The sequence below is a fragment of the Schistocerca cancellata genome, chromosome 8, assembly GCF_023864275.1.
Source record: "Schistocerca cancellata isolate TAMUIC-IGC-003103 chromosome 8, iqSchCanc2.1, whole genome shotgun sequence".
NCBI lineage: Eukaryota > Metazoa > Arthropoda > Insecta > Orthoptera > Acrididae > Schistocerca > Schistocerca cancellata.
In genome coordinates, this window is record NC_064633.1 from 507,102,761 (window position 1) to 507,174,849 (window position 72,089).

A 72,089-nucleotide genomic window follows, 5' to 3' on the forward strand; every position below is an offset into this window, starting at 1 on the left:
TTTTTTCTTCGCCATCATCATCTTCGTTTTCAGCTTCCTGTTGTTTGACGTATTTGTTTTCCTCTTCTTTCTTCAAAGTGGCTTGTACTAATATAAATTCTTCGGCTGTCTGAATCAGGGCTATTCGGATGTCTTCTTCCAGTGCTGCTTCGGGTCTTGTTTTCTATTACGAGAGCGATTCAATAGGTAATGCTACACATTTTTTCCCCTGAAAACAGTTTGGTTTTACTCAGGATTGCTGTGCTCCGTATCATTCCCCACTCTTGAGGCTACAAAATCCTAGTTTTCAGTATAATATCCATTCAATACCACGGCGTTGCACCTCTTCACTGGGAGGGGACACATGCCCGCATGTTACCATTCTGCTGGTCGACGTCGGAAGCACGGCTTGCTGCAGTGCGTCACCCACGCACTGCTTCCCGCGGAGTGCAACCTCCATTTGGCCAAACAGATGAAAGTCGGATGGTGCGAGATCCAGGCTGTGGGGTGGATGGGGCAGAACAGACCAACGACGATTTGTGAGCTCCCTTCGGGCGCTGAAGTCCTTTCTTATATTTCCTGAGGTTAAAGCAGTACATTTCAGAGTCAATCGCTGCACCATGAGACAGGACATCAAAATGAACAGCCCCTTCGGAATCTCATAAGACCACCGCCATGATTTTCCGGTTGAGGATGTGGCTTTGAACTTTTTCTTCGGAGGAGAACTGTGAAGCGCCACTCCATGGATTGTCGTTTTGTTTCCGTTTTGAAGCCCTGGACTCATGTTTCATCGCCTGTGGCGATTACCGACTAACATTGTCACGATTAACTTAGCAACGTGCGAGCAGTTCCAATGGGCACAGACCTGCGAGTGCCCCAAATGGTGGACGAGTATATCAGCACTACCAACAGAGACGTGCAGCTCTGCAACGAAGTATTTGGTGGCGACCTGTCGACCACATAGAATGACAGTGTCCACACCATCGCACACTGCAGAAGTCACAGTTGTGTGCAGCCGGCCTTCACGCGGGAGATCGGGCAGGCTAGCTTGACCTTGTTGCTATGACGACAGATACCTCGCCCAACGACTCTCTGTGTCTTTGTTCACTGCCAGGTCTCGGTAGACATTCCGCAAGTGAAAGCAGTTTGATATCTGGTTTCGCAGGGCAGAGTGGATCAGGGTGTGGAAAGGGGCCCAAATCAGTTGCTTTTAGTTGCACAAAATACAAACATTATTTTGCTACAGCATTCACACTTGCCCTTAAAATAATTCAGAAACAATACGGCTGAAGGCCAGAACACAAATTATTTAAATAACCTTAAGGAATACACACGGCTGAAGGCCTTAGTTATAAAATAGAAGAACTGAGGGCTTAAGACCTAGATAAAAAGTCTTTCAGTAAGGAATTTTAATAGGTTTTAAACAAGTGACCTTTCAAACTTTAATTTAAGATGGCTGAAAGCCTGATCTTATATATTTCACATAAAGTTCGGCTGAAGGCCATATACTGTACATAGAATAACTCAAGGCTTGAGGCCTGGATAGCAAAATTATGATAGAGACGAAAATTTTGAAATTTTCAAATGATTTTTTCAAATTTTAACATAAGATGGCTGAAGTCCTTATCTTAAAGTGTTTCACGTAGAAGTTCGGCTGAAGGCCACATACTGAACATTAATACACACTAAATTAAAACACGGCTGAAGGCCTTGCACAGTACTTGAAACTAAAAGAAAATCTCAATCCAAAATAACAGAAGAGAGGTGTGCAGAAGTGTTCCAAGGATCGGCCTGGGAAGGAAACTCTAACATAAGTTTAGGTGAGACAGGCAGCCAAGTGTAATACTAAATAATCAGATGGCAACACGACCTAGGGAAGGCTGAAGAACCAACCAACAGCCTAATCAATTCCCTTCCACCCGACCAACGGCATAATTAGCAAAAAAAAAAAATCAGCGAGGAGGAAGATACCAGCGGCACTATGTCTTGACAACTGGCGTCTTAATACAGTCAAGGCAAAATAACCAATCAAAAAAAAAAAAAAGTTAACAACACCAAGGCCGTCGAACTACACGCAGTGCCAGACAGCATTAAGACAGTGAGAAAAAACACTTCCGGAAAACTACGTTAACGATCAGGGCAGTTCACCAGAACGTTAACGACCACATGACAGAATATACCGCTGGTGCAATTCACTAATAAGTTACAGTCAATTCATTAGTTGAAGACTATACAGGAAGACGGCTGCAGAATTCTGCCAACTGCAGCACACAATATGTTGCTGCTTGCAGGAATGACCCAGGAAGAAACAACCGGCAATGAACGAAGAGCTGTCACAGCAGTTGAGGTTTCATAACAGGTTAACTGATTACTCAACTCCAGTATCCTGGTTCGGTGAATGACGAATTTTCGGCAGCTCTTGCAGCTAGTGCCTCACAAATCTGACCGCGTGTGCACGTCGCCAGCGGCCCCGGCCTGATCTGCCACTGTGCTGACTTCCCCGCGGCTCTGTCGCAGCCGACCAACTGCGTACACCAGTACGCAGACAGCATTCATAACTGCTCAGTGGAAGTCACACAGGCTATGCACAGTTCCAAGTAAAAACTTCCACCAAGATCTCCGACAATCCTGAAACCAATCACTGTGCAACAATATGGAAAAATCACAAGTCAACACACACAGAGTTTCCACAAGTGTCAGCGACCAAATACACGTTGTCCGATGAGATGACCGACCGAACGAGCAACCAAGGTCGTCACCACTCAACCACTCAAGTTATGTGTGTTGGCAACGGTCGGGCTAGTCATGGCTGTCCAGATCTCACTGCAGCTCCATCCGTACTCCCTTGATGTCGGTTCGGAACACGGAGACACGGCGACCCGAGCACACTGACCTGGACCCAAACATGCAGAGGGAACACTTGCCCATTGGCCACCCGACGTCTCTGCACAAGGAAGGAACCGACCTACGTATAGCAAGATGACAATCTGACGAGGCACAGAAACGGTCAAAAGACCAAATACATGTAGCCCAATGAGACAACCGACCTAACGGTCAACCAGCTGTCGTTCCGGCTCGTCTCCTTCTGTCGGACAGTACATGTGTGTCGCCAGCGGTCGGCAAGTACTGGCTGTCTGCACCTCAGTGGCGCTCCATCCTGACAGAACTTCTGACACACGAAGAGCCAGAAATACTAGCGGTTGCTTCAAAGGTAATGAGACAGTGCTCCTATCGATACATGTTGCTGCTGCCACTCACGAGGAAGCAAGCCATCCGGCCGCTGTGGCCGAGCGGTTCTAGGCGTTTCAGTCTGGAACCGTGCTGCTGCTACGGTCGCAGGTTCGAATCCTGCTTCGGGCATGGATGTGTGCGACGTCCTTAGGTTAGTTAGGTTTAAGTAGTTCTACGTCTAGGGGACTGATGACGTCAGCTGTTAAGTCCCATAGTGCTCAGAGCTATTTGAACGATTTTTGAAGCAAGCCATCAACTTAGTGGCGCCATTAAATTGAATAAGAAATGAGACGGCAGCACCGCAAAGTCAAGATGTTAAATAATAAACGGTATGAACATGAGCGGCACATGACCCATAGTTCAGTGCTTGGAACGCACATACATTACATACGAAATTTTCAATTCTGTATATAGCGTCGCCACGTATCGGAACCTCATGAAACTACAAGGACTGAAGCGAGAATATTCGACATTTATTTCAACGAAACTGACCGAGAAGAACATTTTTTACATTACTTATTGAGCGCACCTCTTACATCTTCTTCGAGCTCCAACCTTTTCTCTAAAGCTTCAATCTATAACGATCATCCCTCTCATAGGTCACAGAGTTTGTTGCCGTATCTGCAGTTTATAAGCTCCATCTCCCACTCTACAGTTTCCTGAGTGACATCACCTTGATTAACAGCAGCGTTGCATCCCGAGCAGGCTAATTCCACTGTCTTGAAGAGACTCATGACATCCCTAATATTGGTGCCGCTATCCTCCCTACCCACCGTCCCCCACTTTTTCTCACTGCGTTTCCATGACTGTTGTGAACAGATTCGTCTTTGCTCTCACTGTCCCCCAGTCGGTCCCTTGGCGTGTGAGAGAACTTTCACCTACGAATCATTTAGTTTTCTTATTGATTTGTGCTTTGATTTCTGCACTCTCTTTTCCTCCTACTGTTCTTCCGTTGCTTCTTCCATAGTTAGGTCTTCCTCCTCATCCGCCGTTATTCTTTTTTCTAGCTGAGCCATCCATTCAGATCATGCATTTTTCCGGTGCTACGTTGTTGTTGAAGCATGACTCTGCCCCCTCTAATCTCCTCAGAAAACTCTTTACTTACTTCCAAGGTCCTCCACGAACCACATCTTACAGCACTCTCAGCAGTTTCATCCATAATGCTGAAATCTTTACCGTATCACTACTAAACCTGTTATGACATAGCTTCCGAAGCATCTTCAGAGAGTACGCTCACTCCCTAATTTACCTCAGGATCCACGTAAACTACGTCACTTCAAAATCTATAGGATGTGGAAACCCTAGTTTTCTGTATCCTGTGTTGTCGAACTTTGCTTTCTCAGCGTGACATTCAAAAGTCTCCTGTTGAACCCCACACGGGACAACATTGCCATGGTCTGCCTGTCGTTGTTGAGCTATCTTTCTTATTTCCTAAAATGGTTCGCTCCTGAAACTTGTCTACCTTTATATACCTGTTGCTTATCTTCCACTTACTTACCCTCTTCTGCTTCCATGGCTGATGCTGCTCCGCGACGTTTTCTATCTTCTTCATGACCAAATTTCTATATTTCTGCCCTAAGCACTACAATCACTTAACTAATAACACCTCATCTAGTCCATTTCAGTGCGGTGTTATTTTCAAGTTGGCTTTGGTTGGTTCGATTTTCCCCTTATAGCTTGTCTTGCCCTATACTCATTTCTTTATTCATATCCACCTGCACCGATTTTATCTTCATTTCTATTGTATTGAGTTTCCATGATTTATTTTGACCTGTTTTCGTACCAATTTTCAACTTTTATTGACGTGCTTTCATCTCTTTGTTATTTGTTTCTGGTTCCCTATATAACCGTGCAGTCATTTCTTTCATCACATTGACAAAATGTCTGAACTTATTGTTAGTATTCGTTCCTCCTGAGAGACCTTCTTCTGCTACAGTATATGTCGCTTCTGGTTACACGTCCTACTCGAAGGTTTTATCTGTCCATTCCTCTTCCTGAACAGTTTAGCTTCTTAGTAGTTTTAAATCTTTTTATCAATTGACGTTATTTTAATGCGTTTTAATATTTCTTGTGCCGTAGTAAGGATGAAGTGTCGCCTAATCGGTACCCCTTATCCGAAGACTGCTGATCTGCGAAAGGTTGTAGTTTCTCAGCATTTTCATTCTCTCACAATTTCTTTTTGTGTGTGTGATATTTATTTTACTATCATCTAGGAGATCTCGCTCTAGCCTGTTTCACTATCAATATCAGGTACTTCGCAACGTCTTTGCTTAAACACTGTGTACGTATGGAGTCGCTGGCGAGTGTTTTCTGCAGTCGAGCAGCAGTCGTTCACAGGTTTTAGCCATGTGGCTTCTTTGTTCGAAGAGTTAGCCATTACTATTCCACTACTGCTGCAATGTTTATTTAGTCTGATGCCTGCTCTGAGTTGGGAAATTATATTCGAGACTAAGAGGAGCTGAAAGGACATCACATGTCTGATTCACGCTACTGAACAGCAATCACCATGCACAAGGTATCCGGTAAGATCCATCTAATTTATATCCTGCAATGATGTCGGTTTTCTGCGGGTTTTGTTCGCTTGGAAATGTTTGAGGGTCCCGTGTAGATCAGATTGCTTGATTCCACCCAGTGAAATAGCAGCAGATTCGTTGCTATACCATGGTTGTTTGGTAGAGGTCTGGTACACTACATGCTACATATTTCGCATTGTGCTACTATTAATTCAAGCTGTTGCCTCTACTCAATTGTAATGACAGTTTTTTTGAGATTTTTAGTTACATATTTCTGCTTGGGAACCCAACACTTTGCATCGCAGATGGAAAAGTTTCTTCCTGTAAGCTTTTGACAGTACAATATTTGTTAAACCCAGTTTTCATAACTTTATTTGCTGAGAAATCCACTTTCCTTGAATACAGTCCCTATGAATTCACCATGCTCTCTGGTACCTGTATCTCATGTAAAGTAATTACTGAAGTCATACTCACTTTGATGATTACATTTACTGCTACGAGCCATGGTTGAAGTGCAACAGTAATAAATAAAAACTCTATGCAAGCTGGTTGATTTACTGTGATTGGGCTAGGTGAAGCTACGTATGCTGGGCCACTGGACACAATCATGAAATTTGTGGTAGTACTGGCTCACAGTCGTCCTGAGGAAAGTGAGATTGTCTCACTGCAGGGGTGCACAGTACAAGCACAAGGTTTACACATGTTCGAACCATTCAGCGCCATTTAAAAACTAATTGATTCATTTACTACATGCATTATCTTAAAGTGCAAGCCCTCATTTCTTTCCACTGTGTTGGATTTATGGTAGTGTATTCTGTGTGATTATTTGATATAATATGTCGAGTAAGATCGTACTACTAACATTATTCTCATGGAGATTATATATTTCATAAATTATGCCTTCAAAATATCATAGCGTTTTTCTCACATCTTATGAGTACTGTCGAGGCCTCTTTCCTTTCCAAAACACGCACACCATTCAGCTGGTATGAAACAGGTTGCCATGGGGTTGTCGCATAAAACGGTTTTAATTAATATCTCTGGTTGACTGACTAAATCACACAGGAACTCTACTGAACAGCAATTGCATACTGCTGTTTCAATGATACAAATGATGCATGAATACCTGATGTACTTCTAGCTGTCACTGTCAATGACTAATACTCCAAATGCTGCCTCCAAGTCTGCTAATGTAGCCTCTATATAGTTCATATTGACTCTTGCCTATGACGGGTTACTTAGTTCTACACACTGTCCCACATTTATATGACAAGAACAAATACAAAATCACAGAAAAATATATGTAGTTATTTAGACAGATAAGTTATATGTCGGTTATGACTGAATGGTTGCGTATCAGTATAAATAAAGTACATTTTCTTGTGTAAAACTAACAATGTATGAGTGCTGTAAACTACTAAATATATCTAGCAGTCTATATCTAAAAGTGAATTTATGAAAGAAACGATAAGAAGAAGCGTCTATTGCAGATAACTACTTAAATTTATGGTTTCATATATGTCAAGTTCTGTTCCTGTTAGTATTGTTTGATGCGAAAAGACACAAAAAAAGGAAATTTACAAACTAGTTTAAACTGAAAATTAGCTAAAGATAGTGACAGCCAAAAATGAAACCCGTTTAACACTTCCTGTCAAGTGTATTGTTTTACTACACAAGTTCCAGATTGGAGCCAAATGTACTTCTGTGAGAAAAATCTGTGTTTGAATGCCAACAGAATACGTTTTCATGTATTATTATTGTTCTCAAATAACTGTCTCTAATTTCAGTGTTTATTTCATTGTGTCTCTCTAACTAATGGTCATAGTCTAACGTGTAGTCCAGTTGTAAAAATTTATTGTCTAGTTACGAGTAATGGTCGAATGTCTGACTACATAGGAATGTCTGTGTGATATCTCTCCGCATCACATGAAATGAAACAACAGGTGACCATCGGTGGAGCTGTACCGCATGGGATGTTTTCACTGACGCAGGAAACAAAAAAACAGCGACAAGGTATGTCGTAAATGATCTTATTACTGAAACTGCTTTTAATTCTCGCTGTCAGTCTTGCCCCATCTTTCTGTAGCAACATAACAAAATATTAGGGATGTAGTGTGAGACAGTCTTTTCTGGACAGAATGATACACATATTACTTGTTTTTACACATAACAAGTGTTGAGCACGTAAAGATTTTTTTGCAGTTTGAGTACTGTGGCGTTCTTCCACTGTCAGCTTCTAAGCATGCTTTGCACCTCACAGTAAATAATTTGACAATTCTTAATCTTGCCACCTGCTTAAGAACGAAAATCAACAAAGAGTTACTTTCTGTAACTTATTTTGAACCTATGATGTAGTCATTGCTCATGTATCATAATCAATATTCTTGTGGTGATTACTACCTGCGACACTCTTCTCTCCAATATCATGTAAAACATCGCTTCCTGCTGTCTTCTGTGACGATTCTTTTACTGAAAATTCAGTCTTGAGTCTTAGCCCTGGTCATTCTTTCTTGGTATGCTATTTCTCGTTGATAATTTCAAAATTAAGTCTTTCTCAAGCATGTGTAGGGTTGGAAATGCGTCTTGCAGTCAGCACCAGATCAAGACTAACGTTTTTATATACACTCCCGGAAATTGATATAAGAACACCGTGAATTCATTGTCCCAGGAAGGGGAAACTTTATTGACACATTCCTGGGGTCAGATACATCACATGATCACACTGACAGAACCACAGGCACATAGACACAGGCAACAGAGCATGCACAATGTCGGCACTAGTACAGTGTATATCCACCTTTCGCAGCAATGCAGGCTGCTATTCTCCCATGGAGACGATCGTAGAGATGCTGGATGTAGTCCTGTAGAACGGCTTGCCATGCCATTTCCACCTGGCGCCTCAGTTGGACCAGCGTTCGTGCTGGACGTGCAGACCGCGTGAGACGACGCTTCATCCAGTCCCAAACATGCTCAATGGGGGACAGATCCGGAGATCTTGCTGGCCAGGGTAGTTGACTTACACCTTCTAGAGCACGTTGGGTGGCACGGGATACATGCGGACGTGCATTGTCCTGTTGGAACAGCAAGTTCCCTTGCCGGTCTAGGAATGGTAGAACGATGGGTTCGATGACGGTTTGGATGTACCGTGCACTATTCAATGTCCCCTCGACGATCACCAGTGGTGTACGGCCAGTGTAGGAGATCGCTCCCCACACCATGATGCCGGGTGTTGGCCCTGTGTGCCTCGGTCGTATGCAGTCCTGATTGTGGCGCTCACCTGCACGGCGCCAAACACGCATACGACCATCATTGGCACCAAGGCAGAAGCGACTCTCATCGCTGAAAACGACACGTCTCCATTCGTCCCTCCATTCACGCCTGTCGCGACACCACTGGAGGCGGGCTGCACGATGTTGGGGCGTGAGCGGAAGACGGCCTAACGGTGTGCGGGACCGTAGCCCAGCTTCATGGAGACGGTTGCGGATGGTCCTCGCCGATACCCCAGGAGCAACAGTGTCCCTAATTTGCTGGGAAGTGGCGGTGCGGTCCCCTACGGCACTGCGTAGGATCCTACGGTCTTGGCGTGCATCCGTGCGTCGCTGCGGTCCGGTCCCAGGTCGACGGGCACGTGCACCTTCCGCCGACCACTGGCGACAACATCGATGTACTGTGGAGACCTCACGCCCCACGTGTTGAGCAATTCGGCGGTACGTCCACCCGGCCTCCCGCATGCCCACTATACGCCCTCGCTCAAAGTCCGTCAACTGCACATACGGTTCACGTCCACGCTGTCGCGGTATGCTACCAGTGTTAAAGACTGCGATGGAGCTCCGTATGCCACGGCAAACTGGCTGACACTGACGGCGGCGGTGCACAAATGCTGCGCAGCTAGCGCCATTCGACGGCCAACACCGCGGTTCCTGGTGCGTCCCCTGTGCCGTGCGTGTGATCATTGCTTGTACAGCCCTCTCGCAGTGTCCGGAGCAAGTATGGTGGGTCTGACACACCGGTGTCAATGTGTTCTTTTTTTTCATTTCCAGGAGTGTATTTACAAACAGTCTGATAAGAACTGTGAAACCATATGGCATATGAAACAGACATAATGTAACTCAGAAGAAGATAATATGGCTATAAACGTGCTGCGAATTTACTTAAAGCCTTAAAGGTGGAATAACATCACAAGGTAATGAAATTCACCCATGGTTTTGTGTTAAGTGCACGCTATTGTGATCGGACATAATTGCACAATTAAGAACGAATAAAGAGAAAAATGTTCCGTTGCTTTTAAACCTGTTGTATGAGTAAAACTACAAAGTTGTTGGCAACTGGAACCTATAGTATCAACAGTGATGGCATAAAAGCTGTTCCAGAAAATGTTGCCTAGAATGATTGCTAAAGTCTAAGGAAGTTTTAGAGCCTAACAAGAAGACGTGTGTGAACGGCTGCACTATATTGCTATAACATACACAAATGGAATGGAAATCAGTACAGTTTTAATAACTATAAAATTACCAGTGACGCATATCTCACATTATGTTTGGCAATGAAAACGAGACTAAGTTGAAATCAAGACGTGTTTACAGGATTTATCTGCCTACAAAAAGTATAACATGGTGCAAAATTTTCAAACTGCCAAAAAGTAGATACACACTGTTAGGTAATATGAGTAATGTACTCGTATGTAAAAGAACCAAAAGGGATCATTAAGAATTAAATACTGAGGGAGAGGTGCTCGTGCTATAAGAGGTGGAAGGATTCAGACTTTCTTCTTTGCTGTAAAATTTGTAAATCGAAGACTGAATGATTCAAGGAAAGGATCTAAACGAAAATATTCGATAATGCTATTGCTATCCTCTGTGAGAATCAGAAACTATTACTGGGCTCGTTGAATAGTGTGAGTGGATAACTGACCTTCTCCTCAGAATTCGAGCGTTTTTTGCTTAATAAATTTTTGCGCCTTTACTTCTCTACGTGCAGCATCAATTCGTTTATCTCAGTTTTAGGAAAAAGTAGGATCGAAATATAACATCAACTGATGATCCGCAAAAATTTTCATCAAATGAGTTATGTGATCTCACAAGGGATTTGGAGCTCCCCAAGCTAAGGCTGAGATATTAGCATTAAGATTGCAGCAGCGAAATTTTCTGGAAAGCAATGTATATGTTTCATTCTACCGCAGAAGAGAGCAACAATTCACTCCTCTTTTTAACATGCAAGATAGTCACGTGGCGTGTGTAGACGTAAATGGTCTAATGAAGGCTCTCATAATTAATTACATCCCTGATGATTGGATAGTCTTTACTGATACGTCAAATTTGAGCTTAAACGCAGTGCTTTTAGATATTAGTAAAGAGCTGCCTTCTATTCCAGTTGGGCATTGTGTGCATATGAAGGAGTCATACCAAAACATGAAAATTTTACTAGATTCCAGCAAGTATAATGAGTCTCAATGGCAGATTTTTGGTGACTTGGAAGTGGTTGCACTATTATTAGGTATGCATTTAGGGTATACTAAATATCGCTGATTACTCTGTGAGTGGGATAGCGGAGCTCGTGCAGCTCATTACAGTAAACATGAATGGCCCACCAGAAAATTTCTTCAACCAGGTATAAAGAAAATTAAGAGTGAACCTCTAGTAGACCCTAAAAAGTTTCTACTCCCGCCCTGGGCCTCATTAAAACTTTGTACAAGGGAACGAACAAAGGTGATGACCCATTTAAGGCAAAAAATTCCTTTCTTAAGTGATGCAAAGGTAAAGGAGGGCATCTTTTTAGGTCCACAGATTCGAGAGCTTTTTGGAGACCATACTTTTCATGGACTCACACAAGGTGATGAAAAGCATGCATGGGAATGTTTTAAGACAGGCTTTTTACATTTCTTAGGGAACAAACGTCCAATAAACTACAAGGAGATTGTAGATAACATGTTGTCATCTTATGAGAAAATTGATTGCAACATGTCATTGAAAGTGCATTTCTTACAGGGTCATCTTGACTTCTTCCCCAAAGATTTGTGTGCAGTACATGATGAACATGTGGTGCGATTTCATAAAGATATTGCCAGATTTTAGAAGAGGTATGCCAGAAACTCTTTTAGCAGATTACTGCTGGACCGTCATAAGGGATGTTCCCAAGTATGTGTATAAACGTCAAGCCAAACGAAAACGGTCATCTTCAGAATTTATCTCTGAACAAAATACGTATTTCTGTACTTCCAGACTGGCACTGAAATTTATCAATGCATAACACGTAACATAATTCAAGTAATTACTCACTTAAAATTTGTTATGCCGAATCTTGGAACATGAATGCATACTTCGTTAGTGAGTTATTTATACAAAAGTGTAGATTACTTTTTCTAAAAAACTAGAGCTAAATATTTATGAAGATGATGTTATTGTATCATTTCGTTCTAAAATAAACATAACTAACTCAAAGTTATGGAGTATACACAGTTTTATTAAAATTGGTTGTTCAGTGTAATATGTACGTTCGTTCACAGAAAAGGGAAATGTCCTGTAAAGAAAAGAAAAATGTCTAATCGATCTGCAGAACTGTTTGGAAACACTTATGTTTCAAACACATTGTATGAAGTAGTAGAGGTAGTGATGATGTGATATACTTGCAGAAAGAGGGCTGTAACCTGGTTTTTATATCCCTTAACTGAGCGGCAGACCTTTTTCTGCGTAAAAATCAACAAAACGTTTTCAGTGTGGATAAACAAGGAGTCCTGCCCCATCATAAAATTAAACGTGTGAAAGAAATTGCGTCATGGGTCCAGTAATCTAATCATCAGACACAAAGGGGTCGGGAGACGCACATTGATATCTTTTATGGAAAGCTTAATTGCAACGCAACTGATTTATTGCTGAAGACGAATTACTTTAATAAGGTATGTAGCATGGTTGCCGAAAAGAGGACCGTATATTATAACATCATTCATAGAAATATATCATCTCTCGTATACCTGGCTCAGCAATTATCAGATATAGCATTTCATGCAGTGTCTCAGACATTAAAGTTCAAAGTTTTAAAAATAACACCGATTTTTAAACTGACTGGTTCGAGACGAGAAACGAACTTTTGAATAGCACTATGAAGTTTTTTTTAACTAACGTAAACAATTGATAGCCTAAAGTAACAACTTAAATTCCTAGCAATAGCTGCAAACATCGAGCGCCATTCTCAATGCATCTAAGCCTCGGTGCCACATTCAAACACCCATATTGTCTGCTGCATACTATACACAAACGACTTATTGTAGACCATTAGGATAGAGATCCATCTTGCACACATAACATTTCCGACGTAGCGTTATCACTGTCGATGCCAACACGTATTTAGTTCGCAACAACTCTCTCTCGTGCGTAGCTCGTTCAAGATATCGTATCGCCTAGTATATTCACCTCTCACCGCTGGTATCTTATCTTAAAACACACGGTGTGTATTTAGAGAAACCTGTAAGTGAGGAATCAAAGACAGAAGGAATAGCTGAATAAACTTGTTAAATAAAGAAACAAAAAACCGGATATTAGAGAATTTTTTACGGGAGATCGCGGAGATATATTTGCTGATTCGTTTATAGTTCGTAACGTGTTCTACATCAGGTTGTTGTGCAAGTCCACGAGATTATGTTACGAACGCGTTATGTAGTCTTGGTGTAACACTTCATTTGGCATTATGATCCGTGCAGACAATAACATACCACATACATAACGCGCAGCGTAAATTCACCATTACTGCTCATGACGATATGTGTGGTTAACGTCAATTCGTAGCAATAGCTTCTTCCTCAAGGAGTCAGTAACCTTGTAATCCTATGGGGATGTTCCTAAAATTATATTACCTGCAGCGTACATATGAAGTATGTGTGACGTAAAGCATAGTTCTATACATAGGACGTTTCTAAATGAAATGCGTTTGGATGTCAAAAGGGAAATGTGTGAACCCTTTAACATCTACCGTAGCAGAATATTATCGAAGGATCTCTCACAGAACGCAAGGATTGAAACTGATGGTAGTGGAGCAAAAGCAGGGAGACCCAAATTTTTCTTTACAAAAGAATATTCTCGGGTATTGCCCCAACTTCACTTTCACATCACTGCAGAGACGTGACATACAGATATTAGTGTCAATGCTGTGGGAAACTGCAGAAATCACTAATTTTGAATAAAGGTGAAGGGCCCGATGGAATCCCTATTAGATCGTATACCGAATTTGCGGCTGAGTTAGCCCCTCTTTTAACTATATTGTAGATCCCTCAAACAATAAAGCATGCCCAGTAACAGGAAGAAAGCAGAGGTTACAGTCTACAAGGATGGTATCAGAAGTGACCCACTAAACTACCGTAGAATATCCTTGACAGCCATTTGTTGAAAGTACAAATTCTGAACTGAAACATAATTATGTCATTTCTACAGGCCGAGAAGCAGGTACTAAATTAAGTGGCAAAATGCTCCTATAGTTAAAGGTGCCAGATGTGATGTAGATGGTTTTCTGTAAGCTCAGATTCTAACAAGGCACATGAGTACAAAAAGGTGAATGCCACATCTTCATAGAATCATGAAGGGAATAGTCTAATCATGTAGTAACGCCCACCACACACAAATGTAGAAACGTTAGCTTTAAACTATTCGCCTTTATTTTTCTCTACAAGAACTACATTGGGTACATCACTAACTATTGCCACCTGGTATAACTCAGAAAGTATGATAGTAGCTGAAACGTTTGTGGGCGAAATGTTGCATGGGACAGCGGGGGCCATAAATCGACGTTGGCTTTTTGTTTCTAGGTGGGGTCGTGTCAGAGATATGAAGTTCCACCTCATCTTTTTTTAAAAAAATAGGATGCTATAGTTTGGTACTTATTTTCTGATAGCAACTATCGAGACGAATCCAATGATGTGTAACAGTAGGGTCTTTGAAGGTCAACGAAGGTCACAAAGGTGGCAAACGTCCATTTACAGAAGGTGTTCGAAGTGATGACCATTGGTATCAATTCAGTGCTGAAATCTTCTTATCACGCGTTGAGTGGTATCCCTTATCACTTTGGCACTTTTCAAAGCACATGCTCTGACAATTCTCTCTCGTATATCGTGGAAATAGTAAATATTCACCGAATACGGGGTATACATCTAAGGTACTACTTACATGCAAACACCATTCGACGGTTACGTAATACAACACTAATACGAACGGTGAGTCAAGTATCGTCGAATCAAGCGAATGTAAATGACGCATTCCTTCGAAGACAAGTCGATAAGCTTCTCATTTACGGAGAATGCCAACGAAACTCAGTGAGAGCTAGAGACTTATACGCTAAAAGATACCTTCAAAGTACTCACCCTACGCGTCTTACAATTAAATATGTGTACGACAAATTGAGAACAACTAGATCTTTAACGTGCCGGAAACATATCTGGCAAAGGAAAGTTGCTAACGAGGAAACGGAAGTTGGTACTCTTGCCATTTGGTTTGTGATCATTGTGTTTGTTTGCGTCAAATCGCAAGGGAATCTGGCGTGAGCCACAGCAGTGTTGTTCGTCTTCTGCATTGCCTTAAATATCATCCCTTCCATATCGGTCTCCACCAAGAATTAACTGGTACGGATTGTATGCGTCGCATCGAGTTCTGCCGATGGGTTCAACTTCAGATTAAGAGGGATAACACTTTTAATAATTTGATTTTATTTACTGACGAGGCTACATTCACGAAACAAGGGAATGTTAATTTGCATAACATGCATTACTGGACAACTGAAAATCCATGTTGGCAGCGGCAGGTTGCAGACCAAAAACAGTGGTCGGTAAATGCGTGGTGTGGGATTCTGGAGGACAGATTATAGGCCCCTACTTCATCGAAGGAAATCTTAATGGTAGGAAGTACACCACATTCCTGCAAGAAACATTAGTTCTGTTATTGGAAGAAATACCTTTAGGAATAAGGAACAGAATGTGGTATCAACACGAAGGAGATGTGGCACATTTTTCGCTGATGGCTAGAAATGAGTTGCAGAGCAATTTCCAAATCGTTAGATTGGACGCGGAGGAAATGTGTCGTAGCCGGCTCGTTCGCCAGACTTGGTTCCTCTGGAGTTTTTCTTGTGGAGATTCGTAAAAGACATTGTTCGTAAGGACGTTCCAACAACACCTGAAGATATGTGAGAGAGAATCCTCAGAGCATGAAATTCGAAAAGTGTCGAATTGGTAAGGAATACCACTCAGTCCATGTTAAGAATATTTCAGCACTGCATTGGCAACAATGTTCATCACTTGGAACACCTCCGGTAAATGTACGTTCATGCCAACTTTGTGTCCTTCGTTGACATTCAAAGACTTTACTGTTACACGTCACTGGATTCGTCTCGATAGCTGCTATCAGATAATAAGTACCAAACTACAGCATCCCATTTAAAAAACAAAACTGACCTTCATATCCCTAACGAGACCCCACCTAGCAACAAACAACCAACGTCGTATTTTGGCCCCCGTTGTCCCATGCAACACTTGTCCCACAGACTTTTCAGCTACTATCATACTTTCCGACTTATTCTTGGTGGCAATAGATAGTGATTCACCCTGTAGACAACAGCGAACGGCCGGCCGCGGTGGCCAAGCGGTTCCAGGCACTTCAGTCCGGAACCGCGCGACTGCTACGGTTACAGGTTCAAATCCTGCCTCGGGCATGCATGTGTGTCTTGTCCTGAGGTTAATTAGGTTTAAGTAGTTCTAAGTTCTAGGGGACTGATGACCTCAGATGTCAAGTCCCATAGTGCTCAGGGCCATTTGAACCATTTTTACAGCGAACGCCGTAAGGGAGATGGCGGCCTCGTAAATGGGAGACTATACCTTGGCTGCAACAGATGAACATTTTACTATAACACACAGCCTTACGTCAGACACATTAATTTGACGGAATCCTTTAATAAATTTTGCAAAGAATAGCAAACACCCTACATCCAAAGCCAAAATAGAACAACCAGAAATTTGAATCAACGTTACGTCACCACCAGTAACTTTGTGGATTTTTTATACTACCTCCAATACACAAATAAAATTTACGTTGGAGAAGAACTAGTGACAGACGATGGTTATGTTTAAGCATGTATTTCAGGATGTACAGTGTGTAGAAACCGCTGATCACCTGTATCGAATCACAGTAGAGGTTCTACGTGCTAAAGTGACAACCTATGGGTTGCTCACCTCCTTGTAGATAGCAAGTGCGGTGTGCAAGCTCAGTGTTGAATAATTTGAAAACTAACTGCACTTCAATTTATATTCATTGGCAGAAATTAATCATTACATCTTACATCTCTGGACTTCGTTATTAGTAAATTATTATCATCTGGAAATAAACAGTAAGTCCGCAAGTTAAGCTCAATGAAAATTACTCCTTACAAAATTTATATTTAGTATTTAAAAATCAAAAGTGATAAAGGCTGATACGTTCCTCTCCTGTGTTCATGTATTTACGAGGTCCTGAAACAACAGTACCGAATTGTCAAAAAATCTTAGATAGGAAGATTTGCAGATCGAAACTACAAGTCCTCTCTAAATACGACTTACCACTCGCTGTAAATCTGGTGCATGCTGCTGCACATTACCTTCCTTAACATATTCCAAGTCACAGCAACAGCATTCCGAAATTATCCCACACACTAGTACACAAGTCGGCTTCCAACCATGCTCGACACCCAAGTCTCTCTGACACTCGGACTCACTGCTTGACAACAATGTAAACTTTGTAATCCGGAGAACCTCAGTGATACACGCACCCTCAGAAAGGGTTACTTGTGGCCAGTATCACAAACAAACCGTACACTTATCATGGGGCGAATCCTTTCAACAGACCTTTAGTATAGCGAGAGGAAATTTCGTGTACAGCAAGCCAAGCAAGTTTCTCTTGTTTAACGCGAAAGCGAAACTTATGGTATTATCGCTGAACATGTTTGACGTTTGCCTTATTTATGGTGGTTCTTGTAATAATTTTAGCGAGTTTTTCAGCAACCGGTTCCAAATGCTAATCGTTTTCCAGCATAGATATATATATTCTATGGTCGGTAAAAAACTACTCATCTCCCTGCTGATCAATCTTCCGTGTTTCCCATTAAAATTTTTCCGTTCTTAATGTTTCGTCCAGAGCTGCACTGGACACCTTCGGATGTGTTCGTAGTTTCGCTGAGTCTTGCTGAAAAGACGGCACAGCTCTGCACGAAACATTAGGGACGGAAAAGTTTCATAGACCATGAGCTTACAACACGGAAGATTTAGCGCCTGTTAAGATATCCGGTCGTGGAAGACTTCATTGTTGGAATACACACATCACATAGGGCTAAGGGACCTATTTCATTTTATTTTTGCGTGGGTTGGGTAAGTTTCCGTGGTGACATTTTGACACATAGCTTTTTTGGGTAAAATATTTTCCTCGACATTTCCGGCATGTGGTGCCCAATTTTTGAGGGGGTAGTTTATTGCCATGGCGTGCTGAACCGCCGTCCTTCTAAGTACGAATTGCGAGTCCACTTTAATAATCACTAGGCCACCTCACTCGACCACTTCATGTATGTATCATTTTGTAGATGGTGGCTTTATTACTGGGTGATCCGAAGGAAATGGGATGTACTACCTGTCCCATTTTCCTTATCAGCAGATGATAACACTCTTACCTGGTAATATTCTGCTCCCTTCACTTATAGGTGATGTTACTATTTCCCGGATTATTTATTACAGAAGGAATCTACAGATCGTTAACAGAAAGTGAACTGAAAATAAACCACATACATTTTCGATAAAACACGACATTTGCGAGGTAATCCTGTCACATAGATTAAAACTTAGATAACCCATTATTTCGGGTTGTATGCTCAGCTGTGAACTTGCTGTAAGACAAGACAGATATGCATGTGAAACATTGAGAAACGAGTGAGAAACGTTGACAACTCGTCAAGTTCGCAGAGAGAATGATAAGCCGAAAAACCTAAATGAATGGTGGGACATGAGAAGGTGTTAGTAATAGAAACATGAGGCAACCCGAGAAAACTTCGAGCGTTAGCGTTACTGAAATCATGACACCATTGTACTGAAAAACGTCGTAACTATGCCTGATTGAGTCTACAAATGCCTGCTTCCAAATTGATGGAAGTCTACATATGTACAATAAAGTAGCGACAACTCCGGCACTATACTTATAACTGACAAGGGGACCCTCTAACTGTAAATCACGGACTTTGATGCGCTTCACTTATGTTGTAGAGGCACTTACCATGATTTCTGACTATCCGGTATTTTAGAGACGTGCCTTGGTTTTTGAGAAAATCGATTTTCAAGCTCATTGCGCGCTGTATATATCCTTAACATTTCATTTATCCTGAGGAAGTCAGCGTAGCGCAGCGGTGAACGTTCACGGCTACTGCACTGGAGGTACCGTGTTCGATTCCTGCTCATGTACTTTTTTTTCCAAAATCGACCGAATTTTTCAGTTTTATTTCAAAGAATGTCAAGAAACAGTGTAAGATGTGCGAAATTAAAAGACACATTCAGTTATTAACTTTTTCTCTCATACAGGGTCCGGCATAAAAAACTCCCCGATTACAAAGTAACGTGCAGCGGACAGTAGAAGGAGCAGAGTGGTGGGGGGCGCGTCGTTACGTAGCTGCCTACGTGCCGTTTTCAGTGTACGCCATGGCGTGGTCTGGTGAACATAGTGCCTTCGTAGTGGAAGATTTTATTCAAAATGGCGAATCGCCTATTAATACTCAATGTGCTTTTCGCGTTCGCTTTGCGCTCGGACGACTGGACCCTGTTCCCGATAAGAAAACAATTTATTCTTGGGTTGCTAACTTTCGTGAGACAGGTTCCGCATTAAAAAGGAAACCACCTGGACGACCACGGACTGCAACAGGCCCCGGAAATGTTGATGCAGTTAGAGCTTCAGTTCAACAATCTCCTCGACGATCCGCTAAAAAGCATGCGGCAGCATTACGGATATCTGATCGAAGTGTGAGAAGAATCTTGCATCGAGATCTTAAAATGCATCCTTACAAACTTGTAACTACGCATGAACTGAGTGAACGAGACTGTGGTGTCCGTGTAAGTTTGTGCCAAGACCTTCTTCGGAACATTCGTCCCAACGATATTGTGATTTTTTCTGATGAAGCCGGAACAGTGAACAGCCAAAATTGCAGGTAACAACGTCCACAATCTTTACGAGCCCTGAAAGAAGCAATTACACAAGAGGTTGAAGCTATTCCACCTGAAATGACTCAAAGAGTAATGAATAACTTCAGGGAAAGACTCAATCAGTGTGTCGACAGTGCAGGAAGCCATTTAAGGGATGTTTTATATAAAAAGTAAGACCATAAGAGTATTTTCTAAAATGGCATAATGTGTACTTTTATTTAGTATAAATAAAATTGTTCTACCTTATTTGGTTTTGTTTTTATTAGCTTTCCTTAAAGGGGAGGTTTTTCTGCTGGACCTTGTACAATATTATTTAATCTTATTATTCATCGTCCGCATTGCTTGATGTGCTACAATAATATTGTGCGTGACACTTATCATAGAAACAACCGAAGCACAGATTTTCGCAGCACCATGCGCATTTTCTGAAAGCAACCATCTCGTAAGTGCACGGTTTATTTATGAGCGATAGCGGGAAACACAATTCTTTTGCATTCAAAAAGTTTCGCCTTCATTCGCAAATTTCGATGCAAACCATGCGTATCTAATCTTGCTTTCAAAATCAGGTGCGCTGAATTGATGTAGAATTAGCGAATGTAATTTTATTGAATCTTCGCTAGAAGCGATCTCTCTTTTGTCTTCCATCAAGTCGAGAGCATTCTGACTTATTTCCGTGAAGATATTCTCCTATCGGTAAAAATGAACATCGCAGGGCTGCCAATAAGGAGTACACTTTGGTAGGACCACTTTTAGGGTGCAGGTGGTGACGGTACAAACCCCCGTTACGAGATGAATAGGTGTAGTGTGCAAGGATTGTTTTGTGGAAAGCAAGCACGACATGGCGCGCTATTCACGGAAGCGGGTGGCGCGCCCGCGCGAGATTTGCAACGTGTCGGTGGGATGTGGTTTTTCGCACATTAGGCGGACACCATGCAACTTACGGTGAAGAGCGATGCGGCAGTGGATTGTGGTCTGCAATATGCATCTTCTGAAACATCGGTCATTATTTTAAGTCACGAGACGCAAGAGTTATAGTAACTTGAAAATTTTTAATGTCACAAATACTGAAAAATTAATAAAAATAGTAAATAACAACTTACAGAGATGAGCAAACACTCATTAAAAACGTCTCGTCATAGCGAATCGATTGCTATAGTCATATGTTAAGATTCATAAATAATTAAGCTCGTAAAAAGCAATAAACAAAGTTTGATGGGAAACTGTTTATAAAATTCAATAGAAAATTCATGACGTAAAGAACGGCATTATATAATATTTTGGGTGGCATCACATGTATTTTAAATTAGTTAAGTTATATTATACACTTAACTTGCAATAGTTTTCATTGTTTTCAAATTATTATTAACATTTATCACCCATAAAACATTAATTATTACAGATATGAAGATTTCGAGCAGCACAATGTGTAGATCGCTATAGAGTACGTCTAAAAACAGTGCTATATGCAGTTCTATGTTAAAATTTTGCAGCACAGATGTAAACAAGCAAATTTGTGCTAAGTGGCGAAATTTTTCAAAAAACTAAAGCCTGATTTACGAGCGATAGAATAATCCTAGAAATTAATGTAACATAGTAGATAAGATGTACATTTTAATGCGGTTCCGATGGTGTACTTATTTCTGTTGAGGGAACTATGTGACATAAGTTGTAATATTAACTGGTGAGATTGGTATTTCCATAGCCAGTGGGGGTTGACATCCGAGCCTATAAAAGCGAGCGGAGATCTTGGCCAGTGTGGCAGTCGTTGGGCAGTCGTTGGTGAGTCGGGGGGCAGTCGTTTCGCAGTCGGTGAGCGTGTGGGTGGCGGAGTTGGCCGGTGGGAGGCGAGCAAGTCCCACTTGTGGGCGGCCCTTGTGGTCGTTTGAGGAAGAATTTCTCGTACCGATTTATTGCGGCAAAGAGTATTTCTCAATTGTGCAAGTGTGCAAGCACATATTTGGTGAACTGGAAGTGCTACGATTATTTGTGTGAGTACTAAATACGAGGTATACATCAGCGTAAGTGAACATGTGTAATCTGTAATTTCGCGCCAAAAATGCTAGAACAAAAAGGACAGTGGGACTTGAGGTTCTGTTCGAGTTGGTTGAGTAACTTTCGATATCAGTAGCCTTCGTTACTGCTATTGGGGGCTCGGAGTCAAATTATTATTAATGTAAAACTGTAAACTTTCAATGGGTGAAAGAAAATGACGACGCCAATAAATAGTGATGATAAAAACTTAATTAAACTGTGTCGTTAAAAATGATTTTGCTATAATAATCGCCTAATTTTTGTTCCCTAGCATAAACTGTACTCATGCCTGAATGGATATTAATTAAAAAAAACTGTAACTAATGCGCGGCTGTTCAACAGTGTACTAATACACCAAGTGTGGAAATCATCCCCTGACACTTACGTGAGAGCCAAAATTTGCACTAACATTTTTTAACGAATATTTGTATACACATAATCGTGTGAACTCTTCAACCGCACTTATTTTCGGCCCCGTCGCTAGGTCCTCGGTTTCCTTTCGTCAGTGAATATCATATAAAGTAGAATCGTGTATCCCTCCCCACGAATCGATAATGGATAAAAAAAATTTCTGTCCCACGCACGGAAGAACTACAGAACGCCTAAATTCTTCCTACACCCGTTTCGTGAACTTACCGGATTCCGTGCAGGACATGACTACATTTCAATATTTCCCAGTTAATTCGTCTACTTATTTGTGAACATTAGGACCAAATATTCCATACGATTCTTGTATACATTAAAAAAACATATGGCAACAGGATTCGCACATGGTACCTCCACCGTGGTAGCCGTGATCCTTTACCGCTGCCGTACGCTGACTTCCTAGGAATATACACTCCTGGAAATGGAAAAAAGAACACATTGACACCGGTGTGTCAGACCCACCATACTTGCTCCGGACACTGCGAGAGGGCTGTACAAGCAATGATCACACGCACGGCACAGCGGACACACCAGGAACCGCGGTGTTGGCCGTCGAATGGCGCTAGCTGCGCAGCATTTGTGCACCGCCGCCGTCAGTGTCAGCCGTGGCATACGGAGCTCCATCGCAGTCTTTAACACTGGTAGCATGCCGCGACAGCGTGGACGTGAACCGTATGTGCAGTTGACGGACTTTGAGCGAGGGCGTATAGTGGGCATGCGGGAGGCCGGGTGGACGTACCGCCGAATTGCTCAACACGTGGAGCGTGAGGTCTCCACAGTACATCGATGTTGTCGCCAGTGGTCGGCGGAAGGTGCACGTGCCCGTCGACCTGGGACCGGACCGCAGCGACGCACGGATGCACGCCATGACCGTAGGATCCTACGCAGTGCCGTAGGGGACCGCACCGCCACTTCCCAGCAAATTAGGGACACTGTTGCTCCTGGGGTATCGGCGAGGACCATTCGCAACCGTCTCCATGAAGCTGGGCTACGGTCCCGCACACCGTTAGGCCGTCTCCCGCTCACGCCCCAACATCGTGCAGCCCGCCTCCAGTGGTGTCGCGACAGGCGTGAATGGAGGGAGACGTGTCGTCTTCAGCGATGAGAGTCGCTTCTGCCTTGGTGCCAATGATGGTCGTATGCGTGTTTGGCGCCGTTCAGGTGAGCGCCACAATCAGGACTGCATACGACCGAGGCACACAGGGCCAACACCCGGCATCATGTTGTGGGGAGCGATCTCCTACACTGGCCGTACACCACTGGTGATCGTCGAGTGGACACTCAATAGTGCACGGTACATCCAAACCGTCATCGAACCCATCGTTCTACCATTCCTAGACCGGCAAGGGAACTTGCTGTTCCAACAGGACAATGCACGTCCGCATGTATCCCGTGCCACCCAACGTGCTCTAGAAGGTGTAAGTCAACTACCCTGGCCAGCAAGATCTCCGGATCTGTCCCCCATTGAGCATGTTTGGGACTGGATGAAGCGTCGTCTCACGCGGTCTGCACGTCCAGCACGAACGCTGGTCCAACTGAGGCGCCAGGTGGAAATGGCATGGCAAGCCGTTCCACAGGACTACATCCAGCATCTCTACGATCGTCTCCATGGGAGAATAGCAGCCTGCATTGCTGCGAAAGGTGGATATACACTGTACTAGTGCCGACATTGTGCATGCTCTGTTGCCTGTGTCTATGTGCCTGTGGTTCTGTCAGTGTGATCATGTGACGTGTCTGACCCCAGGAATGTGTCAATAAAGTTTCCCCTTCCTGGGACAATGAATTCACGGTGTTCTTATTTCAATTTCCAGGAGTGTATATAATGTTACGCGTATACAAGGTGCGCAATGAACTTCAAAATCGATTTTCTCGAAAACCAGGGCCCGTCGCTAAGAAACCGCATAGCCAGGTACTCACGGTAAGTGCCTTTACAACGTATTTGAAGCGCATCAAAATCCCGTGATTGCAGTATGGACGGTCCCCTAGTGAGTGAAGGCTACCTACCGTTTGCTACCTGGGGATTGTCTTCCCGCGCTTAGTAAACTCGGGAGCAGCAGCGCAGTGTGCGTTCTCCGCAATAAAAAGGTTATAGTAGCCATCTTAAGTGGAGGTGTGCGTAAAATGGTTCTTCCTCCTTTTGGCTGTTGAGGTACCTAAACATCGGGGTGCTCTTGATGGTGAACACTGAATAGCGCCAATTCTCCCAACGTGGGCAGAACTGATGCCCTTACGAGTCGGCATGGCTGCAGCTTGAATTTGAAAGTAACGGCCTACAACTTCTACACGTGGGGGTAACCTTGATAATTTTCTGAGTTAATTCATTGGTGAACAGCAAAATTACTCCTGTCCCACTGTACGATGGAACTCTACCCAGGCGAGCTATCACTGTATCCAGTTGGCCGGGGAAAACTGCTTCTAATGCATAAATTAACTCATTAATTTAGCCAACTTTTTAATTAATTGGTTTATAGGCCCGTGACTACTATCATTGAAATCGTGCTTCTTTATGCAATCTCATTCTGAGATTCGATACATCATTGTAATTCAATTAAACTCACTTTCTTTCTAAGGGTAACGGGCTGTACAGCCGCTTAGACTTCTTCGCATATTTCACACGCCTTTGAAAAATTTTTACGTTATAAGATTTTCTGTTTTTCGTAAGTTATGTACTGGTGATGCCATCCGGTGCTGATGTGTTTGGCAGGCGGTGTCGCCTGTCGGGAACTATACGAACTGCATGCTGCTGCACAATGTTCTGAATCTAATTTATAAATCACACGTACTGAATTAGATAACTGGAGCGTAAAGCTGAAAATGGTTTAAATAGCACTGTGAACAGTGTTTTCATACGAAAAATATTTGAGAACTGTGACTTCGCACAGATGGTCAGGAAGGTGACTGTTAAGAAGGCCGGTGCATGCCCAACTCGTGGTCTGTGCCTCGAGAGAAATGCGCTGCACACAGAGCGGCTCCACAGACAGTCTAGCTGGAGAGCATGCCCATAGCGTCCAGCGCATTGTTGGAGAAGATTGGTCCACGCGAGCCTGTGGAGGTTACGAGAAAATGCTTGTGCCTTCGTTAATATGCTATGAGGAGACAGCACCATCACCACCACGATTGTTTTATAATATTTTAAACGATTTAACCACATTCGTGTCAACTAATGTTTGTACGAGGGCATACAATCTCGCCGTTAACGAACACAAGCACTCGCACACCGCGTATCTCCGTAGTTGAGTTTATTTTAGGACAACTAACTCTTTCTAGCGGATTTTCTTATTTATTCTATCCCCGAAACACATTCAGTTTATCAATAAATTCGTCTACGACATCCAGCCGCGTCAGGTGGTTAAAATACCACTAGCTTTCGATCGGCTATCTTCGAGTGGTACTAGGTGCATTCAAGTTCTAAGGCCTCCGATTTTTTTTCTAATTAACTACTCAGCCGAAATCGATGAAACTGGCGTTACTTCTCGACGTAATCGCCCTGCAGACGTACACATTTTTCACAACGCTGACGCCATGATTCCATGGCAGCGGCGAAGGCTTCTTTAGGAGTCTGTTTTGACCACTGGAAAATCGCTGAGGCAATAGCAGCACGGCTGGTGAATGTGCGGCCACGGAGAGTGTCTTTCATTGTTGGAAAAAGCCAAAAGTCACGAGGAGCCAGGTCAGGTGAGTAGGGAGCCTGAGGAATCAGTTCAAAGTTGTTATCACGAAGAAACTGTTGCGTAACGTTAGCTCGATGTGCGGGTGCGTTGTCTTGGTGAAACAGCACACGCGCAGCCCTTCCTGGACGTTTTTGTTGCAGTGCAGGAAGGAATTTGTTCTTCAAAACATTTTCATAGGATGCACCTGTTACCGTAGTGCCCTTTGGAACGCAATGGGTAAGGATTACGCCCTCGCTGTCCCAGAACATGGACACCCGAAATTTTTTTGGTGGCGGTGAATCTGTGTGCTTCCATTGAGCTGACTGGCGCTTTGTTTCTGGATTGAAAAGTGGCATCCACGTCTCATCCATTGTCACAACCGACGAAAAGAAAGTCCCATTCATGCTGTCGTTGCGCGTCAACATTGCTCGGCAACATGCCACACGGGCAGCCGTGTGGTCGTCCGTCAGCATTCGTGGCACCCACCTGGATGACACTTTTCGCATTTTCAGGTCGTCATGCTGGATTGTGTGCACAGAACCCACAGAAATGCCAACTCTGAAGGCGATCTGTTCAACAGTCATTCGGCGATCCCCCAAAACAATTCACTCCACTTTCTCGATCATGTCGTCAGACCGGCTTGTGCGAGCCCGAGGTTGTTTCGGTTTGTTGTCACACGATGTTCTGCCTTCATTAAACTGTTCCACCCACGAACACACTTTCGACACATCCATAACTCCATCACCACATGTCTCCTTCAACTGTCGATGAATTTCAATTGGTTTCACACCACGCAAATTCAGGAAACGAATGATTGCACGCTGTTCAAGTAAGGAAAACGTCGCCATTTTAAGTATTTAAAACAGTTTTCATTTTCGCCGCTGGCGGTAAAATTCCTTCTGCCGTACGGTGCTGCCATCTCTGGGACGTATTGACAATGAACGCGGCTTCATTTTAAAACAATGCGCATGTTTCTATCTCTTTCCAGTTCGGAGAAAAAAAATCCGAAGCCTTAGAACTTGAATGCACCTCGTAAATGACTGTCTTGTCGCCGTGGCCTCGCCTTCACATAGCCGCGCTTCTCACAGGTAATGTTTTCGGCGTACGTCTTTCGCGCTCACTACAGCCTCGCGATGGGACATTCAGTTTAAGCATAAAGCGACATGGACCTGAGAACTTCAGACAAAATAGTATCTTCTAACCGTACACGAAGAAAGTTAATTCCATAATACCCCACAGGTCCTGGTTGCAGGGGCTTCTTTTCATATTCTAGTACTGGCGCTTGTGTTGAAAATGAAAACCGTTCCAGACTCCAAAGTACCTCGAGCACGTTCACACAAGTGAGAAGTTATAATTAATTTTTTTCCTCTCCCGCTGATTCACATGAGACTTCCTGCAGTTTGCAGAGAGCAAAACATTTACCCTTGAATAAACAGGATGTCACATAACAAAATCCGTCTGAAAGTTAAACAGTTGCGCGAAAACCATTTACAGAATAAAAGCAAAGTTTTACGAATTAAGAAAACGAAGTGCTTTCTGAAGTGCAGCGCAAGGTATTTTGAAAACTTCAATGTATAACTTAATTTGTAGGTAGAGATATACTGGAAAGAAAAGAAACACATATTATCCATTTAAGTTTTTGAGTGTTTGAGATTGATCTACGTACATTCAGGTTATTGGATGCAAATATGGGACTTTGATAATCAGTTAGACGGAAGGAAAAATTTTGTTCTTTTACTCTGAGCTAATCTAAATTCCTTGGAACAACAACCAACTTCTTATTGAGAGAGGACTGTCTGTGAAAACACAACCAGTTCAAATGGTATTTCACATAACACTACTCTGATAAAGATATTATGACAAAGGACCCGCTAACATTCACTTGGAAAATATTCTATTTTAATAAGAAATCGAATTGATACAACGAAGCCAGATAAAATACTGAACCAAATAATTACATCTGCTATGTCATCCCACAGCGACGAATAACTCGCATTCAATTTCTTTTTTTTCTTCTGATGCTGTATGTGACAGAAGGGAGACCACAGCATCTAGAAACGACACAACAGCCAATTGTTTGTTGAATATATAAATAATTCTCCATCTTTCAGTATTAAAACTGGTTTCTAAGTTGACAGAAACATGTGTAACTGTATAAACACTTTACATTTCTTTTCATAAATATTGTCCTGTTGAGTCTGCAGTTCAGTTGTATCACCCGCTAAAAATGTGCTTGGCATCTTCTTTATGATATGTACATGCCTGGGTGGTGTGATCAAAATATTTCGGAGACATCCAGGGCCAAATCTGCAGCGCGGGGAGTACACACTATGCAGAACTTTAACCTCCTCCATGTTGTGGCAAATAGAGAACCGTCTATATGATAACCATGGGAAACTTTTCTAAATGGGGTGTTCATTCCTCTGGGAAACATGATTCGTCGAAATTAATGTTACTCACTTACATGAAAAACAGCATCAATAAAATTAAGGATTAGGAAGCAAAATTAAAATCAGTAGGAGTTTCTGCTGAAGTTCATTTATTTAGGATCGGTGGTCTGCATCGCTCAACAACTGACTTTCTGGAATTTTGATCTATCGATTTCAGGGCGAGCGTCGACCTCTTCCCATATCTGTTTGACCAGATCGTCACTCGGATTCTCGGCAGTGGTGAAGATGAAAGTCATTTCATCTGAAAAAATTTAGGAAAAGAAAACGTCACGTTCAGCTCTTTATACATCAGATGTAAATTATACATCAAATTCGGATAATTTAAAGTAACACAGCAGGAATTTCGAGAAAATAATACAAAAGAATCTATGTAAGTAATTGATTAATCATGTAGTTTACTTATGTTAAAATATTGATCGTAGCATAAGAATACTTAATCGGAATAAACCTGTCTATATATCGCCTGAAAGAGAAAGAAGTACCAAGTTAACGTGGTCGGATGTTAATGTAATTTTGTACATGCGCACACAATCAGCGAATATGCAAATAATTCCCTGTCACTGATAAAATGGCACCACAGCGTATTACTGTTGATCGTGTTTAGTGTTGTCAACAGGATTGATGGGCTACATAAGGAAGGACACATAATCGTCTAACACAACGTTATCAGCAGCTATTGGACTTTCGGAGGGGCTTCCGTGTGGATTTCTCTTCAGTCGTCAGGTCGAATTGCACAACATCCAAAACTGGGGCCCGGATATTTGACTGCATGGGAACGTGAGAGCGTGCTTAGCCTGATCACAATCAAGAGTCAAGTCAACCACATCTGACCGACACATGTGAGCATCGCCCATCGTGCAACTGGAGCATCGTAGTTCCTTCATACTGGCATCTGCCGTCCGGAAACAAGTAATGGATCGCAGTACCATTCTGTTTCGTCTCTTACCATTGCTCAGAAATTATCAGGCCCTACTAGGTAATGAGAGTCCCAGTCATGGGCTGCCGTTAAATCCAGATTACGAACGGCTGCGTTTGGAGTGGTGATGTGAGTGGGAACCATGGACTGCTGATCACTAACGTCTTGTTATATTTCACGACGAGTCGCGGTGCTGCACTACCGCGGATAATCAGTGTCTGCGAATATAGCGGCGATCTAGGGGAGGGGTCCCAGTCTCCCAACGTTTTGGAAAAGTACACCAGTGTTACGCTTCGCGTCGTGATATGGGGAGACATCGGGTATGAATTATGGTTACGGTTGATAGCGACTGAGGGAACTCTGACGGCACATCTAAAAGTCGTAGACATCTTGCGTCCTCATGATTTGCTTCTCATGCGACAGTACTGTAGTGGAAATTTTTCATACGACAGTGATTTTTCACACATGCATGGGTTTCTGTAAATTGTTTGTGTTAGACTGCAGTTCTCTCGTCACCGGCAATATCCCCAGATCTGTCCTCGATAGAATACGTGTGGGACAGCTTGGATGTTTACTTCGTCCCAGTGTCAGTAACCAGACTACCAATGACCAGTTACAACAGTGGTCACTCATCTTGCCTCATGAGGGGATACAGCTGCTTTATACCATCGTTCCCAACGGAAATATCAGAGAGGCTGCAATGGCATATGGACAATTGGGCTCTTATTGCCAACTTCTTATTCAATACGACAGTAATCAAATAGTTTACTCCTGCGCTCAAGAATGCTTCACTTTCTTTGTCCTGCAGACTATTTACGTCCACGTCTCCATTCGTTCTGATTTTGTTAGTTTCCAAACTAAATATCCTTTCTGAAATGTCTAAACTTTATACATATGCTACAGCGTAATAAATCTGCATTTCACCCATCTTGAAATAGGGTGTAATAGACACGATGTCCATAGACACATCTCTTTACAATGCAGGCAAAAAATCTTTTGTCATGGTGTAAATACGTCCAGTTTCATGTTGACAGTATGACGTTCCATCTGCCCTCAAAAAAAATTATTGCACCACACAGCCCATAGAAATTGTAGTGCGAGTCTTATATCATGAACATTGAGAACATATTCTCTCTCCACATCAGAACTACAGAGTATACCTAGGGACAACGTGTATCTTCACTCAAATTCATGAAGTTCGTATAGTGATGACAATGTGAAACCAGAAAAACAGTTTCACGTGGGGGTTTACCGAGAGTTGTTCTGCGCTGAAATTATTCGCAAATGAAAGAGAAACCGGTAATATGTTAGTAGTAGCCACCAGAATACACTGCATAGTGGGTTAAGAAGTAGAGAAACAGGCGTTAACAACCATTTATTTCATCTTCAATATCTGAGGTCTTACGAAATTCCAATGAAAGTTGGTTCTTGGGGCATAAGAATGGCAAACACAACTAGTGTCAGCATAAAACAAATAGATGTTTCAATGTAGTTTACTCGCCACTAATGATCTAAACCGAACTTTTCTACCTATTTTTACTATATGACATTATTCCACTAGAAATATAAGAGCTAACCACGCTTTTCATACCTAACCTTCGACTGATTGCTGTACTTCTGTCAGATTACTCCTTCATCATCTAGAAATGTCAGTATATAATTACGGAAAATTTTACTGTTTGTGGGATGTAAATAATGTCTGACAGACTGATTAACTGACGTATAATGTACTATGTCGAAATGCAGTTTCCTTATGTAGACTACTGTTCAAAGATTATTCGTGAGTCAGAGAATACTGTTGAGTAGATAAGGATAAGAATCCTAGATTCCTGACCTGCCACAAATAACCTGAGTGATGTTACCAAAACCTACCTCCACCACTAACCATTGTGACAGTATGCAGATTTCTACAACTGAGAGACATAAATGTGCAGCTTACCCCCACTCTCCATGCAGAAGTGTTCAATGAAGATGTCCGCGCTTCCATAGACGAGGTTGCGTTCAGCAGTCAACATTTCACCGTCTGGAATACACCGGGTCAAACTGATATTACACTCATATATAATATTATGAAGTTAAATACGATACAGCTGGAAAAGTATCGTAGACAGACGTAAGTAAGACATTCTTACAGTTTTCTCATCGCTGTAGAGCAATAAATAATACATTACTGTTATCAAGCTCTAGGACAGTACTTACATGTGCCGTAGTAGGTACTGTGAAGTCTGTTTCCATCGATAGTGACGTCGGCAGTGACAGCAGCTCTGAAACGATGTGATCATGACAAGCTTTAACTTTACTGTAAAGCAGTATACTAACAAACATGTACATGCAGTGTATTATGTATATGTAGTATACAAACAAAAATGTATTAAAGTACGGCGAATTTAGTAGTAGGTGAATTTCTTTTCCTTATTACTGAGGCAATATAACGTTTCTAATAAGTACACTATTGTATCTTAAGGAGGCACTTCAAGTAGTTATTTGTCTCCAAGGCTCTCAGGACATATCACTCCAGGTAAAAATATTATCGCGTAGCAGGGATTAAAAAATAGTTCTACAACTTTATCTTCTTTCTTAATATTATTTTTCTCTATACCACCTTATTCTTTCCAACACAATTTGCCAGTCCTGAAACTGATGACGACTGATGAAGTGTACTTGGTAACTAAATGAAGTAAAATCACGTGATCTACTGTTATCAAGGTGAATCTACTCCATAATGTGGACATTTCAACCTTCGTATCACAGGTGACAGGCACTATAATACATTTCGCTTGTCGAGATTTCTCAAGCGTAGTAGACGTCATTTCTAGAACGAAAAACGAATTACGTTCTGGAAGAGTAGGGATAAAATTTTTGTAGTGACGTACTAAGATCCTCCCCATGGACTACCCCCTCAAGGTTGGTGGGGCAGTTAGTATGCCTTAATGTTTGGCTGAGCTACGCTGATGCGAATAAAGCTCCTGGCAGGCTGGTCAGTTGGTGAGATTTCAGATAAAGTGGAGTCCCTCTCGGGGAGGAGAGGGCTTAGCTGACGTTAGTTCCATTTACTCGTGTCAGACTTCTGCGATATTAGTCGTCGAGGCCGGAAGGTGTCCTTCACTTTCCTTTCCTCTGTCTAATGGTCGAATGTTGGCAAAGGATCTGAGAGTCTGTTCAGGCTGCCGATACCCGTTCAGAATCAAAACTAGGAGAAACATCCACTGAAATTTGATGAATGATTCAGATCTTGAAGAATTCGAGGCAGCTCAGCCTACAAACCCTACTACTTCCACGTCCAAGAAGATGTGAGTGGCGTGACCTCTGCTCAATACTTAGCGTACAGTGTCTGTACCTTATGTAATCAGCAGCAGAGGATGAAAGGCACGATTTCTGGCGTCTTTAAATGACAAGAACATGTCGGCTAAGGGAGACAACCCCGAAAGGAAATACTGCTCCTCCTAGGAAGGGGGTTGAGCGGATGGCAGGCAACCAACTCTCGAAAAAGACTCACTTCTCCTAATACCTCAAGGAGCCTCGGAAACACGATGGCCTCGAAGATCAATGTCAGAAACATGAAAAAGGACAAAAGGAAATGGATCGACGGCTATGTCAAAGTATCAATCTGGAATATCACAGGAATTTCTCAAAAAGAGATAAAACTAGCAAATATACTGAAATATATGAATATCGATGTTGTATCAACTACAGAAAGCAAAATGAAAATGAGAGGTAACAAATATATAGGCGATTTCATTATGTTCTGCAGTGGAGTCGAACAGAATGAAAGAGCAGACACAGGTATGACATTACTCCTGCATAAGAGATGGGAAAAAGAGACCAAAGATTGCATATACACTCCTGGAAATGGAAAAAAGAACACATTGACACCGGTGTGTCAGACCCACCATGCTTGCTCCGGACACTGCGAGAGGGCTGTACAAGCAATGATCACACGCACGGCACAGCGGACACACCAGGAACCGCGGTGTTGGCCGTCGAATGGCGCTAGCTGCGCAGCATTTGTGTACCGCCGCCGTCAGTGTCAGCCAGTTTGCCGTGGCATACGGAGCTCCATCGCAGTCTTTAACACTGGTAGCATGCCGCGACAGCGTAGACGTGAACCGTATGTGCAGTTGACGGACTTTGAGCGAGGGCGTATAGTGGGCATGCGGGAGGCCGGGTGGACGTACCGCCGAATTGCTCAACACGTGGGGCGTGAGGTCTCCACAGTACATCGATGTTGTCGCCAGTGGTCGGCGGAAGGTGCACGTGCCCGTCGACCTGGGACCGGACCGCAGCGACGCACGGATGCACGCCAAGACCGTAGGATCCTACGCAGTGCCGTAGGGGACCGCACCTCCACTTCCCAGCAAATTAGGGACACTGTTGCTCCTGGGGTATCGGCGAGGACCATTCGCAACCGTCTCCATGAAGCTGGGCTACGGTCCCGCACACCGTTAGGCCGTCTTCCGCTCACGCCCCAACATCGTGCAGCCCGCCTCCAGTGGTGTCGCGACAGGCGTGAATGGAGGGACGAATGGAGACGTGTCGTCTTCAGCGATGAGAGTCGCTTCTGCCTTGGTGCCAATGATGGTCGTATGCGTGTTTGGCGCCGTGCAGGTGAGCGCCACAATCAGGACTGCATACGACCGAGGCACACAGGGCCAACACCCGGCATCATGGTGTGGGGAGCGATCTCCTACACTGGCCGTACACCACTGGTGATCGTCGAGGGGACACTGAATAGTGCGCGGTACATCCAAACCGTCATCGAACCCATCGTTCTACCATTCCTAGACCGGCACGGGAACTTGCTGTTCCAACAGGACATTGCACGTCCGCATGTATCCCGTGCCACCCAACGTGCTCTAGAAGGTGTAAGTCAACTACCCTGGCCAGCAAGATCTCCGGATCTGTCCCCCATTGAGCATGTTTGGGACTGGATGAAGCGTCGTCTCACGCGGTCTGCACGTCCAGCACGAACGCTGGTCCAAGTGAGGCGCCAGGTGGAAATGGCATGGCAAGCCGTTCCACAGGACTACATCCAGCATCTCTACGATCGTCTCCATGGGAGAATAGCAGCCTGCATTGCTGCGAAAGGTGGATATACACTGTACTAGTGCCGACATTGTGCATGCTCTGTTGCCTGTGTCTATGTGTCTGTGGTTCTGTCAGTGTGATCATGTGATGTATCTGACCCCAGGAATGTGCCAATAAAATTTCCCCTTCCTGGGACAATGAATTCACGGTGTTCTTATTTCAATTTCCAGGAGTGTACATAAGCGAAAGAACACTCATAGTCACACTGAAACTGAGGAGAGGCAACGCCACCACTATAAGCATATATGCACCACAAAAAGGAAAAAAGGGTGACTTTGTCACCTTCTATAAAGAACTACAGAAGACTCCGGATACATACAATGCTACTGATCATATTATTACGATGGGTGCAAGAAAAATCCCAGAAACTAATGAGCCCGTAACGAATGAGCCTTTTGCAGAACCGGTATGTAATGAAAATGCAAAAATACTAAGATATTTTGCTACATACAGTAATCTAAAAATAAACTCACTTTCCAAGAAAGAGTTATACGTAAGTATACTTGGGCCAGTAGAAGTCTTAGATCAATAACTGACTACATTTTAATGGGTGATAACCTAGTGGGTCAAGTAAGCGATACAAGAGTTCACAGAGGATAAGATCTAGATCTTTTTCTCCAGAATATATCCATCAAAGAAAATGACAAAACAAATAAGTAACTAACAAGGTCAAAGCGTTTATAACATATACTTGCTGGAAGAAGACAGGATGAAACATCGTTACCTAAGCAGATTGAATAAATATCTAGCAAACTTGCAAACTAAAGATGATATAGAAGGATAATGGTAAAATGTAAGGAACGTGATACGCAGAGTAGCAGAAGAAGCCCTTGATAAAAGGGAAAAAAATCAAGGGGAAATAAAGGGCCTAAAAATTTGGAATGAGCATATAAGAATAGCTGTTAAAGAAAAACAGAATGCATACGCGAAATACATTGGCTACCCCACTGCTGAAAAGACACACTCTTATGAAGAGAGAAGAAATATTGCTAAATGTTTAGTAAGAAAGGCACACCAAGATCATAGGGATACATTTATTTTTAAGATCGAGAATGATGTTCACGTGAGAAAGAAATGCCCTAATAATATGGTTTTATAAACTTTAAACACAACACAGAAGGAGAAGATACAAATAAATAATATTTAAGAAGAACAGTAGATAAAATATTACAAAGTATTGTGGTATGATTATACTGAAATTGAAACAATACATAACAAGAGATCAGATGAAACGCAGCACGACGAAGTAAAATCTGCCTCAACATCACTTAAGAACAGAAAGGTGGCGGCAGAGACGGTATTCAAGCCGAATTACTGAAATATGGAGGAATGACATAACGACTGTTACGTCTCTTAAACGAACGTTGGAAAAGAAAAAGTATCTCCAAACACTGTAATATTGCTAGAGTGATATCAATTTTCAAAAAAACGAGGCAAAAGCCTATGCAGAAACTACAGAGGACTAAGTTTACTAGATTCAGCAAACAAAATATGTGCTAATATTTTAAACAAAAGACTTAAAAACGTATTGGAAGCAGTACTACATGAGGAACAAATAAGTGTAAGGAAAGAACGTGCTAAGATAGATGCAGATTTTATTTTACAACACGTAATACAAAAGCACAGTGAATGTAATAGAGAAACACGCATTATTTTTATCGATCTTAAAAAAGCTTTTGAAAATATCAATAGATAAACTTTGGAAGATAACGACGAATCGTGGATTTACAAAACATCTAATAAATGAGATAAAAAGCATATATTAGAACACGACTATCACTCTAGATCTCAACGGAAAAGCGACTAATGAGATACCAACTAACAAAGGTATACGACAAAACTGCTGTAATATCCCAACTTTATTTAACATTTACATACCTGAAATAATGCAAACAGGGAAATAGAATTTCAAAAAGTTATATACCTAGACAGGACGAGTCTTTTAAATAACTTACTATATGCTGACGAAGCAGTGATCCTAGGAGATAAAAAAGAGGACCTTCTGAAAGGAATTTAATTACTGCAACATATGAGTACGAAAGTTGACATGAAGAAAGCAACAGAAATAACCGACATCGGCCTTCATGGGGAAAGGACACACTAGAACCAATATAGTGTTAATTCAAAAGATTTTAGAGCAAGTAAACCACTTCAGTTACCTATGATGTAAAGTGACATATGGCTATAGCAAGGATATAGAAATTAAGCTTAGAAAATTAAGCCCTGTATGTGGAACAATTAACAGAAATCTTAACTGGAAAACTCTTAGCCACACTCAAATAAAATTCTACAAAACGGTTGCAATCCCCGCACTGCTCTATGGAAGCGACACCTGGATGGTTTCCAAAAACCAAGCAGCCGTATTCAGGCGCAAGTAGAGAAATTCCTGAGACGAGTTAAGGTTTGCACAGTAGAAGACAGATCAAGGAGCAACGATATTAGAGATGACCTAAACGTTTTTAGTCTAAATGATAAACTGTAGAGTATAGGAGAAAATTGAACGAACACCTAGAGAGAATGGAGAGTAACAGACTAACAGACTAAAAAATATCAGTGCCAAGGAAGAAGAGCTAAAGGAATACCCCTGCAATTATGGGTACCGTACTAGGTAACATCTCCTAATGCCTGTACAGGAAGACCAAGGCAACGTTGGGTACCATAACAGGGAACGTCGCCTATTACCCGAAGAGAGGATGGTGAAGGATGATGAAGAAGAAGACACAGTATGTTTTCATAAGGTTTCCTAGTTCACTTTGGGCCATCGTTGCCATGAGCTCTGAGGACTTTACTGTAGGTTGTACATTTTACACGCTTCTCCCTCTTCTAGAATAAAAATCTATAATTTCTATTTATTTGCAGCATGGTGTTGAGGTAAATAAAGACGGTCACAAACCGAAGTATGGAAATTTCAATGATTTACTTCGAAAGGTGCTGGTGAAAGCGGTATGCCCTTGCCTTAACCCGACCACTGAACGTTTGGAGCCACAGGTAGACCTGCTCTAGAACAAGGTGCCCCAATCACAGTTAACGTTGCTGTTTTCCAAGTTAAAAAGGTTTCCCCGACCTGCGCTTCAGCAATACTGATGAAAGTAGATTTGCGCTGTGGGCCATGAACTATGCTGGATGTTGAGCCAGGAAGTTCCTTTCAGCTTGTGGCCTAGTGCTTAATCACCCAGCCAAATGTTAGGCAGAATCACTCATTAGCTGAGTCAATAGTAAGAGACTCCCGTCACCGTAGCTACAGACGTCGTATACTGATCAAGTATGGAAGAACTCACGATGGGTCCTGGCTGAAGGCACCGCTGAGCGTCATCTGGTTAGCAGCCTCGCCAGGGTCCTGTGTCAGGATGAGGCAGCCCAGGGGGTCCAGGACTGACGAAGAGTAGCGGTACTGCTGGTACCACTTCTTGTGGGCCTGCGGACCACACACAGCACGTCTGCAGTAGTTACAGTGTATCGCTTAATTTTAAAGGACGTACAACACCACTCGAAACTAATGCTGGGACACTGAGACAATTTTCTGTAGCTCAAGTACTCTGTAGGATTTACAGAGCCCACATTAAGGTACTCTGCCATAGAAGAGAGGAACAATGTGCTCAGTGGACTGTGTTACACACTACATCTGAAGGAAGTGCAGATCCCACATTGTGGTACACAGCAGTAGATGATGGGGACGAGTGTATTGTGTTACTTTGCACGTGGCCAAAGCACAGTGGCTGGTGACGGGGACTCACCGTGGTGACGCTGAAGGTCTCTGTGGAGGCGTCCGGCAGGGTGCAGGTGTCGGCGAGGACTGCCCCAGCGAACAACAGCGGAATCAGCAGCACCAGGGAGGAAACCATCATCTGCACAACAAAAGGCCGCCCCCTGTGAGAATTTCGTACTGCAGTGATGGAAAATGAGTCAGTGAATGCGCCTAAAGTGGTTAATATTTAAGTATATTCTACTGCTGCATAGGCGTTTGTATAAGAACTGATATTAGAATCGGCGCAATGCAGTTATGAAAGCGTGCGATGAAGCAAACGCTTATGCGAGAAAACTTTCTACAGAACTTTTGTTGCGAAACTATCGCGTCTGTCTTCTGATATAGCGGGAACGGTTTTCATAGCCAAAGTCTCAGAAGCATGACTACGTTCAATCGCAATTTTTGCCTATGATGCGAATATACACTGACCGTTGTAACAGTGTAAGTTGCTTAAAAACCATTCATTCTTAAGAATAAATTTCCCTCTCTACAGTTTCATAAAAAGGGAAAACATCGAAAAATTTGAGGAAACACATTTTTATCAAAGATGTTTGAAAGCAGTATACGAGTATATTCTGAAGGCTGAATTGGTTTGAAGACCATTTGAATTGGTCTAAGAGCTATTTATATTGTTGCAGCGATCACCTGATAATGACTCAATAGGTCGATATCACGATCATGACTGAATATAATTACGCTCCAGGGGCAGAAGTATTGTCAGTTTGAAAGCATGATTTTGCGACAGCATTCGCCCCGGAGGCACATTTACTAATCATTCTAATTCACGTACTGGTCCTTGATTAAATTTCTAGCTTCTCCGCAGTGCCTCATGAGGTATGGACATGTCACACTGTCTGTGTCGATTGGTTCTTCTGAAAGGGATGCTAACTTCAATGCCCCATTGGGGATACTCGAGAGAAATAGAATCTGTGCCGGCATTTCTCCATACCCTGTCTTACCGTCATAAAAAAACATGACGCAAATCACTACAAGCTCTACGCTGGACATACACACTTCAGACACAGCATTAACACTTCACGGCAGGTCACCTTCGAACAAGAGGTAGGAATTCTAGGCTGGTCTTCAGTATCGTCTTGTATTCAAGTTTCTTACTCCTGCAACCTCGATATTGAACTTCAGCAGGACACGAAAAGTTTGATACCAAAGTATACTAAGAAAAATTACAGTCCGTTCATGACAGCGAGAACACTTGTTCACAAGAAACGGAATACCTCCGATACGTGAAATGAAGTACGAGAAAAGAGCATAAAATCTGTATAAGAACAAGAGGCTCCAACTTACTGCTAACGATTGCTCTTTCGAATGATAAACTGTGAGAGCTCTTTCACCTTTTTATACTATACGTCCCGAACTTTCTCTCGTGCAGCCACATGTCACTAACAGCTGAACATACTAAAGAGAATTCGTCAGACGTCATTAGCAGAATGTTTGTTTATGTGTGTGCCTGTTTCGCCGTATGACCGTCAATTGTGGCCTCCAGTACCTCTTATTTGTATTGTTCCGACGTGCCATAATGTGTGTTGACGTCACTCTTATTGGCACTACTAATTATTATTATTTATTTATTTGTTTCACCGTCTAAGGAGCACGCGGAACCATTAGTTAGCACTGGTCGTCTTAGCTTTCTTGCTCTTCTTTTCTTCCCAAAACTTCCTCATTCTTTCACTAGGGGCCGGTCTTATTTCTTGTGTCCATGCGATTTTCAATTTCAGACTGTTTTCCGTCTTGTGTTTGGTCGTGAACTTACGAGAGTTGTTTTTTGTCTGTACGCAGTCCATATGGTTTCTAGTGGGTCAGTACTGAGTTCTGTGAGGTCATTTTGGGTTTCTATTAGCCAGCGTGCCCTGGTTCGGCGAGTTGCTTTGATGGTAAGGAAGATTTTCTTGGTCATTCTAGAGGCGTCCGTTCTTGCTAAATGTCCGTAGAATTTCAACTGTCTTTTCCGTGAAAGTGACGTGAAACTTGTAATATTTTAAATTGTTATTCAATTCTTAATTCGTATCCATATGATGTCCATATTATATGAGTAGTATTCTTATGCTAAACTAAAATGTCCCTAGTAAGCCAGACTGTTATAATGTAGTAGTTGTGGGACATAAACGAAAGTTGGTAGGAGTGTTTCTACACCTGAAAGATGATATCTTTTCAAATTTCGTACCAGCAGCACAAGATTGCCGCTAGTAGGAGCACTATAAAGATGAAAATCAGGTGTTCTTTAAACACACGCTGTGATCATTAGTTACCCTCGAAACTGCACAAGGTGATTTGATATTAGTCATGAATGTCTGTAAGGCGACAAAGACGTCATTATCAACACCTCACTGAGTTTGAACGAGATCGTGTAGTAGGACTACGAGAAGCTCGCTGGAGAACGTGGTGGATGACTGTTGTGTTTTATGGTGAGAGCTGGTTCCTTCAGCGATATTAGAGAAACTGTTGGCAGGAATGCTGGCACTGTACAGGACAGCTGGCAGCGTTGCCCACGAGAATGTACGGTCACATGAAGATCTGGCTCCGAACAACCACGTGGCACTACCTGGAGGGACGATCATCTTGTGCATCTTAAGGTTCTGGCATATCGTACTGCATCTGCAGCAGCGGGCTCACAACAAGTTGGCACTACAGTGGCACAACGAACTGTTAAAAATCAATTGCTTCAAGGAGATCTCCGAGGCAGACGGCCTGTAGAGTGCAATTCACTGACTCCAAACCACCGCCATTTGCACCTTCAATGGCGTCAAGTGAGAGCTCGTTTGAGAATGTGGTGGATGACTGTTGTGGTTTATGGTGAGAGCTGGTTCTGCCACGGTGCCAGTGATGGCCGTGTGTAGGACAGAAACATAGAAACAGACCAATTGAGGGCCTGCATACTAGACACATTGGACCTACACATGGAATTACGGTCTGCGGAGAGATTCTGTATGATAGCAGGAGCATTTGCGGCAACACCACACAACCTGAGTGCAAATTCGTACCTCAGTCTGGTGGTTCGAGCTTTTGTACTGCCATTATTGAACAATATTCCAGGAGTGTTTTCCAGCAGAATAACGCTCGCTCACATACCGCTGTTGTAACCATCATGCTCTACCGAGTGTGGAAATGTCGCCTTGGCCTGTTGGATCAGCAGATCTGCCTCGAGTACATGTGGGACTGACGACAGCTCCAGCGTGATCCACGGCCAGCCTTAACTGTCCATGTATTGACTGATCAAATGTAACAGGCATGGTACTCCAACCCACAAAGTGACATCCGGCACTTGTGCAAAACAATGCATTCAACATTCTGGCGATTACATTGGTTATTAAGGTATCAGTATTTCACATTTGTAACGGCCTATTTCACGCTTACATTAACCTGTGATCTTGCAATGTTAAGCATGGCAATATGATACCTACACAAATATACTTCAGAAATATCATTACTCTAATTATTTTTTGTGTTGCGATTTTTTCCGTCACTATATATATATATATATATATATATATATATATATATATATATATATATATATATATATATGTGTGTGTGTGTGTGTGTCCCTGTCAGAAATGTACGATTTCCAGCCTGTGCTTAACTCTCCAAATCCGCAATTGTATTTGAGGAAGGGAATTGTCACATTCCTTTGTCGTAACAGCGTCCACCAATGTTATTTCATGCAGAAATCATTGAAGAAAAAAGCTGTTTCGGGAGTACTCTAATCTGCTTTAGCTATTTTTAATTAGCATCTTTCAGTCTACTTTTTCCTTCATCAGGCAGCTATATCTATTTCTTATTACGTCTCCACACATACTCTCCAAAACTTTCCAGCATCTTTTAACTTTTAAAAATTTACCTCATCTCAAAAGTTTCTCATATCTGAAACGCTCAAAGCAGTCTAGTGTCATGTTCCATGTAAATTTTTAGGTGCCTGAAATACCGATTGGAAGTGTTGGACTCAGATGAAGGGGGGACCACCATCACCTCCATGATATGCCAAGAAAACTAATGTGGTGTTCAAACTAACCGGAGGGATTTAATTAAGGTTTGAAGTTACTTCAGTTATGAAAATGTTTTAAATTCACAGTTTTCATGTATGTATCATACTCGCTTTTTCATTTATGATTTACTTATAATCTTTAATCATGTTCTTAATTCAGTGCTTCTTAGCCGTTGAAAAAGTAAGCCGTGACACCTGTCGAATCAGAGAAATGAAGGTGGTGGGAGCAGACACAATCCCGGAATTTTCTGACGATGTTGTTTTTCTTGGCGGCACCCTGGAGCAAGTATGGGCTGAAACTTATGATTTCTTCACAATTCGAAGAAAACTAGCATGATGGTGAATGATGATAGTCAAGCTCTCCTTCATCCCATTGGTATTGACGGTTGCTGATAGGAATAACTTAGACGAGTTCAAGACCGGCTGTACATAGGACGCTTCCTCCAAAATAAATGAAGTAACGCATAATGAACTACAACCACATGTTTTTAGTCTCAATAATTTACTCAAGTCACGTCTAATACCACAGATGATGAAGGTTGAGCTACACGTGAAACGTACGTCCGGTATTTTAAAATGGTTGTGAGACCTGATCGAAGTCAGCAACAACTGAAGAAGCAATCTGTGCCTTAGAGAGAAAGGTGCGCTTAGCGAAAGATTTGTCGACCCGTATATTTTACCATGGGAAGCAACTGGGAAAGAAGACCGAGAGAACACATCTGCTAGTGGTTTGGAAAGACACACAGTGGCCGATATAAGAGCAAAAGAGGCTACAGTGGTTTGGCCACATGTTTCGAGTTGATTGGTCCCTCTTACGCCAGCTCCTCCATACTCAAGCGGACGTCCGAGGACGCAATGAAAGGATCATATGCTAACAATGCTTATGCTGACATCGGACCGTGATTAAGCTAAAGACTTGCAACGATGGACGACCATCTGCAGTAGAAATCTCCGCCGTTGCGACTGAGTGACTTCCCGTTTTAGTGAGCTTTTTGTAATGTGTTCCTTTATAATTGTTTTTATAGTGTGCAGTCTTGGTATTATCTTTGTGAAATGTGGTCTTTTCCTTTTGTTTCCTGCTGTAGGCTTAAAGGTCCGTCAGCGCAATAAATGCTGACGAAAGTGATGTTGCTGATTCCAATAATACAAAGTTATGAACACCTTTGAAACACGTTTAGCACAAAAAGATAGGAATTTTGTAACAATGTTGCTTACGTGATAGTGGCCACTGTTCGAGGCACCAAACATCTCCCGCGACTGTTGACTGCATGTTTCCTGAACTCAAACGCTGTGCTAGCCAATAATGATGCAGTTACATAAATTCTTCTCAATTATGTCACTCAGTTAACACTTGGCTAAAGATGTGTTACAAATTTATTACCCGTGATGAAAGAGGAAGACCATACGAGAGTACCGGCTCACTTCGATGAGTTCGTGATAAGTGTACGTTACTATAATAGGACATTATGTAACAATACAATACAGAATGACAGAAAATCATTTCCAGTTGAATCCAAACTGATCTTGCAAATCAGTCTACAACATTGTTATAAACTACAGTAACTGTAAAAAAATTGTTCCGTGCAATATTTCGCATTATAGTACTGCATGAGGTAGACCAATGTACACAGAAGTTGCAAAAACTATCAATAACACTTGCGAGAGTGGCTACACATTTATTTTTTATTTTTTGAGTTATCAGGCTTCTAACTAGTTTGATGCGGCATGCCATGATTTCATCTCCTGTGCCAATCTCTTCGTCTCGCAGCAGCACTTGCAGCCTACGTCCTCATTTATTTTCCCACAAAGATTTCATAAATTCCTACGGAATATCATCTACTCTTGGTAACTTATTTCACCTCTAGTCGTTCTCAGGTCGTCCAAAGATCTTTAAAGACTGATTCTAAAGATGGATCCGCTCTCTCTTCCCTGTCGACCCCTGTTCCTCCTTCCATCTCGTTATCAGACCAGTTCTCCACCTCGTAGAAGTCTTCAGTGTACTCTTTCCAGCTATTCGCTCTCACCTCGGAGTTTAACAGTGGAATTCCCTTTGCACTCTTAATGTTACCTACCTTTCTTGTAATTTCACCGAAGGTTATTTTGACATTTCTATGTGCTGAGTCAGTCCTTCAGACAATCTTTTTATTTTTAGTATTTTCTCATTTTTCATATAGCAATTTCGGATTAGCTTCGCTGCACTTTCTGTTCATTTTGTTACTAAGTGACATATTTCTGCGTTTCTGATTTTCCTGGAACATTTTTGCACTTCTTTCTCTCTTGGATCAACCGAAGTATTTTTTCTGTTACCCATAGTTTCTTCGTAGTTACCGTTTTTGTGCCTATGTTTCTCTTTCCACATTCTGTGAATGCTCTTCTTAGAGATGTTCTTTCCTCTGCAACTGAGCTGCCTACTAAGTTACTCCTTATCGCAGCCTCCATGGCCTCAGAGAAATTCAGCGTATCTCTTCGTTCATTACTATTTCCGTATTCAAGTTTTCTTTTCTTTTGTTTTGATTGACTACGATAAGTCTCTTAAACTTCATCCTACTCTTCATCGCTTCTAAATTGCGATCTGATTCTACGTCTGCTGAGTTCGCCTTACAATCCAATATCTGTTTTCGGACTCATTGCCTGACCATGATGTACTCTAACAGGAATCCTACCGTAACTCCCGTCCTTTTTCCAGTATACCTCATCGTCTTGCAGATTTTTGAACACAGTATTCGTTCCTAATAGCTGAAATTTACTGGAGAACTCAATTAATCTCTCTTCTCTCTCATTCCTACTACCAAATCCACACTCCACCGTCACCCTTTCTTCAAATTCTTCCCCTACAATCACGTTCCAGTCCCCCATGACTATTACATTTTCATCGCTCTTTCGGTACTTAATTACCAGTTCAATATCCTCATATAATTTCTCTATCTCTTCATCTTCTGCTTGCGACGTTGTGTATACCCGAAGAATTGTTGCCGGTACCGGTCTGAGGCCGATTCTAATGAGAACTACCTTGTCACTGGACAGTTCACAGTAACTACACTGCATCCTATCTTCTTATTCATAAAGAATCCTACTCACCTTACAACTAGTTCTTCTGCTATTGATATTACCCTATGCTCATCTGACCAGTAAACCTTGTCTTGTTTCTGTTTCACTTCAGGAGACCCCACTGTATCTAGACTTTTGCCTCTGCATTTCCCATTTCAGAATTTCTAGCTTTCCTACCACGTTCAAACTTCCACGCCCCGACTGTTAGAACATTATCATTCCGATGGTTATTCAATCTTTATCTCTTGGTCTCCTCCTCGTTGACTGTTCCCTCCCGGTGATTCGAATGGGGGCTAGTCCGGAATATTTTGCCTTCGAGAGATTATCATGACACTGTTTGAGATGCAGGCCACATGTGCTGTGGATACACACTATGTCATTCTAATGCAGTGGTTCAAATTGCCTTCTGCGTCCTCATGCTATAGACCATTGCTGTTTCTTCCGCCGTTTAGGGGCGGTTTCCCACCCTATACCGAAGAAGTGCTACATGATAATTTCTACATTATACAACCGGAGACTGGAAAAGAAAACGAGGATGTGTTAGATGACAATCAGCTAAGTTTTAAGAAATATGAAGAAACCAGGGACCTACTTTTGACGTTATTCTTGGTGACAGAAAATATTCTAATAATTAATCAAGAAATTTTCAAAGAATTTGTCAGTCTACAAAGAATGTTCAACAATGTATAGAGCTGGAATAAAGTTGTAGTTGTCAAAAAGTTGGTACACACTCAAGTATAACGAGGATAATATAAAACGTGTACAAGAAGTAACTCATAGATATGGACTGAAACTGAGAGTAGCAAAGCCAAGGCACAACAGTTGAACTCTATTCTCAAATGTTCTTTTCCAACTGAAAATCTGGGGTACTGCACCAACATAATTCTTGCGTCACTCGAAATATGAGAGGTACAGTTAATGGTCTCGGTGGTGCTGAGAAACAACTTAAATCACTGAAAGTGAACGAAGCTCCAGTTTCCGATGGAATGCTGGTCAGGTTCTATCCGAGTCACCCCTTCTTTTAACTATAATCCACCATATGTCCTTCAAACAATAAACCGTGTTCAGTAGTTGGAAAACGCATTGATCACACCTGCCTAGAAGAAGGGTAGCGTAAATGACCCACCTAGTATCCTTCACATCCATTTGTTGTTCAAAACATATTCCGAACTCAAACGAAATAAGATGTTTCGAACAGAATGTCCCACTACATGAGTTCCGAGAACATAACTCATGTGAAACCTTGCTCACACGTTCCTCAGACGATGTAATGAAATCCATAGATCAATGCAGGTAGACGATGTCATCAAATACATAGATCTACATCGAGGCAGTCAGACGAAGTCCTGAAATAGATACATCCAGGCAGTTAGTTTCAGTATTTCTCAATTTCTGAAAAAAACATTTCACAATTTCCACAATTATGCTTCTTATCAAAATAAAGGCCGTATGGTATATCAACAGAAATGTTTGTCTTGGTTGAGGACATCTTGGTAGGTCAGATGCAGAATGTTATTATCGATGAAGTGTCATCGACTGATGTATAAGTAGAGGCAACTGTTTTTCGCAAAGCGCGAAATCGCGAAATTTTCACGAATTTTTACACATTTTGCTGAAAACGCGAAACTATTTACTTTTAAGCCAAATCGCGAAATAATTGACGAAACTTTGCAAAATCTCGTCATTTGAACTTAACTGCGGAAATTCGATTGGAGTTATGGTAACACAATCCGGATAGCGATTGTACACCATTTCGATATATATAGTATATCGAGTATTCCAAAGACATTCTACAATGTTCTGGCGGTGTATTCAGTATCGCGTGTGGAAATCGTTGTGGATTGCCGGTGGATTGAGTCTGGTATTTTGTGCTTTGTTTTCGTGTTACAGATGATTAATATGGTAGTGAGCTTTTTCGACCGAGAAAAGGAATTTTCGTCAGAAGGACTTTCTGTTTTCGACAAAAGTAGGAAGATACTTATGTGCAAATACTGTAATGTGCGTATTGAGTGGTAGAGGAAGGATACCTGCCTGAAACACTTTAATAACAGTTCACCCCATAAGAAGAACAAGGAGAAGGCGCTAACAACTACTGGTATAAAAAGACAAGCTACGCTCACGGAAGTTCCTGTAGTGGAAAAACGAGCGAAAAATGAGAAAGAAGAATTCACTTTATCGACTACTCGAGCTTTCATTGAGGCTAACATTCCGATGAAAAAAGTTAATCATCTGAAGCTGAAAGAATGGATGAACAAATACATACCAGGTTTGTGTAATAATTAATTTACCGTCTGCTAATCGTAGCAAAGATTAGTAATCTCGATAACCAATAATTTTTGTTGGTCACAATAAGCCTATATTAAAAACAATTTTTCCTCGAGCACCCTCTTAAAAAAGTCTTATGATAGGGTAATGTGGTAATTTAATTCGTTACATAGTACTCAAATAGCAGTTCTATTGACATTTTTAAGGTGCCGGAGACTTACCCTTGGCTGGAAGACTACGGGAATTTTACATACCTCGAATCATCAAAGAAGAAGAGGAAAGATAAAAAGGAGCCGTGAAAGACGAAAGAGTTTCAAACTTTGTGATGAAACGACAGACAGAAAAGGGAAGTGTGTGTTCGTGGTTTTGATAAAAGTAATTAGTTGTGGCTATCGTGCAGTTCAGAAATTATTTGTCGGGGGAGTGAAATTTATTGCAAATGCTACAGAATGTGCGCAAGAAATTATGAGTGTAATACAGAAACTTGAAATTCAGTACAGAAATATAGTTTCTACAACTATAGATTCAGCCCGTTATATGGGCAAGTGTATAAATGCAGTTAGGGTTTTAGTTTCAGAAGGGTTAGTACACACACAATGCTGGGCACATCAATTAAATTTGGTTGGCAATGTGTGGTCTGTGAAACTTTGTGATTTGGACAATTGTGTTTTGCAGACAAAACACATCTTCCTTAATTCCCGAAAGAGAAAGCATGCATACAGTTAGCTCAGAAATATCTATGTGTGCCCACAAAAGATAAACTTTTCCCTATTCTTGTGGTTTGAAGGTGTCGAGTACCTTGGAGAATATCTCTGTGATATAATAGAACTTGTTGAAACTGTTGTAGATGAGAGTGTAGCTGTCAATTATTTTAAAGCATTGACTTCTGCTGAAGCAAAAAAATTCAATGCCTAGCTATTTTTATTGTTGAACACTGCTCAAAACGTTGCAATTTGATGCTGACATTAGAGGGCTCCAAGATACCGTTAATTCATCTTCTGTAGTCTAAGCTTGGTGACCTCGCAAAGAGGTTTAAGCTACTAGATGATGCAATTTTTTCCGAGACAACCGCAGAAAAACTTCTTAAACTGCCAGAGCATATGCAAGTACAGTTAACATCACTCTTCCAGTCTGTAGGTAGAGCAAGTCTTACAAAACTGAACCACTTGATGGAGTGTGATACAGGAAAAATTGTTATTCCTTCTATAGGCAAATTGTTTGATCCGAGAAACATAATAAAAGGCAATTTAGACAGTGCTGAAATCTCTTAGCTGATAAAGAAAAGTCCCTTTCTACAAGAAGTTCCAAAGTCAGAATTTTTTGTACCATACACATTGTTTAGGGATTTAGTAGCTAGCTCGTAGGGAAGATAAAGATGTTGATGTGATTGGTATTCTTTTTTCCCTGAGAGCAGAGTATGGACTTTTTGTGGAATCTGCAGTCAAGGCTTTGTGGATCCCATTCAGTAATGTTGATATTGAGAGATCATTTTCTAGATATTGCAATATAATGTCTAACAGGAGAACAGCTCTGACTCCCAGTAATATGGAAGTCATGGTATCCTTGTCTTTCTCCGACTGACATGTGTGTTGTGTACATAGAGTAGGACAGGATAAATGTTTTCCAAACTTTCACGATTTGGTATTTGTGTTTTAATAAGATTTATAATTTTTATGCTTTCTCAATTTATGTAAAATTAAAGTTTTTTCACTGCAAATGTGCCATAAATATATTTCCTAAACCTTTTACTGCTAGAAAGTGGAAATAATATTTAGCGAAATTATTGACGAAATGGAAAAAAAACTAGCGAAAAATATACCGAAATAACTTTTTAAAAATGACGAAATCGGGCAAAACTTTTCACCACAAACAGGTTCCTCTATGTATAAGTAATATCGGGTGTGTTACAGAGATTGTAACCCTTGCTGTTCATAAAGTAAATTAATGACCTTGCCGACAATCAGATATCTATAACGAAGTACTGTTTGAAGAAAGCTGCATAAGTACTGTGTAGGAACTTCATAAGTTTTCAAATTGGTGCAAAGATTGTGGCTTAGCAGTCAATGTTCAGAAAAACAAAATTATGCATCTCACAAAATTAGGAAAGTAGTGTACTACCACACGAGTATCAACACATCACAAGTGGAATCAGTCAACGCATGGATATAGTTGGGCGATGTGTAATTTTGGTATCTGAATTTTGGTATCTGAAACGATTGTGACCGAGCAGCGATGTTGCGAGCTGTATCACAGAAGTGAAGCTAGTATCGCTGAGCTGTGCGAAGGCGCAGTGGAAGCAGTCAGTGTTTAGCTTTGGTAGAGTGAGGCAGTCGAAGTTCAGCTGTGTTAGAGTTAGGCTGTTAATGTTAAGCAGTGTTAGAGTGAGCAAGTTATGGCAATATCATGTTTCAAATTTAATGTCTCAATTTATCATTTTGTTCAATCAACATGATTATGAAACTGGTTTGTGAAGGAAGAAATCTAATGGAACGTCAGGTAAATACAATAATGATGTCAGTCAGTTTTTGTCAGTATTGTTGCGCCATCGAACTATCTGGGTTATTGTATTGAAAGCTGTTAGATTTGAGAGATAGGAATGTGTATATTTTGGATGTTGAGAAGTTCATTACATTTAAAATCTGCCTTGAGCACTTTTTCTCAACATACAATAAACATTGTGTCGTCATTTATGTACATATTTCATTGTCTTACCAACCTTTCTCTTACAATTGTTTTTAATGAATCATCCCACCAAGTACGTCTGATAAACAGTTCGATTTGCAATTATCAGAGAACTCATTGCACTTCTCGAGTGTTTCTTTGTAGATACAGTAAATTAGAGGTTTAGCATAGCGGCGTGCAAGGCAGAGCAGTACTGCAACTCGCTATCCAGATTTGCCCAGAATAGAGGTAAGGAGAAAATATTATGAAGTTTGTATTTATTCAGACAGGGCCAACATATGTAATTCAGAGACAGTTTTTGTGATCAAATTTTGCTAAGTCAATTACTCAAGGTTTCATGTCCAAGTTAATTATTCAGGCAGTTTATAGTGTCAAGATTCTAGCAGTCATATTGCTAACTTTTGCAGTATGAAATACTTCCCTTTTCATTTTGACAATTATTTACTTTTACACTACAGCTTCGCTTTCACCTTACAACAATACAAGTTTCATTACGGCAGTTCATTTACCATAGCTCAAGCTCACAGTCAGAAATAGAATACTTATTATTTAGATAACTATCATCAGTCGTAGGTAAAGCGGGTGGCAGACTGCGGTTCATTGGTAGAATACTAGGGAAATGAAATCAGTCTAGGAAGGGAGGTTGCTTACAAATCACTTGTACGAGACATCCTAGACTGCTTCTCAAGTGAGTTCACCAAATGGAACTCGTGATACTGTGCATATCCAGAGCTCGGTAGCAGGAATGGTCGTAGATGTGTTTGACATATGAGATAGCGGTACGTAAAGCCTGAAGGGACACATTGAGAGACGGTTAAAGAAAGACAGACAATTCCGAGAGAGAGTACTTACAAAATTTCTAGAACCAGCTGTAAAAGATGAGTCTAGGGCTATACTGTAAGCCACTCAGCATATTCTGCGATTCACTTTATAGTTGTTTGCAGAACGCGGATGTAGACGTGGATGTAGAAGCAGAAATTAATTCAGAAATCAAGAAGGAGTTTTCTCTCCGCAGGGGAGTGTGCGTTGATTTAAAACTTGCTGGCACATTACAAGTGCGGGCCTGTCTGTGACTCGTATATGGGACGTTCATCCTCAACGTCCCATAGTGCTCAGAGTCATTTGAACCATTTTTGAGCCAACTCACGACCTGCCTTCTAATCTTCCTATCTTTAAAAAATCGCAGAAGTTCTTCTGCATACATTACGAGACTAGCACTCCTGGAAGAAAGGAAATTCAGTAATATTTCGAAAAAGAGAGCTAATTCTCAGTATCGATTTCATGCAGTATAGCACAACTTCTACAACAAAGTTAAAGTGGAATTTATATTGCTAATGCGGGTCGTTAAAAAAGAAATGGTTCATATGGCTCTGAGCACTAAGGGACTCAACTTCTAAGGTCATCAGCCCCTAGAACCTATAACTACTCCTAACTAACCTAAGGACATCACACACAGCCGTGTCCGATGCGGTATTCGAACCTGCGACCGTAGCGGTCGCGTGGTTCCAAACTGTAGCTCCTAGAACCGCTCGGCCGCTCCTGCCGGCCGGGTAGTTCAGTTTTCCTTTCCTTCTTTCTTTCATTCGACCGGTAATGGCAAGGGACAACAGGATGTGTTAAAAGAAAATGCCTTACATTAGCGGTTGGTTGCTGTTTTTTATAATCTCGCTTTAAATGCCTCTTCGATCTTCATTTTTAGACAGTCTGTAATTTCTCGAAATCACTTGACTAGTATACCGGGATTGCCAAATTCAACAGCCCAAGGCATTTTTTTGCTCTATCCTTGCCCACGAGAGTGATCGGTCTGGCTGTAATAATCACGTCACTGACTGCGCAATCAACTCTAACATCCATGACTTCTCAGAACATATTATATATTTTGTCCACAGAGTGCAATCCTTGCTTTCTCCAGATATAATGTACTAACATGATTACCGCTGGAAGATAATATCTCAAAAGTAATTGTAAATCCGATAAATTGTTCGCCTAAATACACAGCCTCGAGATGTAGATATCTAAGAAGAAACTCCTACTGTACATACCTAGAATATCATTTTCTATGTAATCCATTTTACCCTTGCTGTGAATAAATAAGTAATAAAAACGATAATAATATATTCATTTCATGTCACACATCTCCATGATTAACTAATTGGAGGGAAAGACCTTAACGCGAAATAACAACGCTCAAAATCTGTATTCATTACTTGCAGATACATACCTATAGTTCCGTATCAAGCGTAAGTATTTAGTTAACCTGTTCGCAGCTGTACCATCGATCATGTCCTGTTGTCTCTTTGCGAAAACTGATCGCAATCAAACAAGTACTTACGTCATGACCAAATCCATATCTGGCGTACGCCTTCTGCCTTTCAGTATATTCAGCTGGTCGTGGGGCTAGATCAGGGATAGGGACTTACAAATCATAAGGTATATAAAAGGAGTATTTATGTGTTTTGGTTACACTTTGAGAAAGCAGAGCTGACGGTAACTAACTCTGTTTTCTTGGCGCTGAGTCGTTTCTTCTAAAGTGCGGTGTTAGATGTACACGTTGTGGGTTTACAATATAGAGCACTAATAATTATACTGGGCACGTATCTCAAATGTTCACAAGCAATAAAATGTCAGCATTGAGGCTTTATCTAAACGTAGCGACGTACTTGATTATACTGGTATACCACTGATTAAGTAACTGCTATAAGTCTGAGATGGTTTTGTTCATTCATCTTAGACAGTAACATTATGTTTACTTAAATAGTAAAATTAGAGTAAAATCTAAGTTCGTAGAGGCGATACTAAATTTTACATCTTTTAATATGTATTCTATGTGTGAGTTTCCCTTGCTTTCTTTCCATGCAGTTATCCTTTTGGATTGTCACATACTAACACCAGCATAGTGAGTTGATAGTTACAGTAAAGATACTTTTAAATAAAGCTTACCATTTACAATTAGATTTTCTACTATCGTGCACAGAAAATTCTTCTTCTATGGCTAAAGCAATTAACTAAGTGATTGTGACACTAATAGTTCCCAAAACTTCGCGATAGAGCCTAACATTATTTAGCGTACCACATTTTCCTTTCGTTTTAAGTAAATATTAGTTAATAGTGATGTGCAGTACATCAACGCACCTGATGATGGCAACGTGGTCGATTGCCGAAATATTGTGTCCTATGCACCAGGCTGTTCACCCGAGATTTATTTCGTCATAAAATACGCCTGGAGAAATTGAAGAATCACAATAGTGCTGTTACTTACAGGAAAGATAGCTTTCAATAAAGATTACCGATTTACAATTTTTCGACTATTGTGATAACTAAGAAAGAAAAATTTCTGAAAATTTATGTAATCTCTTTGGTTATTGGAAAGTAGAGACATATTTGAGAACATGTGTTTATAGTTCAGGTTGTCATTTACTATTTATTTTCTCATTTCTCTTCATTTTCAGCCCATTCGAATTCCTCCATTACATCCAATGGATACGATTTTTTGAAGTCATGGAGTATACAAGTTTCTCCGTATTCTCTGTCCTCTTCCTATGTCTAATGGCTCGCATAATTGAAAATGTACCTTAAGAAACTAACGTTTATGGTCACGAGAGTTACTTAATTAACTCGTTTATCTTCTAGCGCAGCCAAAGCATTCACAATTGGACTCAATACACTGTGCGCCTGGACGTTTGCTTTAAAAGCTCTCACAGAAAAATCCCACAGCTTTTGTCTGTCCTCAGTGAAAATGCACGACTCAGTTCTGCAATCTGGTAGGTATTTGCGGTGCTATCGTCTTTTTAATTGTTAAAATATTAACCTATTGTTAGGTCGGTAGGTAAGCACGACTCGTTTCTGCTACTACACACCACAGTGGTCGTAATGTAGACACCATGATTGCAGTTTAACACAAATTCTCTATGACGAACTGTTGGCGGACAGCGATAAAATTTTCTTATTCTTTCAGCAGCTAAGAACTCTCATTATTTGACTTCTCTTTCAGTACTACCAGTAGCAGGCAAACTCCATGTGAAAGAATAATTAACAATAAAATAAAAATATTATAGCAACACACTGAGGCGCTGTGTGTGAGTTATTTCCGCTTTGATGGCATCCTAAGATCTATGTTTGAAATGGGGGTCCTACAATTCTTATATTTATAAAACTGATGAGGCTGTAGCGGTCACTTATTGACGTGTTTCCTTTGGCCGCTTGTCTTAATATCTTTGACCACTGATCAAATTTTATGGTTTATCTGAAGTTTCACCAGCATGAGTGGCAAGCAAAGCCACAGATTTACTTTTCATTGTTGGTGAGCATGGCTGGAGTTCATCATCACCTGTGGAAGGAGAATCCTTTAACTCGTGAAGGTGAAGCGTGGGATAACCGTCAACAGAAGATCCTGAAAAAAGCACCAAAGGCAGCACGATTTGATGTGTGTTGCTGTGTCTCACTCTGTGTTTCAGATTCATGCAATTATCATTGTCTTTATTCAAACAGGACGAAGAAGGACCTCTCGGATTTCAGAAGAAACTTAAAATCCCCTGAAATTTTATAACATATACCAATTTCCATTCATTGGTTTACACCGAATCACGAAATACTACTATTTTTCTACTGTATGTCCTTATTCTATTTGAACTATACTGAAGCTGAATTTATCTATGTTCATGGGCACGTTGTAAAGTCACTGTAAACACAAGAGTAATCGACGGTGAACGTAAAGACTGTACCTTTCTACGAAACACGAAGACCGACCTTGGGACATTCTAACTACTACCTGTTCTTGTGCAGATGATGGCTTCCTCTGTGGTGATGCTGTATCAGTGTGTAACATTAGGTTAAATTTCTGTTAAGTGTACTAGAAGCTCTAGCGAGACTGTGCAACAAACAGATGCAGACGTGCTGTGTGTGTTGTCCGCAGGCCCACAAAACATGCTACCAGGAGTACCGTTACCACTCGAAAGAGCTGAACCGTCTGGGCTGCCTCATCCTCACACAGGACCCTGGCGAGGCTGCTAACCAGATGACGCTCAGTGGTGCCTTCAGCAGGGACCCGTCGTGAATACCACCATACTCGAAGATCCAGCATCTCGCAGGCATGTCAGCTAGCAATGGCACTACAACCAAAACTAAAACTTTGGGCTTGTTACCACACTGACAATGAGACACCTGATGTTCGCCGCCAGAATCTTGTTATGTTGTGCAAGAGCGAAAGTCTCTTACCTCTCACCGCGCCCCTCTGCCTTCTGTTAGCGAATAACTCATGGTGCAGCCGTATTACTTAAGCTGATGACCGCATCCAGTGAACATTAGCTGCAGATACGTGGTCAAAGCTAACTTCCTGCCATACGCTAAAGCAAATATTTTCCTGCCCCGACTGCAAAGAAAAGTATCAATTTCACAGTTGGATAAATGTCTGTGTTACCTGTGAAACAGACATCATCAAGTAAAACGTTAATAAGGACATGTCAACAAATGTTTGAACTCTCCACCTCCGGAATACCATTCGACTATATCACGTCTGCAGGCACCTGAGTAATTTAAGAAGAGACAAGCAATGCACAGAGTGAACCAAAACACCACCAATGAGAAATGAAAGATTATTTAGAGATGTGTTCGATTTGTGTTCTATGATGATTCCTTTCAGAGTAATAATGCAGGCTTCATGCATTCGGTTTTATTACTCGAACCACATTTGTTACTGGAGTACTAGCTGCACATAAATGAAGAAGCATGTAATATGTTATCACCAAAATGTGCGACAACAGAGAATAATGCAACAATGCACAGACGAAACACATACACTTTTACCACAGTGTGACCAATCAGTTTAATGCACTCTGTGAATCCTAAAACTCTTGCACTTCGGCCAACTCATCAGCGGTAAAGGTATTCATACTGCAATGTAGCACCGATAACGTGTAAGTAAAACTGACGGTAAAACAGATCCCATTCTGAAACGAGCAGTGCTGAATGCAAGCTTGAGGGCGAAGAGCAAAATGACCAGCTGCAAGTACTATGAGCATCTGGAAATATTTTTTTTTTTATTTTTCAAATAAGACAAACACCAAAAACTGTCGTCATCTGCCCTGTTGCTTTTATTTTCAGTGAAATTTAGATGGATAAGAAATCTCAAGAACTGCAGTTTTTCTGTGACGGGCAACTAATATCAAACTACTCAGAAAATACCGCCGACCCACCCTCGAATTGATTTCGGTGTAGTCGAGTTCATTCTGTGCAATATACCCTGTTATAAACTTAAAGACCAAAGCAACTTACGCATGATGTGTCAGTGCCAAGTAAGACAGGCCGATGAAACTTGAATCATAGAACTGCTACAATTTGGTACAGAAGGTAACTGGGAGAAACACGCAATGAGACGAACAGAAACGACATTTTTATTCGAAGGCAATAATTACACAGTCACCACTATTCATGATGGTCCGTGTGACATTACAAAAGGCGGTACATGGTTCTTACTATGGTTGTGTAAACACTACGAACCGCAGTGCATATCTGCAATGTCCTCCCATTATGGTTACAAGGTTGGTAAGACTTTCTCTCGGTAGGGTGCTCCATTCCTTCACTAGCGCGGTTGACAAATGAAGTGTGATAGTTGGTGCATGTTGACATGCTACAACACGTCTCACACATGTTCTCGGTAGTGTTTACGTCGGGGCCAAGTGCAAGGCAGTCTGTCAGCCGTGTACCCTCTGGTTCCGAGAGCTCATCCACCTGCGCTGTTCGATGTGGTTGCGTATTGTCACCCACAACATGAGGACAAGAACGGATGCACCACTGAAAAGACATAGATACCGAATGACTACAGTTTTATAATAAAGTTAAAGTGAAAGTTCCTGGCAGATTAAAGCTGTTTGCCGGTCCGAGACACGAGCTCGGGACTTTTGCCTTTCGTGGGCGAGTGCTCTGCCGATTGAGCTCCCCTCACCCTCACAGCTTCAATTCTGCCTGTACCTCGTCTCCTACTTTCCAAACTTCACAGAAGATCCTCTGCGAACCTTCCAGAACCAGCACTCCTGGAAGAAAGATTACTGCTTAGACATGACTTAACCACAGTCTGGGGGATGTTTGCCGAATGAGTTTTTTACTCTGCAGCGCAGTGTGCGCTGATGTGAAACTTCCTTGCTGATGGAAATTGTGTGCGAGACAGAGACTCGGACTCCAGACTTTCGCCTTTTACGGGTAAGTGCTCTACTGACTGAGCTACCCAAGCACGAATCGCGACACCCCACAGCTTCAGTTCTTTCACTGCCTCGTCTCCTAGATTCCAAACTTCACAGAAGCTCTTAAGTGAAGATACAATAATGGTGATCGGTGAGTACTTCCCGCACCATAACGTTCATTTTCGGCAATATTCCTTAGTGCATTACGTCTTCCTACTTCTCACCATATAAGGTAGGTCCAGCAACGTTTCGGCGGTCTACATCTACATCTACATCTACATCCATACTCCGGAAGCCGCCTGACGGTGTGTGGCGGAGGGTACCTTCAGTACCTCTATCGGTTCTCACTTCTATTCCAGTCTCGTATTGTTCGTGGAAAGAAGGATTGTCGGTATGCCTCTGTGTGGGCTCTAATCTCTCTGATTTTATCCTCATGGTCTCTTCGCGAGATATACGTAGGAGGGAGCAATATACTGCTTGACTCTCGAAACTTTGACAAAAGCCCGTACCGAGCTACTGAGCGTCTCTCCTGCAGAGTCTTCCACTGGAGTTTATCTATCATCACCGTAACGCTTTCGCGATTACTAAATGATCCTGTAACGAAGCGCGCTGCTCTCCGTTGGATCTTCTCTATGTCTTGTATCAACCCTATCTGGTACGGATCCCACACTGCTGAGCAGTATTCAAGCAGTGGGCAAACAAGCGTACTGTAACCTACTTCCTTTGTTTTCGGATTGCATTTCCTTAGGATTCTTCCAATGAATCTCAGTCTGGCATCTGCTTTACCGACAATCAACATTATATGATCATTCCATTTTAAATCACTCCTAATGCGTACTCCCAGATAATTTATGGTATTAACTGCTTCCAGTTGCTGACCTGCTATTTTGTAGCTAAATGATAAAGGATCTATCTTTCTGTGTATTCGCAGCACATTACACTTGTCTACATTGAGATTCAGTTGCCATTCCCTGCACCATGCGTCAATTCGCTGCAGATCCTCCTGCATTTCAGTACAATTTTCCATTGTTACAACCTCTCGATACACCACAGCATCATCTGCAAAAAGCCTCAGTGAACTTCCGATGTCATCCACCAGGTCATTTATGTATATTGTGAATAGCAACGGTCCTATGACACTCCCCTGCGGCACACCTGAAATTACTCTTACTTCGGAAGACTTCTCTCCATTGAGAATAACATGCTGCATCCTGTTATCTAGGAACTCCTCAATCCAATCACACAATTGGTCTGATAGTCCATATGCTCTTACTTTGGTCCACGAATTATGGCATGGGAAGGCATAATGCTGCATGGATGTACTGACCACTCACCAGTCAGCGTTATTGCTACAAGTCACTGCTTCCCCAGGTGCGTCTTTTAAGGCGTGCATTTCGCTCTGACTTCATGTTTAAGGTTGACACTGCGAATTGTGCAGGTGGAGGAGGTCTTGAAACGAGAGAACATTCAGGTCATGGATTGGTCTGCGCGTTAGCTCTATTTTAGTTCTATCGAATACGTTTGCGAAGTGGTGGATGGTGGGGGGAGGGGAGGGGGCGGGTATTGCAGCACGTTCAAGTGTGCACCAGCGACCATGCAGCAGTTGACAGTCTCGCTGGTCCAGGAATGGAACGCCGCACCATTGTCACTCCATACTGACTTTGTGAGACCACGTAGCAGAGAATGCTTGCAGTCTGTGGTGATCTCACCAGCCCGATAAGAAACATGTACTGCCATTTGTAAAGTGCAGGGAACCATATTTAATGACGGTTCATTTCAGTGTAATTATTGTCTTTGACTAAAAGTATAATTGCAATGTGTCTCACTGCGTAATTCTGTCAGCTACCTTCTGCACTGTACTGCGGCAGTTCTGTGTATGTTTCAAGTTTCACCGAGCCGTGTTACTCGTTAGTGACACATCACACATTTAAGATTAGCAGGATGGTTCAACATCGGCTACAAGGACAGAAAATTTGAAACGTCAGAATTGAGGTTGACAATTACCTCTCACAGTAGATAGGGAGTTTATGTATAAATATACAATTTTATTCAATCTTTTGGGGAAAATTGTAAAGATTAAAGAGACAGAACATCGAAGAAGTAGAGTAGAATATAGTAATACTAAACTTCCAAGTCTTGAATGCTGTACGATTAATCTTGCGTGTGATGAGGTGTGGTTTGACGGCTGTGGTAACGAGAAACTGTAATTTATATGTTTCCTTCTGGGCTAATGTGACACTTCCTTGAGAAACTATATTTCTTGCTGAAAATATATCGCTAAGCTTGATGCACCATACCCATGGAGTGGCAGCAATGATACATTTCCTTAGCAAAATCAAAAATGCTCTGTGTACATAAATTTGCCCTTCTGCAACGCTTTTGTGTCATTAAACCGGTAGTGTTTCGAAGCTGATTTAAAAATCACTATGTCGGCCTAATTTCAGAGCTGCTCTCACGGCCGACGCCACTATCGAGGGAAACCGCCTTCACAGTACCTATTACGGAAAGCGTAAGTAATTAGAACATGGTGAGACTAACATACGTCCTTGACAAATTCTGAAATTCACTACAGGATTCTCTACTTTCCGGAAACAATAATAGTCTGCATTATGTCTAAGATATATTTATCAGTCTCATATTTATTTATTTTTTTACTCTCGTGGAAGTTTTCTTTACCAGTCTCACATGTCTGTTCTAGACGGTGAATTATTGACCGCTGAACGTAACCTCGTGTATGGAAGCGCAGACATTTTCATTGAACACTTCTGCATGGAAACTGGAGGTAAGTTGGACAAAAAGCTGCATAGTGAACTCACACTTTTGTAGAAGCCTCTATATTATATACGCATATACAGTGCAACAAATACTGAACTCGTAACCAATATTGCAGAGAGTATACAATGATTCTGGGGTTCACATCTCAATTTCTTTCATCTGTCTATTAACTACTTCGGTAGGTATTAATTACGACGCAGCAAAGGTATGGCATTTAGGATTGTTTTGTACAGCACAGGCGCTTTTAATAAATAAGAAAAATTACCAAAGTGATTAAGTTTAGATCTACATCTCCTTTGCGTAAGTCACCTTTTGGTAGATGGTGTGTGGTACTTTGAGTACTATCAGTTCCCTTCTTTTCCTGTTCCGAATTATTTCATATGTCTCCGTATGTGCGCGAATTTCTTGAGCTTTCATATCGTAGACTTCTTCAACGTTAAGAATATAGTTTATGAACATATATACTACCTGAAAATGCTTGCCATATTTACGTTATTGGGAAGAGAAAATTGTATAAGTGCTCGTAATATAAGATTCGAGTTGATGTTTCGATATAAGTAAATTTCGTTTACGTATTTACTCGATCGTGTGCATACACATAGGATTCGATAGATCAACAAATTCAAGTCAGGTAACAGAAGAAATTTGTTCGTTTACGTACATACAAATTCGAAATAAAGCGGAATTTGCTGTAAACCAACGAAATGCCGCAGCAAAAATGTTCCCCTTGGACGGCTTTTCGTTGCAAGAATGAGAACAACGTATACATTGATGCAGATGACTTGCTGGCTGTATTTCTCCAAGCTGACGCAGTGTTAGCCCTTTTAAGTACTCCTATTTCGTTAGCCAGTTCTTTGATTTGCCAACGCCCGTGTGGAACCAGTTCAGCTTTCTCCATGGTATCGAGTCCAAGTTATGTCCGGCTGGTACACATTCTGCGGGCTTTACCCCAGCTTGGAGCTGCGTTATCTTAGGTGCCTACATATTTCATTGCTTTCTTGGCTTAGATATTTACTGCAGATTATGACTGTAAAAATCTCTTCCAAGACCTCATCCAGGATCTGGGTGTGGTATATCTATACAGCTAGCACTTCTAATTTTTTTCGACTTTCTTCCTTTCGGCATTTTCGGCTACTTCCTGGCGTATGTCAGGTAAAGCAGTGCCTCTACGCACTACAGTTTATCAAGAGAAGCTGTTTTCAGACAGCCAGTAACTAGCCTTCCTTTTTCAGCGAGATCAGTATAATACTTCTCCTCTGGGCAGATTTATACCACACCGGCCAAGCATACTCACCATTTGTCTGTAATAAGAGCTGATAACCATGTCTACACTGACGCTACATGCCACATCATTCGCCCATCATAGAAAGCATGTTTCTAAATGGGGCACCCCTTCACTCAGCTTTTGACCACTCAATTTATTTTCCTTAATATAACAGAGACAATGTTTATACACGTGTATAGCTTTCGGATATTCATCGTAGGTGATTCACCATATTGTGCCCACTATTCAACATCTTGATTAACATCATATATACACTGATAAGCCAAAACATTATGACCACCTACTTAACAGTCTTTGACACGAAATACATCACTCACTATGCGTGTCAGCGATCCAACAGTTTGTTGGTAGGTTTGTGGAGGTATGTGCCATTTGATGTCTACACACAAGTCATGTACTCGTAATTCGCATAATCAGAGGCCGCTGATCTAAGTACGGGATAACGGCGCCCAGTATGGACCCAAGTGGATTCCATAAGATTTGCATCAGGCTAATTTGGTTGCAGAGACATCAACGTGGGGTCACTGTAATGCTCCTCAAACCACTTTAGCAAGGTTCTGCCTCCTAGACACGAATAATTATACCGCTGAAAGATGATATCGCCTTCGGGGAAGACATCACGCATGAAGTGATGAAGGTGGTTGACAGTTGTCAGCCTGTCTTCGGTTACCACCACAGGCCCCATACAAGCGCAGGAGAATGTCCCCCATAGCATAATACTGCTCCCACCAGCTTGCGTCTGCGGCGCGTTGAATGCTTCGAACCACTGTTCACCTCGATGACAGTGTATGTGGAGACGAACGTCGACCTACTGTAGCAAATATGTGATTCACCCGAAGAGCCGAAATGTTTCTTTTGATCGACGGTCGAATGCCGATGGTTCAATTCCCACTTAAATAGTGATTGAAGATGCCGTTTGGTCAACGTGTGAACACATAGGGGTGGTCGGCTGTGGAGGCCCATGTGCAACATAGTACGATGAGCGGTGTGCTCCAAAACACTTGTGCGTGCACCAACACTGTGCTCATTCGGCAGAGACGTCACTCACCATCTATTCTTTACAGAGAGAACAAGTCTCCTAACTCCACGTTCTGTGGACAATCGTGGATGTGCAACCATTTCGCCTAGTGATTGTTTCACTGTTCTTCATCCCCTTTTCGTAGATTCTCACGGCAGTAGCACGTGCGCATTCCACCAGCTTCACCATTTTCGATATACTCGTTCACAGGCTCTGCGTAATAATAATCTGCCCATTGTCAGAGTTGCTTATGTATATGGATTTCGTCGAAGCTCGTGGTCGTGCGGTAGCGTTCTCGCTCCCCCCGCGCAGGATCCCGGGTTCAGTTCCCGGCGGGGTCAGGGATTTTCTCTGCCTCGTGATGACTGGGTGTTGTGTGATGTCCTTAGGTTAGTTAGGTTTAAGTAGTTCTAAGTTCTAGGGGACTGATGACCATAGCTGTTACGTTCCATAGTGCTCAGAGCCAATTAGATCTATGGATTGCCCCATTGGGACAGTATGTCTTCGCTAGTGTGATCCAACTCCCGTTTCTGCTCCGTTTACATACTTTTGTTAGCGCCTCAAGTGTCCGCAACGCCATCAGTCAGTATCCAATGTCGCGCTGTTCAGTGGTCATGATGTTTTGACTTATCAATGCATGTTGTAAGTTAACCAAGTTCCTCTAATAGTAGGCCACAGTGCTGTGTAGCTGTGTCGGAATGGCTGGTCTAATCACGTACCCTCTGCTGGCTGTGGTAATCTTGGAGTTGATTAACTGGATGCCAAGTCCACGGAGGTATGTGGATTTCCAATAGTAGGTCATAGAAGTGATGAGAGATTCGTTTATTTATTCCGCCAGGTACAGTGGCTGTCTTGTCATAGTAAGCGGCTACGATCAGGGGCCATCCCTGGAGTGTGGAGTGGGTATTGAATTCAGCACGTGGACTTTGATGGCACAGACTGCTCAACATGCTAAGCAATTTGCAAAGTGACGCTGCCAGCTCTAGGGCGAAGATGGTGTCAGAACGCAACATGGGACGGTAGGCAGCTGCGCCCGTCTCTAAAGAAGTCTGCAAATGGTGTTACTCTCTATTTTTAAAAGACGTAGAATATTGAGTTCTGCAGGTCTAGGAGTGCTACTCCAATGGTAAGTGTAACCCATCGTGAGGAAATACACTACTGCCCATTTAAATTGCTACACCACGAAGATGACGTGCTACAGACGCGCAATTTAACCGACAGTGTAAGTAGCCTATTTAGGTTTTCTTATTGGTAACGCCACGTAGCTCTCTGTATGAAAATCACTGGCTGTGCTGTGTGCAGTCTGTGGCTAGTCTGCATTGTTGTCTGCCATTGTAGTGTTGGGCAGCTGGATGTTAACAGCGCGTAGCGTTGCGCAGTTGGAGGTGAGCCACCAGCAGTGGTGGATGTGGGGAGCGAAATGGCAGTGTTTTGAGAGCGGATGATCTGGACGTGTGTCCATCAGAAACAGTACATTTGTAAGAATGGATGTCATGAACTGCTATATATATTATGACTATTAAGGTAAATACATTGTTTGTCCTCTATTAAAATCTTTCATTTGCTAACTGTGCCTATCAGTAGATCGTCAGGGGGGTACACGCTTACTTTGTGTACCATGCGTCTGGCAAGCACAAGGAGCCCTAGCTAATATGGTATTTGCTTATACATCTTTACACATCGGTACCGTATTTCTCTAACACATAAATTACACAGCTATCTGATCATCTAACTGAGAGACAAACATTTCTTTTACTATATCAGTGACACATGTTTACGCAATTACACAGTTCAATAACTTCACATTTATGAAATTGTATTTTGTCTGTACTTTGTGAACTGTTCATATATTTTTTCCGAACCATTGTGATACTATGAGAGCTATGAATGATGTGTTTGGTATGGGATCATGATATTTAAAGTACGTTTGAGGTAGATGACACTATTGAAGTGAGCAGAGAATATTTTTTAGGGTTTGAAATTATTGCAGAAAGCTATGACGTTTTTGAGATTTGGCTAAGTTTTTAAGATGTTATTATTACGATGACAATGTGTATTATGCTTTGAGGTATGTTTATGATCAACAAGCTGATGCTATATGAGGAATTTGATTATGCTATGTATTTATTATGATGGAATATTGTAGTGTCGACGCAAGATTGACGTGTCGATGAATATGTATATGTGTAATAAGGTAAGGAATAATGAGTAGTGGTTAGGGTCTCTGACTTGTGAAAAAGTATGTTGGAAACCAAGAATCGTACTTTAAAAGTTACGAAATGTGTATAAATGCGTGAATGTATGCCGGCGAAAATATTTTGGACACTATTATATTTAAAGGATTTTGTTTCTACACGTTTGTAATGCAAATTCTCGACCTGTGAAATTTTATATGTGACTGTCACTGTAGTTCAAACTGGTGTCGTTAATATTTCGGTAAGTAAGTTAAGTGACCACCTTCACGTAATGCGGCGTGGGCACCCAACTGCACGATAGTCGCCTGGAAAAAAGCCATTAGTGTGTGCCTTTCAGAGGCACAGGTGGAGAAAAAAGGAGGCCATTATGCTCGCTATTGACATTTATTTGTAGAAAGTATCGCAAATACGACATGCTAAAACTTGAAAACATATGATTACATTGTGGAGCTGTTAATTTCTGATATTTACTAAAATGCCTAATGAAATGATGAGAAACATTTTACATCTATTGTCTTTCTAGTTGAGAGATTGCTCATTTTGTTTAATATCTAGTTTCTAGCTGCACAGCAGCATTGCTTAAAGTAAAATTTTATAAATGTACTATTGTAAATATTTTCTGTCTATAGATCCATTAAACAATAATTTTATGATGTACTTAAAAAAAGGGGGGGACACAAATAGACATTTCCCTTCACAAGAACTGCATAAATAATTTTTTTACGATTTGGTAACTTGTTTGAAGAGTAAGTTCTCATGATGCATCACTCTAGTGTTAAGATGTGACATAGGTATTAGATATGGCCATCTTTACTGTAATATTTTTTCTGCTTGAGCTTTGTCATGTTTAGATATTAGTTATTGCATTTGCTGCTGCTGTTTGCCAGGCATAGTGCTATTGAATTTCACTTTCTATTACTCTGTTAAGCCAGTTTTACTACCGATTTATTTTTCTTTTTGCTGTACATTGGCTCATATTAGTGATAATGTTGCATTTGCTTTGTTAATTTATATTTATTGCTGCATGCTTTGCACATTTGCATTTTTTTGTCGTTGCTGTTTGTGTCAATTGTTTTGTGCTGCTGCATTACCTCGTCCCTTAGTTTAGCATCTGAGCTCAGTAGATTTAAGTTAGCTTAAGATGGGGTAGGCTATATAAGAGAACGAGTTCTGCTAAATTGGAAGAAATGCATTGAGAAGCTATAAGAAAATGGTTTGGCCAAAAAGTATTTTGAAAGAGGATATGAACTAAAAAGTAGGGTTTAGGGACAACAGGTTTAGGTAGGATTTTCTTGGTAATAAATGATGAAGTAAAATAATGGAAAATAAATAATGAGGTAAGAAATGTGTGAACATATAAATACAGAAAGCAAGCTTGGATTGGATTTTTTTGGTGGAAACAAATGTTGAAATAAGACGAAAGATCTATGGAATGATGTTTTGGGTTGGACTGCAGTACCAAATATTACTCTGATAACGAACCCTGTCTTTCCTTTTGTATTATTCCGCTATTTGTTTATGTATCCTTGTATATTTGCCTTTTTCCTGTCTTTATGTGTTTAGCTAATTAGATTTATGTTGTAGAATTTTTCAAATACTATGTTATTTTCTTTGTAAAGATGTTTAGACATTATTTGTTCTGTTCTGTTTTAATGCTCATGTGTGAAATTAATGTTTCAAAAACTATTATCATTATTTTATATATTCACTTATGTCATAATTCCTGTAACACTGGTCGTGCGGTAGCGTTCTCGCTTCCCACGCCCGGGTTCCCGGGTTCGATTCCCGGCGGGGTCAGGAATTTTCTCTGCCTCGTGATGACTGGGTGTTGTGTGATGTCCTTAGGTTAGTTAGGTTTAATTAGTTCTAAGTTCTAGGGGACTGATGACCATAGATGTTAAGTCCCATAGTGCTCAGAGCCATTTGAACCATTTTTGAGCCTGTAGCACTGATGTATCTGTTTATTTCTATTCTTTTGTAAAGCCTGTACTACTACAAATTTATCTGTATTGTTATGTTCTTTAATAATGTATTTTGTACCTTTCTTATTGTATTCTCATGTTATAAAATTGTAATTGACACTATTTCATCAAATTTCTGATGGTCATAGTATATGCAAAATATGTGAGAAGTTGTGACTGTTAGTGTTTGGACGTGTGTTAGTAATTCAGCAAGGGACTGATTAACAGCATTGCTGGTTCTAAGGACAATTCCAAAAACTTTGTGACTGCACAAGTGGTGGTTTATGGACTTGCTATATTGTCTGCAAGACTTCTAAGGACAATTCCAGAAACTTTGTGAGTGCATAAGTGGTGGTTTATGGACCTTTTTTTTTTGCTATATTGTCCACAAGACTCTTCGATGGTGACTGTAGCCGGCCGGAGTGGCTGAGCGGTTAAAGGCGCTACAGTCTGGAACCGCACGACCGCTACGGTCGCAGGTTCGAATCCTGCCTCGGGCATGGATGTGTGTGATGTCCTTAGGTTAGTTAGGTTTAAGTAGTTCTAAGTTCTAGGGGACTTATGACCACAGCAGTTGAGTCCCATAGTGCTCAGAGCCATTTGATAGTGATTGTACACCTGCACAAGCGCAGCAGATGGCTGCTGGCCATCTCTACAAGGGCTACAGTGGGTCTACACCTTTGATGACTCACCAAAACCATTATTTGTACAAGGACTGCAGTGGGTCTGCACCTCAGGTGGCCCACCAATACCATACTATCTACCAGGACTACAGTGGGTCTGTCTGCTCTGTGATGACCTACCTACCAATATTCTTCAAATCTTCGACTGACACCGCTGTGGGTTTGCTCTGTTGTGGCCTATTACCTGTCTGCATGTCAAGAGTCAGCACTGTCTTTCCATTGGAAGGACAACACTACTTCTTCAAGACTGCATGGAAATCCACTACTTCCGTGTGCATTTTCTTTTACTGCTCAGACTTTGAGGAAAACACTGCTATTTTACTGTGATTAACGATCAGGACTGTCTTTATTGACTGTGAGAAAATTTTAGCTTTTGACCAACATTGCCGGCCGCGGTGGCCGTGCGGTTCTGGCGCTGCAGTCCGGAACCGCGGGACTGCTACGGTCGCAGGTTCGAATCCTGCCTCGGGCATGGGTGTGTGTGATGTCCTTAGGTTAGTTAGGTTTACGTAGTTCTAAGTTCTAGGGGACTTATGACCTAAGATGTTGAGTCCCATAGTGCTCAGAGCCATTTGAACCATTTTTGAACCAACATTGTATCAATAAGTGTGTGCATTTGATTTCTTTGTTATTGTAATTGTGAAAGAATTTTAACAAATATGTATTGGCCAGGGCCATAAACAATTTGTAAAATTTTTTGTGGGAAGCATGGGGGCTATGTAAGTAGGCTATTTAGGTTCCTTATTGGTAACGCCACGTAGCGCTCTGTATGAAAATCACTGGCTCTGCTGTGTGCAGTCTGTGGCTAGTTTGCATTGTTGTCTGCCATTGTAGTGTTGGGCAGCTGGATGTTAACAGCGCGTAGCGTTGCGCAGTTGGAGGCGAGCCGCCAGCAGTGGTGGATGTGGGGAAGTGAGATGTCGGATTTTTGAGAATGGATAATCTGGAGGTGTGTCCATCAGAAACAGTACATTTTTAAGAATGGATGTCATGAACTGCAATATATATTATGACTACTAAGGTAAATACATTGTTTGTTCTCTATTAAAACCTTTCATTTGCTAACTATGCCTATCAGTAGTTAGTGCCTTCCGTAGTTTGAATCTTTTATTTAGCCGGCAGTAGTGGCGCTCACTGTATTGCAGTCGTTCGAGTAACGAAGATTTTTGTGAGGTAAGTGATTTGTGAAACGTATAGGTTAATTTAGTCAGGGCCATTCTCTTCTAGGGATTACTGAAAGTCAGATTGCGTTGTGTTAAAAAAATATTGTGTGTCAGTTAAAGCACAATTCTGTATAATTTTTCTAAGGGGACGTTTCAACAGGAAGGAGATGCTATGATATGCAAATAATTAGCTTTTCAGAGCATTCACACAAGGTTGGCACCGGTGGCGACACCTACAACGTGCTGTCATGAGGAAAGTGTCCAACCGATTTCTCATACACAAACAGCAGTTGACGGCGTTGCCTGGTGAAACGTTGTTTTGATGCCTCATGTAAGGAGGAGAAATGCGTACCATCTCGTTTCCGACTTTGATAAAGGTCGGATTGTAGCCTATCGCGATTGCGTTTATCGTATCGCGACATTTCTGCTCGCGTTGGTCGAGATCCAATGACTGTTAGCAGAATATGGAATCGGTGGGTTCAGGAGGGTAAGACGGAGCGCCGTGCTGGATCCCAGTGGACTCGTATCACTATCAGTCGAGATGACAGGCATCTTATCCGCCTGGCTGCAACAGATCATGCATCCACGTTTCGATCCCTGAGTCAACAGTCAAGACAAAAACCATCTGCACGAACAGTTCGACGACATTTGCAGCAGCATGGACTATCAGCTCGGTGACCATGGCCACGGTTACCCTCGACGCTGCATCGCAGACAGGAGCGCCTGCGATGGTGTACTCAACGACGAACCTGGGTGCACGAATGGTAAAACGTCATTTTTTCTGATGAACTCAGGTTCTGTTTACAGCATCATGATGGTCGCATACGTGTTTGGCGACATCGCAGTGAATGCACATTGGAAGCGAGTATTCGTCATCGCCATACTGTCGTATCACCCGGCGTGATGGTATGGGATACCATTGGCTACACGTCTCGGTCACCTCTTGTTCGCATTGACGGGACTTTGAACAGTGGACGTTACATTTAAGATATGTTACGACCTGTGGCTCTACCCTCCATTCGATCCCTGCGAAACCCTACATTTCAGTAGGATTATGCACGACCGCATGTTGCAGGTCCTGTACAGGCCTTTCTGGATACAGAAAATGTTCGACTGTTGCCCTGGCCAGCACATTCTCCAGATCTCTCACCAACTGAAAACGTCTGGTTAATGGTGGCCGAGGTGGCTCGTCACAATGCGCCAGTCACTACTCTTGATGAACCTTGGTATCGTGTTCAAGCTGCATAGGCTGCCGTTATTACGGCCAGTGGTGGTTGTTCTGGGTACAGATTTCTCAGTATCTATGCACCTAAATTGCGTGAATATGTAATCACATGTCAGTTCTAGTATAATATGTTTGACCAGTAAATACCCGTTCATCATCTGCATTTCTTCTTGGTGCAGCAATTTCAATGGCCAGCAGTTTAGTAAATGGGGTGCAAACTTCAAAATTCTTAGGTGTCGCTTCTGATGAGAACTTAAATTAGAAAAAGCAAATTTTTAACTCCTAAAAAAACTTACTATATTTCCACCTAGAACCATTGAAAATCTTGGGGAGAAACAAACCAGTTTGCAGACAAGGTTTGCATATTTTCATTGAGTAACGACATATGGGACAATATTCTGAGGTGTCTCGTCTTTAAGAAAGAAAGTCTTCATTGCACAAACACGTGATGCACAAGACGACAATACGAGAAGGAAAAATGACATTCGTTACCCCTCATCACGGTTGCCTTTAGCACAAAAATAGGTGCACAATGCCGCAGCTAAAATGTTTGATAACTTTCCTATTGATATAAAATACCTGGCAGAGCGGAAAATGAATACTGAAAACAAACTGAAAAAGTTTCTCGTTGACAACATATTCTGTTCCGTAGAGCAATTGCAGTTATTGTAATGTCTAAAAATGTGACGGTTTAGGAATTTATATCTCGCATGTATATACTTCATAAAAAAATTTTAAAAAACTTATATATACTAAGCATGTAGCCGTATTTACACACTGATTTGTAATGTCAACGTATCGTCCCACATGATTACGATATGTCGCGCAAATGGTCAGCGGAATATGAAACTAACTAACTAATTCGCCATCAAAATACCACAGAGAAATTTGCATAAGACGAATAACTCTGTCATTCCTTCCGTGGTTTTTGGTCACTTCGTTCGATTTCCTTCATTTGGCCTTCTTCTATTACATCTCGTCTAACTGTATTTCAGAACACATTAATCGGATTAACTGTTGCATCTACAATATTATTTTGTTAAATATTTTCAGATTAGATGACATTCATCTTTACTACCGCCAAGAAGCCGAGTAAACAGCTGGTTAACCAGATATGGAAAGAGGTCGACGCTCGGCCTGAAATCGATAGATCTAAATTCGAGAAAGTTAAATGTTAATGACACACGTCTCTGAAAGTAAATAAATGAAATTTTGTTCAAGAAAGCAGGATGTATTTTATTCCATGGTCCTTACCTTCTTAATTTATCAGGTTTGATATGACTGTATTTCATATTCCACGGTGGCGTAGCTTCTGTGTTCCATAAATCAGTCAGCATATCTCCTAAGTAATTCATCTCTTGACGCATATTCACAGTAAACTCGAATTTCGTCACCCTTGTGCTAAATGTTGCTCAAATATTGAGCAAATTCCACACCTTTGAGATCAAGATCACCGTGATATGCCTCCTTCTGTGCAGTAAACATGGACCATATTGCACGACGTTACTCACACCACAGCAAGATACAGTAATCCTTACATCGGACGAACAATTCGAAGTACTGTAATTGCTATCATTAGAACCGCAGCAGATTACAGCAGTTGAAGGTATGATGTACTGAAACTATGCCTGCAGAGGGACATAGGCTCTTTCCAGTCTTACAATTAAGAGAAACATTATCCAGTCACTGCTAAAGCACTATTTATTAAGAACAAAGGGTGGTGTTACAGTTTCGAACTCACAAGTGCATCTTCAGAAGGCTGTATATGTACACTCGTGTTCAGATAAAAACAGAACACCTTGAACGACCAGAGATAGGTCGATCATGTTCACAGGAAATGTACATTAGCACAGCCTGCAGAAATGATTAGCACTTGAAATATGTTGCCTGTAGCTTCAGGGTCAACATCGATATCGCTGCCCAACACCATCCACAGGTAAAATGTGTCTACGGTTCTCGTTGTCGCCATTATCTGGAGGGAATGAATCAGTGTGACGTGCAGAATGCCTCGCAGACGTATGCGCAAATCGTACCGTCAAATTAGTGAGTTTGAAAGAGGGTGCATATTGACGTTAGAGAATCCGATACATTCATCCGGGAAACTGCTGCTCGTGTGGGACGAATTGTTTCGGCAGTGCAACGTGTATGTGCAGAATGGTCCAGGGAAGGGAGTAGAACACGACGGGATGGATCTGATCGCAACCACCTAGACCACCCCTTGAGACGGTCGACACCTCATCCGCATGGCATTGCAGGACAACTAAGCGTCCTCCTCGGCTCTCTCCCAACTGAGGGACGGAGTGACACGTTGTGGTGTACTATGCGGGGTGACACTCCTTCGCCGTTTATTACGGTGTGGGTTACGTGCGCGTCGTCCAGTTGTCCACCTATCTTTGACGAATGAGCATAACATCC

At 41.7% G+C, this 72,089-nt stretch overlaps 1 protein-coding gene across 1 annotated transcript; it reads right to left on the reverse strand.

The window, feature by feature from the left end:
* Nucleotides 1–28,528: 28,528 nt before the first annotated feature.
* Nucleotides 28,529–39,557, reverse strand: LOC126094793 (uncharacterized). The gene is made up of 6 exons (XM_049909359.1): nt 39,505–39,557; nt 38,192–38,302; nt 37,736–37,872; nt 31,572–31,636; nt 31,312–31,395; nt 28,529–28,697 (listed from the first exon to the last, which is right to left on the reverse strand). The coding sequence occupies exons 2-6, from the start codon at nt 38,300–38,302 to the stop codon at nt 28,573–28,575; spliced, it is 522 nt and encodes a 173-aa protein (XP_049765316.1). The 5' UTR covers nt 39,505–39,557; the 3' UTR covers nt 28,529–28,572.
* Between the last annotated feature and the right edge of the window lie 32,532 nt (nt 39,558–72,089).

Excerpts from the sequence above, each read along its gene's own strand:
- LOC126094793 (XM_049909359.1), bottom strand. The coding sequence starts at position 38,302 with ATGATGGTTTCCTCCCTGGTGCTGCTGATTCCGCTGTTGTTCGCTGGG. Across the intron at positions 31,637-37,735 it reads GCCTTCAGCCAGGACCCATC|AGCTGCTGTCACTGCCGACG; the intron begins GTGAGTTCTTCC and ends ACATCGTTTCAG. Across the intron at positions 31,396-31,571 it reads CAGTACCTACTACGGCACAT|ACGGTGAAATGTTGACTGCT; the intron begins GTAAGTACTGTC and ends GGTGTATTCCAG.